This window comes from Pogona vitticeps, chromosome 2 (genome assembly GCF_051106095.1).
Source record: "Pogona vitticeps strain Pit_001003342236 chromosome 2, PviZW2.1, whole genome shotgun sequence".
Lineage (NCBI taxonomy): Eukaryota > Metazoa > Chordata > Lepidosauria > Squamata > Agamidae > Pogona > Pogona vitticeps.
The window spans coordinates 178,744,954-178,817,042 of NC_135784.1; the positions used below are offsets into that span (position 1 = coordinate 178,744,954).

The following is a 72,089-nucleotide window of genomic DNA, read 5'->3' on the forward strand; positions in this document are numbered from 1 at the left end:
TTAATCAAATACTTTTGCTTATAAAATTCCTATATGGGGGTGGTGGTGGTTTGAAAAAGCAATTATAATTGATACTCTTATAATACACTTTGTTCTTCATACAATTTAATGTTGATTATATCAAAGACCTATGCCAACCTAGCAGTTCAAAAAGGAAGTGCAAATGCAAGTAGATAAATAGGTACCCCCACGGTGGGAAGGTAACGGTGTTCTGTGTCTAGTCATGCTGGTCACGTGACCATGGAAACTGTCTACGGACAAATGCTGGCTCTATGGCTTGGAAATGGGGATGAGCACTGCACCCTAGAGTCGGACAAGACTGGACAAATTGTCAAGGGGAACCTTTACTAGATCCAAGACCAGGACAAAAACTCCTACTGAAATATTTCCTATTAATGGAAAAGTGGAAGAGCATCCCTGGTAGTCGAGTTTATGGGGACATGGGCAAGAGCCTTATGTGTTGCTGCTCGGAGACTTTGGAACTCCCTCCCACAGGAGACTAGACTGGCTCCATCTTTGCTGTCCTTCCATAAGCAGGAAAAGGTTCTTCAGGCAAGCCTTCCCTCAGTAAATCAGCTACCTGTGTGTGATTTTCAGATAGTTTGTTATGCATTACTGCTTTCACTGGATTTTTAGTATTACTTGTGTTTTGTATTTTTGTGTTTTCCATTCCTCAGAGTGACATTTTTAAAAACATTAAACAATGTTGTAAATTCATTGTTTTCAAATCACCTTTCATTGTTGTAAGCCACCCTGGGTCCTTTTCAGAAAGGCAGGATAAATTTTTTAAAAAATAATAAATAAATTTATATGATCTACTTGTAGCTAAGCAGGAGATGTGCCAACTTCTGTCTTGTGCTGTGCCCTACTTTTCTTTCATCATTTGGAAGTTACAAAAAACAAACTACTTATAATTATTTTCCTTTTTGCTATAACAGAGACATAACTCAGTCATGATTGCACCTAAGGAGGAATAATGTAATTCCTTTTCTCGCATAATAGTAACTTTCCAGTTACTTTTTACGCTTAACAGGCTGCAATGTTGGAAGAGGCCTATCACCTGTCCAAATTGTTGTTTTGTGCTCCGCTGTGGACACTGAGGTAACAACAAAGCAGATGGGAGGATGTGTTTGGTACCAAAGGCCTACAGCTTATAGCATTCAGTTTTTTAACTATTTTATTTACTCTTCAGAGACAGGAAGATAAATAATTATCCAACTATAACAACAAATAACTACGTACTTTGGAGCCTTGGAGTTACTAATTGCAACAAAAGATTTTTAAAGATAATTTGCTGAGCTCTGCTTCCTTTACAAGCTTGTCCATGGTTCATTGAAGTGTTAAGATTACAAAGCACAGGATCTCTTCAACGGTTAAAAAGCCAAGCTAAGTCATCCTGAGAATGCACTGAGGAGAAAAGCCTGGGAGGATCAGGATCTGGGAGGATCAAGGTTCACCTCCGGCAGAATTCTTTACAAGAATCAAAGTCATCCTGAGGAAGACACACTTCACCAAAACTGGGTCACCTCAGCCATCCACAGCTACACCAAGATTTCCATCTCTTCTGAGGTCCGAGAGTCTTTTTCCAAGGACCCCTTTCTTCCTCTGGTTCTCCGAAACACTTTCCCCACTCTTCCACCCCTAAGCATGACCCCAAGCTGTCTGACAGGGTGACCCCCCCCCCTTTGGGGCTGTTGGCCAGCAGATGAACTGTGTCGGGGTGCAGGCGCCACCTTCTCTGCTGACGGGAGAGCCAGCAGCAGGCAGCAGGTGCTGGAGCAGGCCTCTCCTTGCTGCGCCAGCACTCCTTGCCCTGGGGGGACCAGATGGGCAGGAAGCGCAGAGGAGGGGGGCCAGAGGAGGGGAGGAGGAGAGCAGCAGCAGCAGCAGCACATGTCAGCCCGGCTAATTGGGGCAGACAAGGCCTTGGCCGGGCATGTCAGGCACCACCGCACGTGGCAGGAAGGGAAGGCAGGCATTGGGAGAACTGGGAGGAGGAGGAGAGAAATGTGCTCAGAGGAAGAAGGGTTGTTTGAGAAAGCAGAAGACTCACTTCCTCAGCAGTAGGTTCAGGAGAGGACTCCATGGCACACGTTACCTTCTAGCTGCCTACTTTTCTTGACCTATCTATTCACCCATTGCTGTCTACTCTGTAGTAAAGAACATAGAGAATTGAGAATTGACATTTAAAGGTGGGGCCATCTTTCTACATCCCAGAGAAGTGTGAGAAGAAGCAGCTCTGAATATGTTTTTTTCAAAATGGCTGTGGAGGTTCTGATTGGTGTTGTACGGTGGTTCGTCCTGTCGATAAAACAGCACACACACACGTCCTATATGGCTGCAACCACATTCCTCATCATTGGCAGCAACCCAGCACAGCCATGACAGCTGGGAATGATTGACGTGGTGGCCAAAACACTTCTGGAAGATAACGTTTTGAGGGAAGCTGCTGCGGTTAGAGGCCTTAGGCCTCTGTACAGTAGGATTGTAACTAGACACACATTGGGTTTTCTTCATAAGATGTTGGTAGTTGTCCCTTCTGGAACGTAATGAGCACCTCTAAACCTCTGGTACATTATTTACCCTTAGGGGTGCAGTATTTACACTGGAGACAAGAGCAAAAGCTGAGTACAATGAAGAGCATATGACAGTCTTCCTCAGCCTCTGAGCCAGCAGGACCGGTGGAAATGCTGGGGGTCGTACTCTGAAATATCAAAAGAGATCTGGGCTAGGGAGACTGTTGTTCCTAGCAGGAGGGCTGGGCGAACATGCTCAGAAGGAAAGCAGGGGCACAAGAGACCCCCCCCAACCAGGGCAGAACATTCTAGTAGCAGCAGGAAGGGGGGAAAGCTCATGGAGCTCTTTGGCCTTGGGGTGGGTGCTTGGGAAGCAAAAGTCACATGTTAGCAGAGGGAAGGGGTACGAACCCGTCATCCGGGGAAAGGGGTACGAACTCCAAAGCTTCAACATGAGCCACATACTACACATGGACACAGATACTCAGACCACCAGCTGCTGGCTCTATGGCTTCAGGGAAAGACATGATAGGAAATGGCAACTGACAGAGGAGCATTCAGAACAATTTGAGTTGAAGAAGCATCTGTCAGTGTTCAAAAAGCCACAGAAATAACCAGGATGTAAGTGGCTTAAAGGGTAGGATCTATCCCCTAGGGAATGCAGGGCCCTTCAGACGTTGTTTGATTACAGTTCTCACCATCTCCTGCCAGTAGCAATGTTGTCTAGGAGTGATGGGAATTGTTGTCTGACAACATCGGGAGGGCTGTTTCCTCAGCCTTCACATAAAGCGGTGTGGAAAGGCATGTTATGAAAACTTCAGCTGCGTGTACCCCCGACTGTTACACAAGATGTTGTTACAAAAGCATCCTTGAGCTTCATTCATGCCATGTGTGAATGTTAATGAAGGATGAGACAAGGGAAAAGGGGAAGAGAATATTGTTGCCAGTGTAGAATTTACATTCCCATTTAAGACATACTTAAACAAAATGCTGATTTAAGCCTCACATACCAATGTCCCTAAGGCTATGGCTTTGTTGTTGTTTTTAAATGGAGGAAGTCTGTATTCTTCCTTGTTTTTTAATGGCTGTATATTCTCTCTGCTTTTTAATTAGGTTCTGAAATACATTGAAATATAGGGAAAGTGGTATAGAAAATTTGAATAAATACAGATGTAACATGAATAGAGTAATGGAGTGCAGATGCCCACAATTGATTCTTTTTAAAAATTGGTCTCCTAGACATCTTGCAGAAGAAGAAAAAGTGGCAGCTTTTCTAAGGACTAAAGTACAACCTATCTTAAATACTGTATTTAAATATGGATCATGTAGTTGAGGTTCATTTTCTTTCTTTCTCAAGAGTTATGTATGGACTTGATCCCGCTTGATAGTGCTGCACATGGGTATGGGGAGGACTGAACCATGGTTTTACCCTGCAGTTTTTGTCCTTATATTTGCCCTTTCTTCTTCTTGTTGTTACATGCTGTCAAGTTGCCTCTGACTTATGGCAACCCTATAAATGAAATATCTCCAAAATGTCCTTCAACAGCCCTATTCAGATCTTGTAAACTCAAGGCTGTGATTTCCTTGAGGGAGTCAATCTAGTATTTGGTCATCTTCTTTTCCTACTGCCTTCAACCTTTCCCAGAATCATTATCTTTTCCAGAAAATCATGCCTTCTCATGATGTGCCCAAAGTAGGACAGTCTCAGCTTCAATATTTTTGCCTCTAGAGATCGTTCAGGATTGATTAGATCTAGAATCAACTTGCTCAACTTTCTAGCAGTCCAGGGTATTCACAAAGCTCTCTTCCCACACCACACTTCGAACAAATCATCTTTCTTTAGGAACACACTTTTTTTCTTTCCTTTTTTACTGTCCAGCTTTCATACTCATAGATTGTGATTGGAAATAAAAGACTATGGATGATCTTGGTCTTGGTCTCCAATGGCACATCCTTACACTTGATCTTTTCTAATTCTTTCATTGCTGGCCTTCCAAATCTCAGTCTTCTCCTGATTTCTTGGCTGCAGCATCCATTTAGATTAATGATTGAAACAAGGTATACAAAATCTTTCACTAATTCAGTTTTTTCATTGTCAGCATTAAAACTGAGCAGTTCTTCTGTAGTCATTATGTTTGTCTTCTTCATGATCAACTACATTCCTGCTTAGGCACTTTTCTCTTTCACTAAAAGTCATTTCAACTCCTTGATGCTTTCATATTTGCAATATGATCCTGACTGCCTCTTTGTTTTTGGACTGCAGCTTGAATATCAGGCATTTCTCACTGGAAGGACAGATCCTGAAACTGAGGCTCTAGTACTTTGGCCATCTCATGAGAAGAGAGGACTCCTTGGAAAAAACCTTGATGTTAGGAAAGTGTGAAGGCAAGAGGAGAAGGGGACGACCGAGGATGAGATGGCTGGACAGTGTCTGCGAAGCAACCAACATGAATTTGAGACAACTCCGGGAGGCAGTGGAAGATAGGAGGGCCTGGCGTGCTCTGGTCCATGGGGTCACGAAGAGTCGGACACGACTAAACGACGACGAAAAGGTAAAAGCCTTTGTTGCAACACTTTGACTGCCTGGGAAATTAGACCAATGGTCCTATAGTGACTGCACTCTTTGGTATTTCTTTTCTTGGGAATTGGAATGTATATTGAACATTTCCAGTCTGAGGGCCCTTGTTTTGTCTTCCATATTTGTTGGCCTATTCTTTTTCATACAGGGGCTAAAAATAAGGGGACAATTCCTGCTGGAGTTCAGAAGGAAGGAAATGTGAGGAAAGACGCTGCGGGGAGAAGGTTTAAGCTTCCCCTGCACATAGTTAATCATCCCAATTCAAGATTAAGTCCTGTATGTTTACTTTGGAATTAGAGATAAAGTGAGAGGGTGATGATGCTGCCATTTCTCCTGTTGTTTGGGCCACTTTGGGGATGGCCTGGTTTGCTCCCTTTGCTAGCTGTCAGCCTAACAGTGGTGTATTAGCCTATGATGCTTAGCATTAACTTACTATTTTATCTATTGCCCGGATGTTTATGTAATCAACACTGCAAAAGCTCATTACCAGTGTCAACAACACAACTGTCATCTTCTGCATATTATTTTCAGTCTGATGTCAATCCCCTTATTTTGTTGTTTTTGTTGTGTATTTTTTATTGTACATACATATCATTTTTCTTCCACATATATTGTATATATGGGGAAAATCATGAACCCTATCAGTTAAGAATGGGAAGATACTGCACGTGACAGAGATTAGCATATGTTCTTTACTCATCAGTCTCACAGCTTGATATGAGGGGCAGAATCCTTTTTTTCTTCCTCAGTGTTTTCTCTCACAAAACTTGGAAAATTATTTTTAAAAGCTATCGTTACAATTATAGCTCAGAGACCCCCAAGTAGTTAGTTACTATTTGTTGTTCTTATGAGTTCTCTCATTCCATCTTATGGCAACCCTGCAAATTTGTGATCTCCAAAAGGTCCTGTCATCAACAGCCCTGCTCAGGTCTTGCATACTTGGAGCCATGGCTTCTTTTATCGAGTCAAACCCTCTCATGCTAGCTTTTCATGTCTTCCTGTTGCCTTATTTTCCCAGCATGATTGGCTTTCCCAGTGAGTCTTGTCATCACAAAAATTTGAACAACTCTTCACTTTCTTGTTTCTCAAAAGGAACTAGTGCTGTTTAAAATTATCTAAATTTACTGGTTTTTGGTTGGAAACACAGCCTTTTCCTGCCCACCACATTGAACACCCACAACACAGCATGAGGTACTGTTTAACATTTGCCTTCCTCCACTATTCAGTGAGATCACCTCATAATTATAAGGATTTTTAAAAAGTTAGTTATCCCACAAAAGGAGTGAAACAATCTCTTATGAAGTTGTAATTGTAATGTGATGTGGTTATACCCTTTTTTAATAGCAAACAAAATGAACTACAAGTGGTACACGATTTGTAACTAGTTACTACCATGCTTTAATGATAGTACAACAAAACACAAGTTCTCAGTGAGCGGAGTGTGGTGTGTTTAGGAGGGTCTGTTTTTTTAAAACAAAAACTTGTGAGCCAATGCCTAAAACATATAATATGCTTTATCCCCACCCACCCACGTTACATGGCCGAGGAGGAAAACTGTCATTCCTCTCTCTCTCTCTTCATCCCAAACTCATTCAGTCACCAAACACAACATTTCTTCCCTGGGCTGACTTTATGTACATATTTCTCCTTTCCCAAAGCGAGGCCCCACCAGGGACCAACCCATCAAGAGCAAGGAACAGTTAATGCCCAGCTTGCAGCTACAATCTCTCTGTGATCTGGATCATAATAAAGGCACTTCCTGTTTTGGAAAGGTCACGGAGAGGGGCAGCGCCAAATGCTGGCTTGGGCTTGCAGTGTTCCCTCCAGTCCCTGCGCCGCCTTGACCTAACCCTGCGTCTCGCAAATTGGAACCAGCTTTGCAGGCTATGTCTACGTCACAGAGCTTTCCTTCCCCCCTTCCTCCCCCACTGCCCCACAACAAGCCATTCCCAATGCTAGCAGAGGAATGCTGTGTGGTCGGAAGGGCTTGACATGAAATGTGCCTTTTAGTCTGTTCGCAGTAGAGAGGTCAAAGTTTTTCTCCCTGGACTCTGAAACAGCCACTTAGAGACTAACAATGGATAGAAAGTAGATCTGGATCTCCTTATAGGTCTCTAGGTGATTTGCATTACATGGGCAAGAATTTCTGACTCTGTTTGTTTAACAATGGCAGGAACAGCATTCCCCATCGCCACCAACCACTCAAAATTATACTGCTGAAATGAGGAATGCTCAAGATAACGAGTGGACTTCTCTTTGGAAGGTTCTGGTGCGGAGAATCCATTCCTCGGCTTAGAATTCCGTAATTCTAACAAAACAAAACAAGACAAAAACGTGTGGCACCATGAAGACTAACTATTAAAGTGCCACATGTTTTTATCTTGTTTTGTTTTCTTTCTTTGGATTTTGCCCAATCTGCATGCACAGACTGACATGACTACCTTTTCCAAAACTAATTCTAAATGTATGTGTTTTGCATCATGGTTCAAAAGCCTCAGGGTAAATCTTGTATGCCTGCAGTCTGCCCAAACCCACCCACCCGTTTTATACAATGCTATTAGATGTGGGAAAGGGAGAAAAGCAGGCATCCTATGGGAAGTAGTATGGTGGAAAGAGTAGACCCACCTGTCCCTCTAGCACAATGGCTCCAGTTCGGATCCTACTTGCCCTCTGTGGCAGACCAAATCAAAAGGCATACGATTATGATTATGGATCTCATATATCACATCTAATTCTGGGCTGTAACATCATTCCAGTCAAAGGGGGTAAGGCAATAAGTTTGAGGTGGGAGAAGCAACTTGAAATTAAGAATCAAGGACTATCATTTTTTAAAAAAATGTTCAATTGATCAGTCATCTGAGTTTCGATAAGTGATTAAATTAACAACCTGTTTTAAAAATCACACTGGAAAAGAAGGAAGGAGTCTTAACTTCACACCAGTGGACATGTTGCCTAAATAATTCTGGGATGCTGCAAACCAAAATGTAACATTTCCAACCTCTGAAAACTGCCATAATGTTTTATGAATGAGCTACAGAAATAAGGGATCACTAGAAATAACATGTTTTAACACATATTTTAATTGAAATATTTTTCATTTATTTTACAAACAGAGTTTGCAACATGAGTAAAGAAATACAAGAATGAGTATAGCATTATTGTGAAGACACTTACTGGATAAACAAAGGTGGATTATGAGTAGTGACCAGAGCACCTCAGAGGCACAGTGACTTTGTAACAATGGATCATTGTTAATATAAAAAATTACTGTACACAAAACCATTGGCTTCTGGAAAGCTACTATGCTTCAAGACAAAATCTTTCCTGGAAATCATATGTTATGAAAGCCAGACTACAAGGAATTAGTAAGTGGCCCTAAGTTTTCTTTTCTGAATCAGCATCTGGAAATTGGGGAAGGAAAGCTTTCACTAAGCTTATTGGGGTGATAACTCCCAGCACTGGCTATTCTAAGAGTTGTTATCCCCCAAAATACCTTTCCTAGCCCCAATCTAACTCAGCATCCCTCTGCATCCCTATGACTTCCCTCATAATATAGTATGGTAAAGGTAAAACTTTCCCTTGACATTTAGTCCAGTCATGTCCGACTCTAGGGCACGGTGCTCATCCCTGTTTCCAAGCCATAGAGCCAGCGTTTGTCCGAAGACAGTTTCCATGGTCACATGGCCAGCGCAACTAGACACAGAACGCTGTTACCTTCCCACTGAGGTGGTACCTATTTATCTACTTGCATTTTTACATGCTTTCGAACTGCTAGGTTGGCAGGAGCTGGGACAAGCGACGGGAGCTCAGTCCGTCACATGGATTCAATCTTATGACGGCTGGTCTTCCGACCTTGCAAAACAGAGGCTTCTGTGGTTTAACCTGCAGCGCCACCACATCCCTTTTAATATAGTATGAGGTCTACTCAAATGAAGAAAATATGCAAAAGCGTATTGGTCTGAGTCCTAGCTCGATCTGTCTCTCTCTCTCTAATGAACAACTTAATCCGTATATTAAACTGGCACACTATAGAGAAAAGTTTTCTATGTGAGGAGGAGTAGTTAAAAATGGCATCCTTCAGTTGCAGTCTAGAATGGTATATAGTACAGAATATTCATCATCATCTTAGAACTTTAGAGCTGAAAGGGGCCCTATGGATCATCAAGTCCATCCCTTGTCAAGGAGGCCCAGTGGGAAATCAAACTCCCAACTTCTGGTTCTACAGAAGATACCTAAACCACCAAGCTATCCAGCAGTTCAATACTGTCATCTTATATCTCAGCTCTGGTCCACATATGCAACAAAATGGATAAATAAAGTAGCAGAATCCTGAGCCATGGCTGATAATTATCAAGGCTGGGTTAACAGTAAAGCAAACAACACCACTGGAGATCTGACTCTTTTATTAAGTATTACACAAAACAACAATAGACTCTCAAGATATAAGGTTTAGGGTCAGCTGATTAACACATTCAAATAGCTAAAGTACTTATTATTTTTATTTTTATAATGTCCTACATAGTGTAAATAAATCATTCCCACATCCCTTTAGACCTCAAATCCCAACATTAGAGCTGAATAGTGATGCACCTCCTCTCCCAGGGGACAAATATATTTGTAAATGGGCAAGTAGATGTAGAAATGAAGGACTGGATATATAGCCGCTGGAGGATAACAGGAGCATGTGGGTGAATGATCATGTGCATGGGAGCTAACTGTATATTGTAATAGATCAATATCTACTTGTGCAAATAAGAAGGATGTTCATATGAATACATAAGTGACTAAAGGAGCCTGTATGTAAGCAGACAAATCCTCTTTTGGAATGGTTCCACTGGCAGAAAAATCAGCTCTTATACAGAATACGGCTCCTGTATTTAACATGTCTATAGGCATCCTATTTGGATATGCATCTCTCCAGGCCTTCCCATATTTTGATAGTTAAGGGCACTTTCCCCTTCTTGGATGCACACCTAAACATGGTGTGAAGGTGTTTGAGTGTGTCAGTGAAGCTGCATGGAATATTGTCAGGAGTCCAGACTCCTTTGCAAGGATGGACATCTAGTAGGGTTACTCAATGCAGTGGGGCCATCAGAGTAAGATGCCTACACCCTCTTCAAGGGTAACCACTGCATTAGCAGAAGAGAATAGGTAGTTCCAGTGGGAATGGGGATGGCAGCTGGTGGGTAGCAGTGTTAGCTAAAGGTGACACTGCAGCAGCAGTGACACCGAATTAACTTTTATTAGTACTGCATGGAAGGTAGCAATGCTGAACTTCCTTTACCATGAAAACCTATGAGACAGTTCAAAATTGAACAAGAGATAGTGCTGGAAGATGAGACTTCTAAGCAGCTGCTGGGGAAGAGCAAAAGACAATATCATTGTAGCCAATGACTTAGATCAGGCTTGTCCAACCCGCGACCCGAGGGCCGCATACGGCCCAGGTCAGCTCGTAATGCAGCCCTGTGGAATTTTTTATTTTTAAAGACATTCCAAAGTTTCAAGTTACACTGCCGGTGCTTGTGGCCGGAATGTGGCCGGGACATGTCACAACAGTAGAGGGAGAGAGAAGAAAGGAAGGAAGGAGTGGGAGGGGAGGGAACAGGGGGGCTGCGTGACTGCATTGCGCCATCCCCGTCAATAGGTGGACCCCCTCCCGGCCCCATAAAGCCGCCGGAGTTGAAGCTGGCAGCCTCTGATGTCTGAGATCACAACTGTCGGTAAGCGCGCTTGGAGCAGGGCTGCGGAGGATGGCTAGGGCTGCCCCCCATGAGGCCCAAACCAAATGTATGTGCGGCCCAAACCAAATTTTCATCTTCTAATGTGGCCCAGGGAAGGTGAAAGGTTGGACACCCCTGACTTAGATTAACGCTGAAAGGATATCTAGCGGCTGGCATGCACATGCACAGAAGTGAAAGGAAAGTCCAATGCTGCACAACACACAGAAATGGAACATAACTAGTATGAAACAAGGTCAAGTGGAAACTGTAAAGCAAGAAATTGAGCATATAAAAATTGCAGTGTTTCATGTCAGTGAACTAAAATGAACTGGGATAAGATATTTTCAGTGAGACCCTTACAAAATGTTCTGTTCTGGAAATGACAAACTCAGAAGCAATGGAGTGGATCTACAGTAATACTGAGGCAAGATGTAGCCAGGCAGTACTATGCAAGGTCTGACCAAGTAATATCCATCAGACTTCTAGGAAAACCTATCAACATAACCATTGTTCAAGTTTATTCAAACTACAAATGCTGAAGAAGATGAAATTGAAAGCTTTTATGCAAGCATCCACAAGAAAACTGATCAAACACCAAAACAAGGCATGCCTATAATCAGAAGTGACTAGGACACAAAAATAGGAAATAAAGCAGAACCAAATATTGTTGGAAAATTTGGTGTAGGGGTCAAAACAAAGCAGGAGAATGACTTCTAGAGATTTGTGAAGCCAGCAATCTGAAAGTTGGAAATAATATGCTTCAAGAAACTAAAACGATAACTTGTACACATGGGCATCATCACAAGGCCACCATAGAATTGCAACAGACTTCGTAATTGGAAGCAGGAGATGGAGAAGTGGTATCATCTCCACCAAAAACAAGGTGAGAACCAGACTGTGGTATTATTCATGAACTCTTTATACCCAGCATTAGAGTAAAGCTGAGGAAGAGCACTGAAAAAATTCCTAATGCCAAAATATGATTTTAAACAATATTTGTGGTGAATTTAAAGTTCCTATAAGGAACAATTTTGCATTATTAACTCAACTGACTATGACCCAGAAGAACTGTGGTTTGAAACCAGAGATATTATTGGGGAAGAATGCAGAAAGACAATGCCTGCAGTAAAAAGAAAAGAAAAACCTAGATGCATAGTGGAGGAAACAATTAAAATGTAAAGGTCAGGCAAGAAGCCAAAGTAAAAAGTGACAGAAATAGTGTCAGAATCTTGAATAAAGTTTTTCAAAGAATGGTACATAGAGACAAACAGAACTATTACAATAACTAGTGCAAAGAAACTGAAGAAAACAACAAAAGGGGGGAAACAAGAAATCTATTCCAGAATATCCAAGAAATCAAAAGGAAATTTAAGCCTAGTTTAGGAATGTTGAAAGACCAACAAGGAAGCACACTATCTGGCCAGCATAAAATAAAGGGAAGGCAGAAACATATACTAAAGACCTATACAGTAGAGATAAAAGAAGGGCAGATTCCTTTGAAGAGAAATCGCATGATGAAGAACCTGATATTCTAGAAGGTAAACTGAAAGCTGCTCTGAAAGCACTTGGAAGAAATAAATCACCGGGGATATCATTAGAACTATTTCAAGCAACAGAGACTAAATCTGTCAACAAAATTATGCCCCTCTGCAAAAGAATTGGAAAACAAAACAATGGCATCCAGAGCGGCAACATTCAATATATATTCCAATTCCTAAGAAAGGAGATGCCAAGGAGTGCAGTAGCTATAGGACCATTGCTGTAATTTCCCAGGCAATCAAAGTGACAGTGAAGGTGCTGCAACAAACACTTTTACGTTATATGGAGCAAGAAATGCCTGATCTTGAAGCTGGATTCTGAAAAGGAACCGGCCCTTGAGATCATATTGCAGATATCCACTGGCACTTGGAGCACTCCAAAGATTTTCAGAAAAAGATAAGTCTATGCTTTGTAGACTACAACAAAGCCTTTCCCTATGTGGATTCTGAAAATCTGTGGGTTATTCTGAAAGGAATGGGTGTGCCTCAGCATTTGATTGTCTTCATACATAACCTGTATTATGGAAAGAAGCTACTGTTAGGACAGAATATGGAGATACAGAATTGTTTCCTCTAACAAAAATGTCAGATAAGGGTGATTTTATCTCCTTAGCTGTTCAGTCCGTAACATATGGAAAGCCAAACTAGATTCAGATGAAAGAGGAGTGAAAATTGGTGGAAGAAACATCAATAGTTTAAGATATGCAGATGATGCCATCTTCCTGGCAGAAAGGAGCAATGACTTGAAATGACTTTTAGGGGAAAGGAAAGAAGAAAGTGCCAAAGTAGGACTGCAGTTGAACATGAAGAAAACAAGCATCATGACTACAGAAGAACTGCACAGTTTTAATGTTGACAATGAAAAAACTGAATTAGTGAAAGATTATGCATTTCTTCTTTCAATCTTCAAGCCAAATGGCAACTGCAGCCAAGAAATCAGAAGACTGAGATTTGAAAGGGCAGCAATGAAGGAATGAGAAATCAATTGAGAATGAGAATCAGTTGTAAACATGTGTCATTGGAGATCAAGACAAAGATCATCTATACTCTTTTATTTCCAGTCACAATGTACAAGTGTGAAAGCTGGACAGTAAAGACAGCTGATAGGAAAGGCATCAGTTTATTTGAAATATGGTGGGGGATGAGAGCTTTGTGGATTTCCTGGACTGCCAGAAAGGCAAACAAGTGAGGCCTAGATCAAATCAAGCCTGAAATATTATTGGAGGCAAAAATGATCAAACTGAAGTTGTCCTACTTTGTGTTTGTCATAAGAAGAAAAGATTGTCTGGAAAAGACAATAATACTGGAAAAGGTTGAAGGCAGTAGGAAAAGAAGACAAAATATGAGATGGACTGACTCCACGGCCTTGAGTTTACAAGAGTTGAGCAGGGCTGTTGAGGACAGACATTCTGGAGATCGCTCATTCATAGGGTGGCCATAAATTGGAGGTGACTTAACAGTAAACAACAAGATACTTGGTGATAGCCCATGATTGCTGGTGGCTGCTAGCTATTATCTGTCCCCAATTGCTCATGAAAGCACTGAAGCAATGGATTGGTGTTGGACTGAAGTTAGCAAAGTGATAGAAGTATGTGTTCTGTCATGGAGGGACGAGTAACTCTAGGGGAAAACCGATGTCACTTTATAGGGTGGCATTATTTGGCTTGGTGCTTGGCTGATCTCCCATTTCCACCTTCTATATTTGGAAACAGACAGAATAGAGCAAACACATACTACAGTACTTCCAATACTCTCTCATTACAACTCCACCTCCCACTATTTAAAGGGCTGCTCTCACACTTGTACACCTCAAAGAAGGAGGGAGCGTGAAACAATACTTACGGGGAAAAAAGTAAGGAGTTTGGGCAAGCGCATTGTTTCTTGCCCCTGTGGCAGTGTAAGAACCAGAACAGCAACCATAAAGCCTCTCCCCAAGCCCAGAAGGGGACATTTTTTGACCTCACTGTTTGCAGCAATCTCGCTCTCCCAGTTGTTAGAAATGGCCTGTCAAAGAGAGTTCCTTCTTTAATAGTCCTCCTCTTCATTCTGCTGGGGCCGCAGCACCACACTGTGATAGGCTTTGATGCAGGAAAAGGCCGTGGGAGGGATGCGGCGGCGGTCAATCAAGTTGTTCTCCAGGTGCATGGACACAATGTTTGAGTCCTCTGCCACCCGGGTGTCACAGACAGAGTTCAGGGGGACATGCCTGCCAGGAAGACAGAAGAAGGACATTGAGCTTTTTAAGATAGGACTTGTGTAGCCTGAGAGCAAGGAATTTTATTTTAGAAGTCTTCGTAACAACTTTGTAGAGTAGGCCAGTAGCATTTTTAGGGTATCATTTTAGGATATAAGAAATACACACCTGTACAATAAAGGTAAAGGTTCCCCTTGACATTTAGTCCAGTCATGTCCCACTCTAGGGGGTGGTGCTCATCTCCATTTCCAAGCCACAGAACCAGCGTGAATAGACAAGGAACATCGTTACCTTCCCACCATGGTGGTGCCTATTTATCTACGTGCATTTTTACATGCTTTCGAACTGCTGGGTTGGCAGGAGCTGGGACAAACGACGGGAGCTCACTCCGTCACATGGATTTGATCTTATGACTGCTGGTCTTCTGACCTTGCAGCACAGAGGCTTCTGCAGTATAACCCACAGTGCCACCACGTACAATATAGACCCAGGATGAAAAGCAAAGCACGTGCTCTACCACACAGCAATGGTTGTTCCTCATCCAGAGAGGATGAAAGAACACAGCTTGGAAAAATGATGTGTTTGGACTGCTAACTTGCAAGGCTTCCAAGCCAGCCTAGCCAATAATGAAGGTGCCGCTGCCACCACCCAAACATGTAATCCTGCCAAGTTCTGAAAGGGAACTCCTTTCACCTGATGCGGTTGTGGCTCAGACGCAGAACCTGTAGCCCCCTCAGGTTCAAGATGCCACGGGGTATGGACTGGAGCTGGTTGTTATCCAGGAGCAGTTCAGCCAGAGAGTGGTGGAGCCCCAGGAAGGAGACCGCATCGATTCCATCATCCCGCAACACGTTGTGTGAGAGGTGCAGAAATTCCAGGCCCGGCTTCATGTGGGCAAAAACGTAGCCTGGGATGCGTTCTATGCGGTTGTGATGCAAAGTCAGCTGCTTCAAGTGTCGGGGCAGGAACGAGGGCACGTGTACTAGGAGGTTGTGAGACAGATCCAAAGCCTCCAACTTCCTGGGAGAGAAAAAGACACACAGACCCTCTCAGGAGCTCCTGTTAAACTCACTTCCACAGAAGAATCTAAAGGGAGAGAAGCGGCCTGCTTGCAGCTCTCCACTCATTTTTGCATCTCCTCCAGGCCTCTCCCACTGCCAACCCAACATTGTTTTTTTAAAACACACACTGAATCAAGGACTGTGCTGTAGGAAAGGTGTTTCTCCTTTAAAACAAGGCACATGCCCCTCACAACTTGATTTTTTTTACAAAAGTACATATCTGATTGTGAGGGAGGGAACCGAGAAGGTGCCGTTTTAGTGACCTTAATTCTGAAACCCAAATCCCATTTTTTGCAGAAGTATCAAAAGCTCAGGAGATCCTGTCTCCTCTGCTTTTGATTTATCTGAGGGGTAGTGGTGGAATGAGGGGGTTTGTTTCACATAATGTCATTTTCAACCTCATTCTTTTATGGACCTCTGCCACTATCACTTGCAAGGCAGTGCTCTATAATGGTTAGAGCACGCCATGCTTTTACTAGAGGCACTTCTCTCTCTGACGGTGTTCTGAGGTCTTTAACAGCAGTGGAGCGGGCAAGAATTCATCACAGAACATGACTTTTGCCTGACATTGCTTCTACATTTGAGAAAAAGAAAGTTCACTTCTCAATTTCTGCTTCCTGTCACTTCCCTCTTAAAAGGCATAACAGCACATCCAAGCTGGAGAGCAGAGTAGCTGTCAAATGCTAGCTAGGAGGCCTCAATCTTTGATTCCACCCACCCACACACACCAGTGTTGAAGATGCTAGGATTACTCACGGGTGGTCTATCCAGGCACGTGGAGCAATACGATCTTCCTGCAGTTTGTTGTTGCTCAGTACCAGCACTGTGAGGTTCACTGTTTTGTTCAGGACACTCTCAGCTACTTCCTCAATGTGGTTGGAATCGAGGTGCAGCTCCTGGAAAAGTGGGAGTGGACTGTATGTGTTAGATTTGCCTTTTAAATAAGGTTTCTCAAGACCCCTCCCTCCCCTCCTCCCCAGTTGATTGCCCCCCCACCACCAGCTACTCCTTCCCTAAACCTCTGCCTTGGTCCCAGTTCTGCTCAATCCTCTCAGCCAGGATAGTTTTAGAATATATGCAGCACACTGGTCCAGCACTCTTTCCCCTCCCACTCCACCCACCCACCCGTGTGAAATGAGCTGGGAGCCAGAGCAGTTCTTAGAAGGAGTTGAAGGTGTTATATAAGGCTAGAACTTGGAAGAATCTAAGAAGCACCCTTTGGCAGGAGAGCAAAGGCCTCTCTAGTCCAGCATCCTGTTTCCCAGGGTGGGCACAGCAGAAGCCTCTGGGAAGCCCCAAAAGAGGACATGAGGGCAACAGCCCTCTGTTGTTCTCACTTATGAGGAGGTCACAAAGAGGGACTACACCGTTAAAAAAGAGAGAGGACAGTCAGAGTTGCATATTTCATGTGCTACTTTATAGGTGCAAATTTAGAAATAATTATTGGTTAGAATCCTGTGAGTCGTACCGACAAGTCTCCTGCTGCTGGTTTCATTGTTAGCGGCAAGTTTGCCATGTTGGGACCTCGGGGAATACTGTTCTTCTCTCCTTTTTTAAATGCAATGGATCGAGCAGAGATCTCCAGCGCTCCGTCCTGCCCGGTAATTCTCGATTCTTTTCAGCCTGTAACATCAGACTTGGTAGACAAGGCGCTTGATCGCTGTCGGGCCACCACCTCTTCTCTCGACCCTTGCCCGGCCTGGTTAATCAAAGCAGCCAGGCCGGTAACAACTGAATGGGCCACTGCAATAACTAATGGGTCTCTCCAGGAGGAGATACTCATTAGGCCCATTAGGAAGAAACCCAATCTGGCGGCGGACGAAATTGGCAATTATAGGCCCGTCGCCAGTGTTTCCTTCCTTAGCAAAGTGGTTGAGAGAGTGGTGGCAGATCAGCTTCAGGCGCTCTTAGATGAAACCAGTGCTCTGGACCCATTTCAGTCGGGCTTCAGGCCGCGCTATGGTACAGAGACAGCACTGGTCGCACTGATGGATGACCTGTTGAGGGAGGCTGATGGGGGCAATGTGTCCTTGTTGGTCCTCCTCGACATCTCAGCCGCCTTTGATACCGTCGACCACGGTATCCTCCTGAGGAGGCTCTCCGAGTTGGGAGTTGGCGGCCTTGCACTTGCCTGGCTCCGCTCCTTCTTGGAAGACCACCCTCAGAGAGTACAGCTTGGGGAGAATGTCTCGGCCCCGTGGAGTCTCAATTGTGGGGTTCCACAGGGGTCGATCATCTCCCCAATGCTGTTTAACATCTATATGAGGCCGCTGGGTGGGGTCATCAGGGGGTGTGGTGCATCGTGTCACCAATACGCTGATGACACACAGCTCTACATCTCTTTTACTCCAACTTCAGTGGATGCCGTCCAGTCCCTTCAGCGCTGCCTGGAGACTGTACTGGAATGGATGCAGTCAAATGGATTGAGGCTGAACCCGGACAAGACGGACGTCTTGAGGGTGGGTGGCCCTCCCGTCAGCGGCATAGGCGACTCCCTCTCTTTTGGAGGGACGACCCTTGCCGCAAAGAGCGAGGTCCGCAGCTTGGGGATACATCTGGACCCGGCGCTTACCATGGAAACCCAGGTGGCGTCTGTGGTCCGCTCCGCCTATTTTCATCTATGGCGGATTGCCCAGCTGCGTCCATATCTTGATCGGGGGGGCCTCATTACTCTAGTCCATGCGCTCGTAATCTCGAGATTAGACCATTGTAATGCACTCTACGTGGGGCTGCCTTTGAGGCTCATGCGGAAACTTCAGACGGCCCAGAATGCAGCAGCCAGGCTTATTAGTGGGGTGAGAAAATTTCAGCATATCTCCCCCACTCTGGTTGCACTGCACTGGTTACCTATTCGTTTCCGCATTGACTTCAAAGTGCTAATGATCACATATAAAGCCCTTAACGGTTTGGGACCTCAATATTTGGCAGATCGGCTCCTCCCACCCAGATCTACCCGAATCACCCGATATAGCCAGCGGGGTCGGCTGAGGGGTTTGACGCCGAGGGAGGCCCGGAAGGAGAAAACAAGAAACCGGGCCTTCTCGGCGGTCGCCCCTCGGCTGTGGAACACACTCCCCACTGAAATTCGGCTGGCACCCTCGCTGGGTGCTTTTAAAAGCCAACTAAAAACCTGGTTATTCAAACAGGCCTTCCCCCCAGTCAACTAAGTTATTTTTTCTTTCCTTTTCTTCTGTTATTTGAGTTTTAGCCATCTTGAATAATATTGCGTATAATTATTGTATTATATATGTTATTTATATGTTCTTTTAATTTGTTTTAGCCTATGTAAGCCGCCCCGAGTAGACGCTGTCTAGAGGGGCGGGGTAAAAATCAAATAAATAAATAAATAAATAAATAAGTTGAGAAATTGGCGAAACATATTTCCTATTGTACACCAGTTGTTGAGTCCTAGTGTGCAGAAAGAAATGCCTACGCTAACTTCTGAACTTGTGGCAATTCACTTCTAAAAGTAAGCCACGGATGCAGCACAGATGGAATCACAGAATACCATTATGGCCATCATGATTGATATAGAAGAAAGTTGCATTTCAGCACAGTGGGAAACTCCTCAGTCTTTTGTCCAGATGCTAAACACTGATGAGCAATTTCATGATCCCTTCCTGTTCTCCCTTGTTATAATTCTTTATCTTTAAACCAAAGTTGGGCTGGGCAGCTTTTCAAGTATTTGTATTTGTAAATAAGGACACATGGCCGTCGCAGCTTCTCTCCAGCAACTGCAGCATGATATCTCCGACTGTGGAAGCACTAGATAGCCATTGTGACTAGTATCCATGGATAACCATATTATCCACTTGAATCAATCTTCCTGCACAACCTCCACAATTTATATACAAGATGTATCAAAATATGCCTCCAACCCAGTCTGTGCCCGACCGGCTCTGTGTTCTTTTGAAGATATTCTGCTCTGATCTTTGTCTATTTCCATGCTAGTATTCATGAGGTTCTGAATCTCCAGTTCTTGCAAATGGGGATGCACAAATAGCAATGGCTTGTCATGTGTGGGGATGTGGGGTTGTTACATAATGCCATCAGAATTATTTCTAGAAGAATTATTTGCCCACCTCTACCTTCAAGAACACTCTGAAGAGAAACAGGAGAGAGTTACACTGAACTTTGGCAACAACATCAGTCCAAAAAACAAACAAACAAACAAACAAAGGAATGAAAGACACCCATGTCCTAAGATGAAGTTCAGACCTAACACAAGAATGCCAGCATGCATTTCGTGCAAGACAGGTACATTTCCCTGTAACCAACAACATTTTCAAACAGAAGGAAAAAGCAAACCCGAGCCCATATGTCATGCTGGTGGAAGTCTCTCATGTTGTGCTATAGCTTTTTTTTTTAAGTGAAGAGCAGCTGATACTACCTAGTAACAGGGATTTCTATCTTGCAGCCTCTTAATCCTCATAACAACAGTTCTGTGTACGATATCTTTTTACCCCAAAGAAATCTCAGCGGCAAACTCGCGGGATTTCTCCAACGTTTATTATTGCCATTCCTGCACAGAATGACATCTTTCCTGTGCAGGGCTCATCGGAAAGGACATTAAGGATGCAGAACTGGACAGTTTCTGGAGACTTGCTCTGTCCTGTGAGTGCCCCTGGACTCTTTGCTCTGCTACATGTTCGCCATAACGTGCATCACTAATAATTGCCACAGCTGTGCTCACCCGCAAGGATGGAGGCAAACCGGAAGGGATGGCCCGGAAGCGGTTGTGGTCTAGTCGCAGGTAGGTAAGTCCACCTAGGGGTTTGAAAGTGGTAGGAAGCACATTCCCATCGTGCAGCTGGTTCCCCTCCAGCTCCAGGGTAAGTAACTTAAAAAGTCCTGCGCAGAGAAGAGCAGAGAAGACAAATCCATTCATAAACACACATTTAGGACTGCGGTGCAACCACCACTTTGATGGAGGAGGTGAAAAACGGGAGACCAAATGTATAATTACTTGGACCAGAGGACTTGCCAACGTCCTTGCAAATAATGAATTGAACTCCCAACCTTCGGCTCTGCAGACAGATGTCTAAAAAACCCACTGAGCTATCCAGCAGTTCAATTAGGTTATTTGTATTCATGGGAATGAAGTGGCTAAGGGTTGTGGGGCTTTGCTTGTTTGCACACTACCCAGAGTAGTGTGAATTCACTAACTGAATGGTATAGAAATTAAATAAATAAATGCAATGCAAAGCAAAGAAACAAAGTGTGCAGATTACATACCTTCCCACAGTGCTTAAAGCACTCGCTGGGTGATTTACAATTATACAGGCTACACAGCGCCTCCCCCCACTCCCTCCCCACAAGCTGGGTACTAAATTTAGTGACTTTGGAAGTACAGAAGGCTGAGTCAACCTTGAGCTGGCTACCTGAGTGGTCAGAATCAAACTAAGGCTAATGAGCAGAGTCTTGACTGCAGTACCACAGTTTAGCCACTGTGCCATGAGGCTCCTCAATCAATTAATCAATAAATTATATATCGTATTTGGCCTTTCTCTTTTCCTTCAACCTTTCCCAGCATCATTATTGTTTCCAAAGACTCCTGCCTTCTCATGATGTGTCCAAAGTAGGACAGTCTAGTTTCATCATTTTTGCCTTCAGAGATAGTTTGATTAGATCTAGGACCCATTTGTTCTTCTCTCTTGCAGTCCAGGGTGTCTGCAATGCTCTCCTCCAGAACCATATTTCAAATGATTCCCACCTCGTCTCCTTAACATCATCAGATCCTTCCATGAGGGAATGAAAGGCACTGTAGTTTTTGACGGCTCAACATCAGATCCCTTTGACATCCGAAGTGGAGTGAAACAGGGCTGTGTCCTCGCACCAACCCTTTTTGGGATCTTTTTTGCTGTCATGCTGAGACATGCCTTTGGAACTGCAACAGAAGGTGTCTATCTCCGGACTAGATCAGACGGAAAGCTCTTTAATCTCTCCAGATTGAGAGCAAAGACCAAAGTCCAACTGAAATGCATGCGGGACTTCCTCTTTGCAGATGATGCAGCCATTGTTGCTCACTCTGCTGAAGATCTCCAACAACTCATGAATCGTTTCAGTAAGGCCTGTCAGGACTTTGGACTAACAATCAGCCTGAAGAAAACACAAGTCATGGGCCAGGGCGTGGACTCACCTCCTTCTATTACCATCTCCACACAAGAATTGGAGGTTGTTCATGACTTTGTGTACCTTGGCTCAACCATCTCTGACACCCTCTCCCTGGATGTCGAGCTGGATAAACGCATTGGCAAAGCAGCTACCATGTTTTCTAGACTCACAAAGAGAGTATGGCTCAATAAGAAGCTGATGACACATACCAAGATCCAGGTCTATAGAGCCTGTGTCCTGAGCACACTCCTGTACTGCAGTGAGTCCTGGACCCTTTGTGCACGTCAGGAGAGGAAGCTGAACACCTTCCATATGTGTTGCCTCCGACGAATTTTTGGCATCACCTGGCAGGACAAAGTTCCAAACAGAGTAGTCCTAGAACGAGCTGGAATTTTCAGCATGTATACATTACTGAAACAGCGACGTCTACGTTGGCTTGGGCACGTCGTGAGAATGGCTGATGGTCGGATTCCAAAGGATCTCCTGTATGGAGAATTAGTGCAGGGAAATCGCCCCAGAGGGAGACCACAGCTGCGATACAAGGATATCTGCAAGCGGGATCTGAAGGCCTTAGGAATAGACCTCAACAGATGGGAAACCCTGACATCTGACCGTTCAGCCTGGAGGCAGGCAGTGCTTCACGGCCTCTCCCAATTTGAAGAGACCCTTGTCCAGCAGGCCGAGGCAAAGAGGAAGTCACAAAAGCAGCAAAACCAGGGAGCTGGACAGGGGACAGATTGGATTTGTCTTCAGTGTGGAAGAGATTGCCACTCTCGAATTGGCCTCTTCAGCCACACTAGACGCTGTTCCAAGTCCTCCATACACAGCACGACACCATAGTCTTTCGAGACTGAAGGATGCCTAACAACTTTTAATTTCCTGTAATCTTTCTTTACTGTCCAGCTTTCACACCTATACCTGGTCATTGGAAATACAATGGTGTGGATGATCTTAGTCTTGGTTTCCAGTGACACATGTTTACAATTGATGGTCTTTTCTAATTCCATCATTGCTGCCCTTCTGAGACTCAATCTTCTTGGCTACATTCTCCATTTGGATTGATGATTGAACCAAGATATACAAAATCCTTTCCAGTTTCTTCATTGTCAATGTTAAAGTTGTGTAGTTCTTCTGTAGTCTTTATGTTTGTCTTCTTCATAGTCAACTGCAGTCCTGTTTTGGCACTTTCTTCTTCTTTCAATAAAAGTTCTTTCAAGTCCTTGCTGCTTTCAGCCAGAAACATGGTGTCATATTTTTTCTACCAATTTCCACTCCCTCATCTGAATCTAGTCTGACTTTCCATTTGATATGTTCTGCATACAGACTGACCAGATAAGGGGATAAATGCATCCTTGTCTGACTCCTTTGCCAGAAGAAACCATTCTGTCTCATTGTTGACATTAAAGTTGTGCAATTCTTCTGATGTTTGTCTTCTTAATGTTCAACTGCTTTAGCACTTTTTCTTTTCACTTTCACTACCCCAGGTAGAATTTTAATGAACCCTTAATGAAATTCACAGTCCTCACTCCCTGACTTTCCCAATTTTTACCATATCATGCTTCCATTGCCTATTATTTCCAAAAAACAGGAGTCCTAAATTAATAATATAAATTCTCTCTATATAAAGAATTTATATTATTAATTTCTTAACTTCTTTTATATATATAAAAGAAGTTAAGAAATTAATAATTCCATTATTATGTATATATTTATAGCTTGGGATAACAAGGGAATATATCATGCTATACATTATCACATATATACTGTATATGTATTTGCTGGCACAAACACACACAAACAAGCCGCAGTCCCTTTTGCCTTCATAATTCAAATACAGTACTGGCTGATCCACAATGGGTTAAATACATGTTTAAATGCTGGTTATACAGAGTTCAAACCGCCATTGGACTCCTACCCCTGCTCTTATGCCTTTGATTTTCTGCTTGGCATGCAGGATTTGTCAAGGAGGTGAGGGAATCTTCACCTGTTGTACTTCTCCCAGTTGGCCTGGTGAGAAAAAGCAGGAGCAAAGTCCGCTAAAAGAAGGCATTGGTAATCTGATTATAAAAATGTCCCCAGCTGATACTCTGGGGAAGAAACAAAACAAAACATCTGAATCCTGCAAATAATATTATTCAGCACAATTTTCATACTTCCTTCCCTTCCTCACTATAAGTTCCTCCAGAGAGAGGAGCAGAAACAAAGGGCCTCTATGAGGTGGAAGCAAAAAAAAGAACTTGCTCACAGTAAGTCCAATGTGAATTTTCGTTTTCCTGTTTACAAACCATTTATCAGCTGCTTAACAAGCTGCTCAGGAACCAACCCACACACATTTCATTTGTAGAGCAGGAGGGGATAGCGGTGGCTCTCCAGATGTTTTTTTGGCCTACAACTCTGATCATCCCTCCAGCAGTCAGCCTCAACATTGGTGAGGGAGCAGAGGAACCACAACCCAGAATCAAAAGAAGGGCCACAGCTGCCCACCCTGCCAGAGACAATGAATGAGGCTAGAGTAACTCGGGCTTCCTGATGTCAGTTGTGAGGGGGTCACTTCAAGTCCCTCCAGGAAGTTGTCCAACCCTGCCTCACAAGCCCAGGTGAGCCTGGGAGACAGCAAGGCCCCAAGGCCCCTAGGTGGAGGGGATGCGCTGCCCCAAGTGGAGGAAGGGCCACCAACTGATGCAGAATAGCTAGAGGAGGGTTGGATGGTGGGAAATAAGAGGGTGGGGGTTGCAGTGATTCAGGGTCATCATCATGGTCATCCACATCAGATGAAGGGGAGCCATAGGAAGAGGCAATCAAGAACGGAGACTCCATTTTCTGCACCTCTGCAGAGCTGCCAACAGAGAGAGAGAGAACTAAGGGCGCCACCTCCTCCTGCCCAGCCAGTTCAGCCATGGAAGGGGTTGGGGAACAGAGGCTCTGGCAACGCAGCCCCCAGTTGATCCAGCGCCGACCCACCTAGGTGTCCTTACTGTACAAGAGGAGCTGTGGAGCCTATCCCAGCCAGTGCCAGCACTGAGATGCAAGTGACTACAGGTGTGGCAAAGGAGGCTCCAGGAGGAGGAGTGCTGCAGAGCCCCATCATTCGCCTTCACCAGCTCTCCCTAAAAGGACTGTGCCCCAGATTGGGATTGGGGACCCCTGTGAAATCAACTGGAGCTCCAGCCTGACTGACTGACTGTGCCTCGAGGACTAGTGACAGCAACTCAACCCCCTGGAAACATGGGGAAAGTGGCAGTAGGAGCTGACTCTGTGCCTTTAAAAAAACTGTTGTGAGTAACCAAACCAGGTTGAAACCCATGGGATTTATGTTGGGGGACTCCTCGGCCACTGAGTCTTGAGGGGGCATCGCAGGACTCGCATCTGGAGTGATTGGTTAGCTTTATTTGGTTAGCATGAAAAGGGCATAACGTGCCCACTGCATGGGACATAGGGTCCACCTACATGCCACAGAAGAGTGGCTTTGGGCTGGGTTGAGTTAGGTTGTGCTTGGGGGCATGGAAAGGGCAAGAGAGGTGCCAATTCAACCAGATTTACTTTTGTTGCAACCAAGGGAATATTTTGTGCATGGCACCCCTTTTTCTACCACCGCCTGATTTCAGCATGTCTGTGCAATAGTCTGAGGTTAGACGGTTGTTGTGGGTTTTTCAGGCTCTTTGGCCGTGTTCTGATGGTTGTTCTTCCTAACATTTGGCCAGTCTCTGTGGCTGGCATCTTCAGAGGACAGGAGTCAGAACTCTGTCTGTGCTCTGGTCTGGGGTTACTTAGACATGTGGATGCTGTTAGCAACACAAGCTATCTTGACAGAACTGCACCTCCTATTATGTAATTTTATTACTCTCTGCATCTTGACAACATGTGTGTACTGTTTTAGGTTGCACAAGCAATATGTATCTGTAAATCATTTTTCTATAAAGATTTAATTGGAGGCAGAGAGTGCTTGTTGAAAGGCAATGTGAGGTTAGTCCTTGGAATGTCAGACAAAGCAGCGCAGTGGCTAGAATGTCAAACTCCAGTTAAATGGCTGCTCAGCCATGGAGCCCACTGCATCACCTGAGCTAAGGGCTGTTCCTTAGTCTGATCCACCTCATAGGGTTATTGTGAGGCTAAGCAGGCAGCACAGAGGAGTAAGAACATCCCGTCAAGGTTTATGGAGGAAAGATGGAATGTATATGTTGTTGTTGTCATTGCTAAATGCCGCCAACTCACCTCTGACTTATGATGACCATATGAAGGAGTGATCGCCAAAATCTCTTCTCTCAACAGGTCTGCCCAGATCTTGAAAACTTAAGCCTGTAGCTTCCTTTAGGGAGTCAATCCTCAAATTCAGTCTTCCTCTTCTCCTGCTATCTTCAACCTTTACCAACATTACTGTCTTTTCCAGAGAATGTTGGCGTCTCATGATGTGCCCAAAATAAGGAAGGCTCAATTTCATCATCTTTGCCTCCTGAGATTGTTCAGGCTTGATTTGCACTAAGACTCACATGTTCATCTTTATGACCATCCAGAGTATCTGCAAAATTCTCCTCCAGCACCACATTTCAAATAAATCATTTATTTGTTGCCAGCTTTCTTTACTATCCAGCTTTCGCACCCACGCATGGTGACTGGAAATACAAGCGTGTGGATGGTCTTGTTCTTGAATGACTCATCCTTACACTTGATGATCTTTCTAATTCCTTCTTTGTTGCCCTTCTGAATCTCTGATTTCTTGGCTGCAGTCTCCATTTGGATTGACGATTGAAACAAGTTATACAAAATCTTTCACTATTTCATTTTCCGTGTTTGATGCATTGCTGTTGCATTATGTCACTTACTTTATTTATCAGAAAAGTAAAAAGGAATGTCACCACAGCCAGCTGAATGGCAGCCATGGAAAAGGCAGGGAAGGGCACAGGAAGGGGAGTATCATCAACCAAAATGGGGAGAAATTGGAGCAATCCAAAGGCCTGTCTGGACCCTTCTCACAGGTGAAAAAAGTCAATTATTGTGGACAGAAGGATTACTCAAGTAAGAATTAAAATACTGTAGACTGCACTAAAGATAAGAAGCTTTTAAGCTCGAACTAGACCCTTCCAACCACCCTTAATTTCTCTACACCTAGCAAGAAAGTCTTTGCAGGGCATTTCTTTATATTCTTGCAGGCGAAACAAAACAGATACTTTTTTTACAATTAGACCTAAGTTTGGGGCACACATTTTTTGCTTGTCTTGTTGCTGTTTTTTGTTTTTGTTTTTGTTTTTCCGTTTAGAGGGCACTTTTTAAAAATTACAGCTGCCATAAAATCTGGGATTTCTCAAGGACCACCTATGACAATGTGAGCTATTGCTTTTATATCTCTAATGAAAACAAAATATTTCTTTTTAAAAATACATATATTCTACTTTTCCTGTTAAATGTCTGAAGATAGTAAGCAGCAAGAAATTAAAAGAAATATAGTTTATAAAATACTATCAGCAACAGAAGACAAAAACCAAGTATTTAAACAATGAAAAACAATAACAGCCTGTAAAACAATAATACGTAGACCAAGTATTAAAACAATAGAGCATCTTCTAGTTATAAAAATGATTTAATACATCAAGAAACAAAAGAACTACAACGTGCCATCTAAAGTAATCATGCAATTGGTCTCAGAAAAATATTTTGCCATTATCATGGTCCCCACATGGCCTGTTTTTTTCCCTACCAAACTAAGAGCTCACACTACGTGCTCCTCAGCCGCCACTAGTTGATTAATATGTCATTTTAAAAGAACTAAATAGAGACTGTTTATTGCTACAAATGTAGATACATCAAGCTATGTTATTAACTCTTAAGAGACATCCTCCTTCATCCACTCTCAACCACCACTCTCCTGCCCAAACTCGAAAACTCTCTAAACTCTCGATTTCCTCAACTCACTCTCGATCTCCAAAACGCCTTATCTAAACTCCCCTCCTCCTGCTGAGTCTCTTATATCTCATGACTCCGCCCCTCCAGCACTCCCATTGGCCAATGCAGATAGTATATGAATATTCATGACCTGGGCGGACGCCACAGCCAGTCTAATAGTTTTATAGCTAATGGGACTGATTCCTTCTGAACCTGGAGCAAAAGAAATGCTCTCCTGCATAGTGAAACATCTGCCAAGTTTGACAGTACACTAAAAAATCTCTATGTCTTAATGCAGTGCATTCCACCATAAGAAACACAAGATATCTCCCACGAAAGGGTGGGTACAAATGGAGGCTGAATTAACAGAACACCACTCCTGGTCGAGATAAATTTTGACACACAGGAGTGAGCGCCTCTGGCATACACAGAGTTCACAAGGACCCCATTTCAAGAAGAATCCCTTTTTAAAAATTGAGTGTCCTACCTTGGAAACTGTGCCTCTGCAGACCTTCCAAATTATTGTCATTCAGCTTTAGCTCCTGTAGAGAACTGGGTAGGGCTGGGATTTTGGTCAGCTGGTTCCCATCCAGATTCAGGCGCTTTAGCTTGGTGAGGTTCTGTATGGGGAAAAGATGTTCCAGTGACAACAGCCATCAACAACTTAGAACAGCAGAGCTGGAAGGGACCCTAATGGATCATCAAGTCCAACCCCTGTCATACCTAAACCACTGAGCTATCCAGCAATTCATCCAATTTCTGACGGTAATTAGACAGGCATTTGTCCCACTCTTTGGTCTGCTGTGGGGACGGGTTGGTTCACTTCTTTTTCTGGCAATCACACAATGTGATCATTGGAGCAAACCAGATTGTTCCCACAGTGTTCCTACCCACACCTTTCTGAGCAAAACTACCATTTCTAGCTCACGTGACTGTCGAACTAATGGACCAAAGGCAAGCCTTGCAGTTTTTCAGAGCTGTCAAGGCTCCCTCGACTGTCAATCTGCCACATCATGAAGAGGTTTAATAAGTGAGCCTCTGCAGGATATCAGCAAACTCAACCTCTTCTCCATCCTTTTTTAAAAAAACTGTAATAGATCATCATTGATGTGCTGCATTATGTTTACAAAAATTAAATATTTCCTTTGTCTTGTCTGAAGAGCCAGTCAAGAAACTGCCCACAACTAATTCCATGGATTCTACTATAAGCAGTTTCTTAAACGGTCCTTTAAGAAAAAGGAAATAAGATATTTTTTAAATTGTTTTTATAAGTGGTGCAGGGGATCAGTGATGGTCAACAAGAGTCTAGAAAAAAAAAATCACTTCTCCTGCCTCCTCCACTGAGGAGAAGAGGAAGTGTCCAATTTGCCAATATCCTATTTAGCTAGTACCAACCCACTCCAAAAGGACCGGTGTGGACAAGCCCTTCAGTTGCAGTGGCTGGTGATGACAAACATGCAAAATCATTTCGCTTTCACTGTCAGCAGATATTGACCTAGCTTTTGGAATGTATGGCCTACAGAGCATGTGTAAAATTTGGCTTAGTTTTATGTTGTCTGGGGGTGGAGGGGAGGGGAAAGGAGAGAGGAAGAGATGGAGTGCTACAAGGGGTCAGGTAGTGTGATAGAGAGAGAAGGAAGAAGGGAGAAGAATGAGAGATGAAGTGGCAGAAAAAGAAAGAAAGAGGACACTGGGTTCTTGCAGTATCATGGACTTTGTCCACCAGCAACTCTGGCTTCACCCATCACAGGAAGTAGCCCCTGACCTTTCCCAAGGGCCAATGGCTCTCCTTTCCAATGTAGCTGTTCCCAACTTGAATTCTCCTGCGCAGTTTACAGGCCGCTTCCTTTTTACTGACCTTGAAAGCTCCTGGGTGCAAGCCTTCAGAATCCAATTTGTTCTTGCTGAGATCTAACCATTCTAGGTTAGGCAGTCCCAGGAAAATCCCAGCTGGGATACTGGTGATCTCATTCTCTGGAAGGCAGACAAGAAGGAGGGTAAAAGATGCTAAAGAGAAGCCTCTACAAGATTAATAGGAAGGGAAGAGTACAATGACCTGAGATCCCTCTTCAGGTTTTGGATTAGTGCTCTAGGGAAGACTGTCCAAACCACGGCTTGATGGATGTCGGACTTGTTACGGGCTATCAGTGGGGACTGTAACCCTATAGATCAAGAATGGCAACATGAGGCCTGCGCAATACATGCAATTCCCACCCCCTTTTTGCAACCACCCTAAAAATCACACTTCCAACTGTTCCGTTTTTTTAAAAAATGTGCATGGCTGCTTGAGCGCATTATTTTGTTTTAAAAGCAGTTAACGTAATATGTGGTTTTTAAACTCCAAAATCAGAAAAAACCCTCCCTAGAACTCTCCAGATTTACCCACTGCTGCTCCAGATGTTTATTGCATTTTAATTCCCATAAGGTCTCTCTCCAGCCTGGCCAATGGGGAGATGTGATGGGAGCTGCAGTGTGGTACAAAAACATCTGGAGGACCAGAGATTCCTCACCTCTGCCTGCAAAATAATTGAATTAAGTCAAGCATCTGGCTTCACAGAGCCTTTGTGCAAACAAGGAAAAAGACAGCTGGGAATATACAAATCCTACAAAAAGCAAACGTAGACTCCTCCTAAGGCTCTGACCATCCAAATTTCATCACTTCAGCACCAAATCAAATATCCTCCTACTCCACTATCCCATCAGGGCAACCTTCTTTCTAACATCTTCTCTAACAAAGAGATCTGGATATCTTGAAAGCTTGCATGCTTTCATTTGGCCTGGCACATTATGTAAATTTTGCAGGTACAGAATGGTTTACCGAGTGCAAATGAACAAGACTGCTGTCCTATACACTTTTACCTGGGAACAACTCCTGCTGAGCTCATTAGAGCTTATTTCTCTATAACGTGTATAGGACTGCATTGCCAGTCTGGCATTGGGGCCAGCACAGAACCTACAGTGGAGGCAAACCTAGGAAAGGGATATTGGTGGTGGAGAAATGTTTTTCCTCCTTCAGAGATTCACCTGCCAGATAGAGGGTTTTGAGTGCAGAATCACTCAGTCTGGGCACGTGTTTCAAGCGGGCATTACCACAAGCAATAGCATGTTCAGAAAGCAGGCAAGTTGTAGGCAAGGATGGCATAATGGGTTCACCCCTTTCTCTTGGTTCTGTAAGACGCCATCTTGGTGTTCCTGCTTGGAAGACATTCTCGCGGGAAGGTCTTTGCTCTTTCACAGTCTCTGTGTGGGTGGCATGCCTGAATGAGATACTAGCCACTTTTTCTGCCCTTATCTGGCCACCATTCCTGTGGGGGGCACTATATTTTGCCCCCGCTGCTTTCCGGCTAACATTTCTGTGGGAGGAACTGGAGTCTTTCCTTGGCAGTGCCCAGCTGGTATTCCTCTGAGGAGGTTTGTACTCCTTGTTAACCTCTGCCCAGCTAATATTCCTTTGGTGGGTGTTGTGTCTCTTTCTTGGCAGTGACTGGTTGGCACCCTTGAAGGAAGGGCTGAGCTTTGTTTGTGGCACTGCCCAGCTGGCATTCTTGTGGAAAGATATCGGGCCCTTCCTGGCTTCAACCTGGCTGGTATTCCTGTGTGTGGTGCCAGGCTTTTTCCCCTCCAGCACCCGGCTATCATTTTTGTGACTGAACTTCTTATTTCTCTGTGTCTGGTTGCCATTCCTCTGAAATATAACCTGTTTTTGTCCTGGTGATATCCAACTGATGTTAGTGGAGGACAGGCTATGCTGTTTTCCTGTTAGGGTGCGGCTGGAATTTTTGTGGAGAAACCTGGTTTCCTTTGCTCCCTGGGCCTGAGTGCTGTTCCTTGTGAGGACATGATGCTCCTTCCACATCAGTGTATGGCTGGCATTTCTGTGTTGGATGCTGTGATCCCTTCTTGATGAGGGTTTGTTGGCATTTCTTTGGGGAGGAAGGTTCTCCTTCGGCAACAGTGCCTGACTAACATTGCTGTGGAGAACCCTGGCCTCTTTTCTTTCTTTTATCCTGATTGCACTTTTATCAGCAAGACCAGAGTGTGCCTGGCTTTCATTTCTCTGTGTAAGACCTGGCACTTTTCTGGTCTGGGCCTGAGTAGCATTCCTTTGTACAATGATATATCCTTGCTTTGCTTTTGTCCTGTGAGTAGCAATATCTCCCTTCACTGGTCTCTTCTTGGCATGATGAATCAAACCTGCAGGGACACGATGGTACAGGCAATGAGAGGCAGGACTGGATTAAGACCCCGGTACCCTTGTGCAACACCTCACCTCACCCCCACTCCCTAAGCAGCATGGAGACCAATGCCTCTTTGGTGGTCCTTGTTTGACAAAGAGCACCATCAGCCGGACGGTCTCAACTAAAATCACAGCGTGGTTCATGAACTGCTCCCATTCATTCAAATGGAGTAGTGCCCAAGAGCTTTCCTCTTTTTTACCCTCAGAGGTTAAAAGCCAGTGTGATGGAGCAGCTAAAATTTTGGACTAATACTGGAGGGACCCAGGTTCAAATCTGACCTCAGCCATGAAACTCACCAGATGACCTCAGGCCAGTCATTTGCTTTGAGCCTCATCTACCTCAGAGGATCGTTATGAGGACAGAAATGTGAAAGAGAGCTCAAACTCCCTGGAATAAAAGTGGAATATGACTGGAACTAATGAATAAAATGTCCTTTTCTGCTGTACCTAATGGACCCTGTATTATACCCGCTCAGGTGACTGACTAACAATTCAAGCGCTCAGCTGAAAGAGAAACGAGGAAGATAGTTCTGTGGTTACACCTCCATGCAGCCCATCTGTGGATGGGATTTGTAAACTGCCTTCTCTCCTGTGGCTGCTGGTGACTTCCTACAACGTTCCCTGTGCTGGAGCGTGCTACCTATGATGCCCCACCTAGTTCCAGCATCCAATACCTGATACCCTTGGACAATGGCTGAGGCCTAACAGTCCAACGGAGAAGGTATTACAGAACTGAGAAGGTAAGGAAGTGTGCATGGGGAGAAATTTAAAATCAGACTCCAAAGAGAAACCAGGTGGCAAGACCTGGCAGGCGAGTCCAGTAAAAACAATTTTAAGATTGTTTAACAATTTGCTGTGCTTGAATCATTCAGTTCCACATTTCCAAGAGCCTAGTGCAGAACTTTGACAGGGACGTGGTGGCGCTGTGGGTCAAACTGCAGAAGCCTCTGTGCTGCAAGGTCAGAAGACCAGCAGTTGTAAGATCGAATCTACGAAACCAAGTGAGCTCCTGTCGCTTGTCCCAGTTCCTGCCAACGTAGCAGTTTGAAAGCATGTAAATGCGAGTAGATAAATTAGTTACCACCACGGTGGGAAGGTAACGGCGTTCCGTGTCTAGTCGTGCTGGCCATGTGACCACAGAAACTGTCTATGGACAAATGCTGGCTCTGTGGCTTGGAGACTGCAACGGGCACCACCCCCTAGAGTCAGACATGACTGGACTAAAGGGGAACCTTTACCTTTACCTAGTGCAGAACTTTGAAAGTTACTTTTACATGGATGAGTTACACTACAGTTCGAAGCATCCCAGAAGTAAATAGTTGCCATTATAGTTACAATTTTAAACTATTTTCTTTCTCTTTATTCAAAAGCAGAGAGAGGAAGAGTTACTTTTTTGCACCACATCTCACATAATTACAAATACGTACACACATATAGCGAGTGATTTTGGGCATTACAGTCCAAAAAAGTAAAATTTCCCAATTCAAAAAGAATTTTACAGTAATAATTTATTTTTGTTATTTAGTTACCTTAAAAAACAGAATGCTACAAGCTGCTGGGCACCTGTACAAAACCTACCTAAATAGTAAGGTCACACACAGATTGTAACTAGCCAGTAACAAAAACCCGTGCTCGTTACACTTGCAACCAGAGTGAAAGTACTCCTCATTAACATTACAGATGTGATGTAACTTGGTTATATTTTCATTATTGATGAAAAGGAATTAGTTACAGGTAACTCATGGATAGTAATGAGGTACTTGCACATTACTCTCATACACAAAGTCATTCCCCTGGAATCCAATATAATTTATTCCTACAGCCTCTTCAAGGAAGTAGATAAGAGTTAATAAGGAAGCAAACCACTGTCACTGAGAAGGTTTATTGCATCTAATGGGATTCACTTCCCCCAGATGACATTTAGAGGTAGACTAAAATTAGATGGTTAGCTTTTAGAAACAGAACTAGAGTAGGCCTATTGACATATGTGCTCATATTCTCTTCTCCCATCTCACACTTCTATGTGGTGGTGTTGGGGAGGGAATAATACTTACTAGGCTGGTCTACACTGAAGTTTGTCTCTGGGCCTGGAATTTCTGGCTTGGCAACGGTGCTGCTAGTATTAATTTTCTTAGTCTCCAACACCTTCTTTCCATGTTTGGCCAGTTCCTCCTTCTTGGTCACAGCTCCCTTTCCCAGATTTTGGCCATCCAGATGTGGGAGGGCCGGCACTTTCCTCCTCAAGACACTGTTTTTCAAAATGGAAAACTTTCTCCCTTTGTGGGGCACCTTCTCTTCTCCTGCCACACTTTCCACACCCGCTCCAGACTTAGATGTCTCTGGAAAATCAAACAGGAAAGAGAAATCAGGACATGCTTGTTGTTTTCCTTACGATGACGCATCTACAGGTCATGGGGTTGGGGATTGGGGTGGGAGAAGGTGACTCAAGCCCAGACTGGCTAAGCAGACAGGAGTGGATGTCCTTCTTAACGGCTGGAGCCATTGGTGGCCAGCAGCAAGTTCTGCTCCCATACCAAGGATGGCCCTGAGGATACCACCTGACTCTTTCTTGTGGTGTTAAATAGTTACCATTCACTCTTCTGAGAAAAGCGTTAAACTTTAGAAAGAAAGTCCAAAAAAGGATGAGTCTGGGTGGATCCATAGGGGTAAAATACAAAATATACAGGGAGGCAATACCTTAATTAGGATCGACTACAAATAGGCCCTTTTTACCAGAAAGGTGGGAAATAAATAAATAAATAAATAAATAAATAAATAAATAAATAAATAAATAAATAAATAAATAAATAAATAAATAAATAAATAAATAAACAGACCGACTGACCGACCGACCGAGATAGATAGATAGATAGATAGATAGATAGATAGATAGATAGATAGATAGATAGATAGATAGATAGATAGATAGATAGATAGATAGATAGATAGATAGATAGATAGATAGATAGATAGATAGATAGATAGATAGATGTGAGCTTTCAAACTTCATAGAAAACATTTTCAGGCTATAGGGAGACAATTGGGGTGGGGAGACATCTGCCCATGTATTTGGCATGAATTTGTGGTATATTTTCTTCACAGGGCTTGTGTGTGTGTGTTTTTTTTTTTTTAGGGCTTCCACAGGGCTTCCACTCACATTATTTTGTCTTGCTTTTGTCTTGTATGATCACCTATATTAGCCTTTGGGGCAGTTGCTGGACATATCCAAGTGATTTAATTGATGATGCTCATCACCCAGAGCAGGGGGTTTCCACTAAGTCAGTCAGTCAGTCAATTAAATATACAGTATAAACAAGTGCCATGGGCAGGATGGTAAGAAGGTCAGTCGGGCTAAAGCACAGTATTGAAAGGTGTACTGTAATTTATTTATGTATGTGTTCCTCTTATATATCAGCACACTGTGTTCTGTGGCTCAGGCATGATCCTGGTATCTCATGGGATATACATACACAAAAGCACACTCTTTTTGACTTTGCTTTAGTGCAGCTTTTTCTAACTCCGCATTCTCCAAATATCTTGAACCTCTATCATCTCTAACCAGTAGCCCCACTGGGTTACGTTGACAGGGTTTATGCCAACCAGCACGTCTGGAGAGCACCAGGTCATGGATGTCTGAATCCAAAATTATCCTTATTTTTCAGGCTTTGGGTCTGCAGGCTTCTCGTCACTGCTGAGGCACTGCTTTTCCATAGTTAACTGGAAGCAGAATGAAAACAGAAGTGCCACACAGCTCTTGAACACAGCACTTTATTATTCAGCAATGCCCTTTAGCAAGGCCAAGATATTTCTGCAATGTTTGCTCACAAGTTTGTTCCGTTCAGTGGAAGTTCTTGCCAATGTTAAATGAAAATCCTGACTGTTTTATTGCTCCCTATTGAGGGGGGGGGCTGCTGATGAATATGTTATTAGTCCTTTCAATGCATCACAGCATTGATCACAGCAGCAAAAACAGTGCAATCCTATGCATGTGTTATGCATAGGATTGCATTGTGTTTTGTGCGTTTTTACTTTCTAGTAAGCAGCTTAAGGATCACTATTCAAGTGGCTATTATAAGTCTATTCATCCCCTATTCCAGAATGATGATAATTATGAAACAATTGTATGGAGTGCCCTACAAGAAGAAAACTTTTAATTAAAGTCCCAGGAGTCCTAAAAAGCATCAGTGTTTGTACCCCTAGGATACGAGGATTGTGACCAATCCACAGCCATGCATGCTGTGTCCCCATTTTATTTTAAATATCCTGTCCATTCATACTTCCCCTTACCACTAATCAGATCTTGGGTGGGATGGGGAATCCAAAAAGGAGAAAATAAAAAAATATTGACCTAAAATGATTTAATGTCAACATTTTTTAAGATTTATTCTCAAAGGCTTTCATGGCTGGGATCCCACAAACTGCACCAGAGCACAGAGTTCGACTCCTGTTCTCTGAAGATGGCGGCCACAGAGACTGGCGAAATGTTAGGAAGATAAACCTCAAGAATATGGCCAGAAAGCCCGAAAAACCTACAACAACCATTTTTAGGATTCCCCATAACAAATGAGTCAACAAGGCATTCAGTTCCAGAGAGTGTGGAAGCAACCATGGTATGTGGAATAGAATTCTACCTCCAGGAAAAGGTGCATCTTTACACATTTGGCAGCAAATGCCAGGCCTAAGAAATGAATATGGGCCTAAAAGTTTCCTTGTCTGGCGCACAAAAAATACTTGCTCTTTGGTTTGCACCATAGCAATAGCTGAGGTGCTGATACACATGTTAAATGATCTTAAGTACCCTGTAACAACTTCCAGTGGCTTCCATACTCTCCTCCTTTAAGGTACAAACCCCCATACAGTAACCTGGTGCACATACACCGTGGCGCACATTTAGAGTGTACACTGTACAACAGACACAAGCTCTGCCATTTCCCTACAACTCAAGTTACATCGCAGGTTGTCTAAAGATGGCTTGTACGCGGCAACCACACAGGAAAAGCAGCTCAGATAAGACCCTCTTCTGACTTTGCACAGCTGCTTGGAATTGTCACAGAGGGTAAAATGCTAATATTGAGCATCTGAACTTTCTGGATGAGTGGCGACCCTTAGCCCTTAGGCCAGAGATATGAGAAGGCAGGGAGGAATGTCTACGTACACCGTTTGGGAATGGCAGGATGGAGCACGGACAGGATGAATGGGATAGGAAATTTTAAAAATACAGCTTCCAAGCCTCACATCTCTTTTTTTTTTCTGGAATTGTCCATAGAGGTGACAGGCTATTCCACTTTGTATAATTTGCTTTTGTATGGAAGTGAATTATCTATCCATTTCAACTCCAAAGTACCTCTTTTCCAAAGTGTGGAGATTTTTTGCATGTTTTTGGCACTACAAAGTCCAGAATCCCGCTCCAGCCGGGATGGATCCTGCTATACTGGCCAGGGGAGTCTGGGCAATGTAATCCAAAGAGGTAACTAACTATTCCCAAGCTCTGTTCTTCTTTCATTGCCCTTCCCCCATCTGACTCAAACATCCAATCTCTCCCCTCCCCACTCACCTTCCGCCACACCTTTTCCCAGGATGAGCTCACCGGCTGCCAGCTGTTTTCGGCCTTTGGCTGGATGGGCTGGCACAATCAGAGCAGGAGCAGATGGGGAACCAGAGTCCTCCACGGGGCTTTCGGGTTTTTTCCTGGCAGCCGAGCCAGAGGGAGGCCAGAGGGCCAAAGCAATGACAGCCAGGGCAAAGAGCTGCATCCTTCCACTGCCGTCCAGACTGCGAGGCGGCGGCTCTTCTCCCAGGCTGAGTTCCCCAATTGAGGCATAGGCTTAGACGCAGGGAGAGGTTTTATATTCTACATTCCCCCACAACTCTGTGATGATGGGGTGGAAGAGGGAGTCAGTGGGGGTGGGGAAGCGCAACTTTGACTGGAGTGAAGGCTCTCCCGGTTACCAAGGGGGGCTCAGGCAATTCCTGCCAGCTGGGGATCTGGCCCATCTCATACAGGGGAGTTTGTCTCTTAGCACCTGGCCAGGCTCCGAGCCCTTGTGCCAATGAATGGCGCTTCTGTGTGCATGCACACAGCCAGCTACTGTCCAGAAACCAGGAGCTGCTCCCATACAGAAGGCAACCTGACACCCCTGGCAGAGCTTAACCAGTCCATTTCTCTCTCTCTCTCTCTCTCCATACAGTGCCAAGTCTGTGACTACAGGCTCCAGCATCTAACCCATATACAGTTTTGCATGGATTTTCACTAGCTGAAGATATAGCATAGGGGCTCCATCGGGGTCAGGGATTTGGGCAGCTTTTAAACTAAACCTCAGCTTTTATATATAAAAGAAATGTTCCCCCTGTGACTCCAAATAACGTGGCTTTTCCAACAAACTTCCTTTGGGGTCCTGTGCAGGCTTCTTAGAAATTTACAAGGATTTCTTCCTTCAAGAGAAATCTTAGTTACAGGAGCTATCCTGTGTACACATCCTTCAGTCTCGAGAGACTATGGTATCGTGCTCTGAATAGAGGACTTGGAACAATGTCTGGCGTGACTGAGAAGGCCAATTCGAGAGTGACAATCCCTTCCACACTGAGGACAAATACAATCTGTACCCCGTCTAGCTCCCTGATTTTGCTCATTTCGGGACTGCCTTTTTGCCTCAGCCTGCTGGACAAGTGTCTCTTCAAATTGGGAGAGGCCATGATGCACCGCCTGCCTCCAGGCTGAACACTCAGATGTCAAAGTTTCCCATCTGTTGAGGTCTATTCCTAAGGTCTTCAGATCCCGCTTGCAGATGTCCTTGTATCGCAGCTGTGGTCTCCCTCTGGGGCACTTTCCCTGCACAAATTCTCCATAAAGGAGCTAAGCCTGAAATGAAAGACAGCTTGCTCCTCATTTCTGTTCCTGCAGTGTCAAACTGTAAGGGGTGGCCTAAGATGTTTCACTGCCTGAGGTTGAACAGTAAACACCTTACCCCACCCCCACACAAGTCAATGTGTTGTCAAGTTGTTTCAGCGTCTGAACCAAAACATTTCAGAAGTTCCCCACTATTCACAGCAGTGCAAATGTAAGCATTATTAATTAATTAACGAAAAATTTGCCTCCCAAATGTGGTGTCTGGCGTGATGCTCTCATTTCCCTTATAGATAGGGCTGGCTGGGTTGTTGTTGTTTAGTCGTTAAGTCATGTTCGACTCTTTGTGACCCCATGGACCAGAGCACACCAGGCCCTCCTGTCTTCCACTGCCTCCCAGAGTTGGGTCAAATTCATGTTGGTAGCTTGGTGACACTGTCCAACCATCTCGTCCTCTGTCGTCCCCTTCTCCTTTTGCCTTCACACTTTCCCAACATCAGGGGCTTTTCCAGGGAGTCTTCTCTTCTCATGAGATGGCCAAAGTATTGGAGCCTCAGCTTCAGGATCTGGCCTTCCAGTGAGTACTCAGGGTTGATTTCCTTCAGAACAGATAGGTTTGATCTCCTTGCAGTCCAGGGGACTCTCAAGAGTTTCCTCCAGCACCACAATTCAAAAGCATCAATTCCTCAGTGGTCAGCCTTCTTTATGGTCCAGCTCTCGCTTCCATACATCACTACTGGAAAAAACATAGTTTTGACTATGTGGACCTTTGTCGGCAAGGTGATTTCTCTGCTTTTTAAGATGCTGTCTAGGTTTGTGATCACTGTCCTCCCAAGAAGCAGGCATCTTTTAATTTCTTGGCTGCTGCCACCATCTGTAGTGATCATGGAGCCCAAGAAGGTAAAATCTGTCACTGCCTCCATATCTTCCCCTTCTATTTGCCAGGAGGTGATGGGATCAGTGGCCATGATCTTAGTTTTTGTTTTTGTTTTTTGATGTAGAGCTCTTCAGACCATTTTTGCGCTCTCTTCTTTCACCCTCAGTAAGAGGTTCTTTAATTCCTCCTAACTTTCTGCCATCAGAGTGGTATCATCTGCATATCTGAGGTTGTTGATATTTCTTCCGGCAATCTTAATTCCGGTTTGGGATTCATCCAATCCTGCCTTTCGCATGACATATCCTGCATATAATTTAAATAAGCAGGGAGACAATATACAGCCTTGTCATACTCCTTTCCCAATTTTGAACCAATAAGTTCATTCATATCCAGTTCTGCATTCATATCCAGTTCTAACTGTTGTTTCCTGTCCAACATATAGTATTGATTTCTCAGGAGATAGATAAGTTGGTCAGGCGCTCCCATTTCTTTAAGAACTTGCCATAGTTTGCTGTGGTCCACATAGTCAAAGGCTTTTGCGTAGTCGATGAAGCAGAAGTAGATGTTTTCTGGAACTTTCTGGCTTTCTCCATAATCCAGCTCATGTTAGCAATTTGGTCTCTAGTTCCTCTACCCTTTCAAAATCCCTACTTCTGGGAGTTCTCAGTCCACATACTGCTGAAGCCTGTCTTGTAGGATTTTGAGCATAACCTTGCTAGCATGTGAAATGAGTGCAATTGTACAGTAGTTGGAGCATTTTTTGGCACTGCCCTTCTTTGGGATCGGGATGTAGACTGATCTTTTCCAATCCTCCTGCCACTGCTGAGTTTTCCAAACTTGAAGACATATTGAATGTAGCACCTTAACAGCATCATCTTTTAAGATTTTAAATAGTTCAACTGGAATGTCATCACCTCCACTGGCCTTGTTGTTATCCATGCTTTCTAAGGCCGACATAACTTCACTCTCCAGGATGTCTTGCTCAAAGTCAGCAACCACACTATCTGGGTTGCCCGGGATATCCAGATTTTTCTGGTATAATTCTTTTGTGTATTTTTGCCACCTGTTCTTGATGTCTTCTGCTTCTGTTAGGTGCCTCCCATTTTTGTCCTTGTCCATCTTTGCACAAAATGTTCCTTTAATATCTCCAATTTTCTTGAACATATCTCTGGTTTTTCCCTATTATTTTCCTCTGTATCTTTGCACTGATCATTTAAGAAGGCCCTCTTGTCTCTCCTTGTTGTTCTTTGGAAGTCTGCATTCAATTTTCTGTAATGTTCCCTATCTCCCTTGCATTTTGTTTCCCTTCTCTGCTATTTCTAAGGCCTCTTTGGACAATCCCTTTGCTTTCTTGCATTTCCTTTTCTTTGGGATGGTTTTTGTTGCTGCCTCCTGTATAATGTCATGAGCCTCCATATGGGTAGCTCTAAGGAAAGGCTAGATCTGGTCTATATGTATTCCTAAGCACCCACTATTGCAGGGGCCATCTTTTGTTAGAAACTGAGGACCAGCTAACGCATGTTACATGTAACCTGGACCAATGTGGGGATGGGACAGATAATTATATGGCCAAATAGACCTGAGCATGTCCCCCCCCCTTGTCTTTCCTTGTAGAAAGCGTAGCAACAAAACCATCATTCATGTTTATGTTCCACTGTAGAGGCTGAATAAGACAAAATTAAAAGCTTTTGTGCAAAGCTGTAGGAGGAAATTCATCACATACCAAAACAGGATGTGCAGCTAATGATGGATGACTTAAATGGAAAAGTACGAAATAAAAGCAAAACAAAACATAGTTGGAGAAGTTGGTCTAAGAGTCTGAAATGAAACAGGAGAGCTACTCATAGACTTCTGTGAAGCCCACATTGTTTATTGCAAAGGCATGCTTCAGGCAATGAGACAGGCAATTGTACATATGGACATCAGCAGAAAGAAATCAAATTGACTACATAACCGGAAGCAGAAGTTGGAGATGTTCTATTCTCCCCACAAAGACAATCACAAGAGTAGACTGTGGTACAGACCATAAACTTAATGAATTATGATCTGGTATGGATAAAAAAAGAAAGAGAAGAGTGAAAAATTATATAGAAGAGAGCCAAAAGCAACAGATTTCTTCAAAGAAGTACAGTGGTGCCTCGCATAGTGACGTTAATCCGTGCAGCAAAAATCGCTGCTAAGCGATTTCGTCGCTATGCGATTTTAAAAAGCCCATAGAAATGCATTAAAACCTGTTTAATGTGTTCCTATGGGCTTAAAACTCACCTTAAAGCGAAGATCCTCCATACGGCGGCCATTTTTGCTGCCTCTTAAGCAAGGAATCCATCCCTAAACACAGTGGGCGGCCATTTTTTTTACCCGGCGGCCATTTTGGAACCACCGATCAGCTGTTAAAAAAATCATTGCTTTGCGATGATCGGTAAGTGAAACAGGGAACTGATCATCGCAAAGCGAAAAAACCCATTTAAAACATCGCAATGCGATCGCTTGTGCAATCACAAAATCTTCATCGCTATGCAGTTTCGTCGCTAAACGGAGCATCCGTTAAGCGAGGCACAACTATGTTTTGATAAAGAACATGCAGAAGTGAAAGGGAATGGGATACAGATAACAGTCTTTTTTGATGGAAAGATTTCAAGCTACAGAGACCACATCTACAACAATGCTAAGTAGAATACACCCACAAATGTGGAAAACACCAAAAACACATTCAAAACAGAAAGGCACAAAAATCCATTTTAAAAAGGCATTCAGGCAGCCAGTTACTTCCCTGAGGAGAAAGGTCTTTACCTGCTTCTGGAAGGACAGCAAAGATGGGGCCACCCTGGCCTCCTGTGGGAGGGAGTTCCAAAGTCTGAGAGCAGCAACAGAGACAGCTCTCTGCCATGTCCCCACCAAACACACCTGTAAAGGTGGTGGGACAAAGAATAGAGTGGCTTTGACTTCAGATTTCAATTTCTGGAAGATACACTCTTGCCCAGAAGTAAGCTCCACTTACCTCAAGGAGACTTACTGTTGAGTTCATAGGTGCAGAATTATAGGCTAAGAGCACATCTAGATGGGCATACAGCTCAATATTTGAATCACTTTTGGTTGTATTTGATTTAAGGCATCCACACATGTTTTTGTTAGAGATCATTGTATGTTCTGACCAATTATCTTCAATGAACTCAATTAAGTACAAAGTCAAAAACATGGAGTTAGCTTGGAATAACTTTAGAAAAAGGTTTATTAACTACAGACTTTAGTATTTCAGTAGCAAAGGTCAAAATACAGCATTATATGAAAAACAAACATGGCTGTTTGTCTTACATATTCCAGGTAAGTTAGCTTTGAAGAATGATTTTAACCTGGGTAAACAAACCCCTAAAGCTGAATAGCATGGATGCAAGTGTGGATGGAGAGAGAGCCATCAGATAGCATATGATCAGGCAATCTCCATCTTGGAAAGGGCCCTTCTTCAAGGAAGAAGGCACACAAGAGAGACAACGGGCAGGAAGTGACCAATGCACAATAGCGCCCCAATAGCAGGGTAGAACTGAGTGACTGGCGGAATTACCCACTGCATACCGAGACACAATTGATCTGCATACTCCAACAGTTTTGAGATACAGATTGTCCGCAGCGGCATATACATTAATATATGGGTCACTGATGGCATGATCTTAGAACAAACCAAATGATGGTGTCCATAAGTTTTTCTACTCAGATCAGTCCATCTTCCCCTTTAAGAACTGTCACACACCTTTCTGGCATATCACTCGGCATATATTCTTTTTGCACAATTCTACGTAATCCCTAATAGGATGCTTAGCTCACACCAAAATGGAACTGTGGTTGGTGTTAACTGTGCTGACTACTCTGTGATGTATTACGTGTAGTATTGTGAGATTAAAAGGGAGGACAGAGAAATCCTCTTATCAGTTTTGATCTCCTTTATTAAATATTTCCTTAACTGATGCAGCACAGTTCTAATACCATGCTCGGTTGGTGCATTCCTTCTGTGATATGACACTTACTTGATTAAACAAAAAAAGAGTGAAATAACTGTGGTCTGCTGAATAACAACTGTGAGAAAAGCTGGGGAAGAAGGCTATGGCCAGGGCTCCGCCGGGCAAAGAGTCCAGCTGGCCTGGTGCATCGCCCTCCCCCTCCCACTTTGGAGGTGAGGAGGGCGAGCAGGTGCCCTGTGCAGTTCCTTGCCAGGGCTCGCTCTCCCCACAACAGAACACCCACCTACACACAGAATTGTCGGAAATAAAATGCCTGGGGTTAAAATGCCTGCCGTGAGTGTCCTCATTACCCCCAGGATTTTCATTTTTACCCCATTTGGGGTAATTTACCCCTGTTCCCTGACCACTGACCTAGAACCACCCACTAGTCAAGTCTCATTTGACATGCCCAGGCACAACTGAAGGAGAGCACAGACTGAAAACGTTCTTCACACAATACCTTATAAGATTCATTATGCAATTTATACAGGCCTAATTTGGCCTATATTTCTTGCATATTGTGTTTATGGGTGTGACCAAAAAAAAAACAACACAGAATACACACATACTAATATACCTGTTACTAAGTACTTGTATGCTTATACCATCAAGACCTTCTCACATACATGGAGGCGCAGCAGAGAAGCTTTGGGTAGGGAATGACCCCACCACCACCATCACATGACGAACCAATAAGAGCTAGGTCCTCCTGGGCTTGGAAGACACACTTGGAATTGTAGTCTTGCTCAATAGTTAGGCTCAACAGAGGAAGCCTCCCGAAGAACTACAACTCCTAGGAAGCACTATAGCAGTATATGTAACTCATACCCATGTCTTAAAAATTACTCAAATAATTTCTCTTGGTTACTAAAAACACCTGAAAGCATCAGTACTATGATCCAGCGGTGGACCCATGAGATATTCCTTCTCCATAATATGGTAGCACATCCCCAGAACTACAAAATGAACCCCCCCAAAAATATAATTAAATCACAAAAGAACTGAGTTCTCTTTCATTGAATCCCAAATTTATTAAAGTTGCTCTTCTAGCTGGGGAATTCAGGGACGTGTAGCCTTAAAAAATATTTTTTCCTCCTGTTCTGCTTAATTATACCTTTGCTACTAGAACAAATAATTACAGGTAACTCATTAATTGCACTAAATTACTTCTAAGTTCTAATTGAGGGCAGCTTACTTTGAAATTCCCTACTGGTAGACGTGGCTGATAGAGATGACTGAAAAATAGGATGGCCTACATGTTGTCTGCATTTCCAGATTCTCACTTGTGGTTTCAAGGCAGAGAAAGCACAAGGACATCTACTGTACCCTCACAGTTAGTTAGCGCAGGTGCATTGGGAACTGCAGCCTTGATGGAAATTCTCCAGACAGGCTGAATGTTATGTGTTTGTTTTCCTGCTTCACCTACCCACGACTCCTTTGTTTTTCCCTGTATAAACTTTGCCTTTAATTTTGTTACAATTGAACTGACATAATAGGGTGTTAACACGAGGTTGAGATGGGGGTGAAAACAGATGCAGGAAGAAAATCTTTCCTTGTTCATAGTCAGAGCATTTAAAGAGGCCATCCTATTAGATGCACCAGGAATTGGTACTGCACAGGAAAATCCGTACCAAAGGTTGAGGAAAGAAATAAACCATATGAGGACCAAAGTAGCCAGAATGAGATGCATTCTCACATGATTTGTGAGAAAAATTGATTTTTTTTCTCCTCCTTATTTGCCTTTTCTGGTTTTTTTTAATCTTTTGAATAACATTTTGTACATTTTCATATATTGTTTCTGTTGGAAAAACACAATATTGCATGCTTCTCCTTTAATGCTGGGTCTCTGTGGGGAACATGCTCTGTATCTGCCACTATACTTAGAAAGTTTTTCCCTCATACCTCAGAAACTCGGAAACTGACCTTTTCTCTAATAACTGCCTTTCCTTTCTTCTCCATTTTTTGCTCTCCATTTTGTAGCCATGGTTGGGGAAAGAAAGCAACTATATTACGGCCAAATTAGGATAGAATGCTCTTGATCATGTGGGATTTTTGGCATAGCTTTCCTTATCTCCCATAATTTCTAAATTAGTTTGTTTTGTTTTGTGATTAATCTTCAGACCATAAGTACATTCTTTCTTTGTAAAGCTGATTTCTCAGAAATGAAAGTCTCAGTTAAGTTCTATTCAACAGCAGAAGAGCTCAATAGGATTCTCAGTTGATTACAGAAGTCTGTATAGGTCCTTTCCCCACAGGGTGAAAAGGAGAAAACAAATTCAGCCAATGATTTAAAACTATATTTATGTTATGAAAAGTAAGAGAAATTATGCAAATTTGCTAAGGTTGCATAATGTATACAGGTCTTGGAATCCAGCTTTCCTTGGCAAAGAATTCAAACTGCCTACTAGTAGAATTTTATATTTTTAAAGCAAGTAACTAAATTTCAGTTCTGCACATTACAACTCTGAACGTCTATTCAGTTTGGTAGGACTTACTTGTGTGTATAGAACTACAGCCCTAGAAAAAAAAACTACTTTTAGAATAGCTAATTCATTTGACATAGAAATATGAATATATGTGTACAGAAATATATACAGGATTTTCACAATTATATTGCCAATCCTTATTACATGTTATGAAAGCCTCTATTGATACAGAAATGCCAAAATATATGTATAGAAGTTCCTCTAATTTAATTGCCAGCCCTTTTTACATGTAATAAGGGCTGGCAATTAGGCAAATTGCTAGTAATAGCCTATTGTTCAGGCCTATTACCAGCAATCTGCCTGATTAAAGTGTTGCTAAGATGTTTTTAATTCATGAATATTGTTCCCTTTGTTACGGAGCTCATGTGAATGTGCATCAATATAGAAGTGAAACTGGGCCATCTAAGCATAGAACAGTGGCTTCTAGATGCTCAAGAGACATCTTAGGTATAAAGAAGTACATGTTTGTGAATTAAAAGAAAGTGACTTTATAAACCAGAACATGTCACAGAAACCTCTGTGACAAATATGAATGGCTTGATTTGGTTATGTGGAAAGACTGTTAAAAAACCAGACGTCAAGCAGACTGTGTGCAAATCTACTAATTAGATCTATTGGTAGGAAAAGTTTGACTCAAAGAATGGCTGTGTCAGTTGGAACCAAAATACAAACCCCCACAAAAATAAACTTAAGGAAAAATGGAAGGCAGGAGAAATGAGGTACCTTCTCTGCTCCAGCTTTCCTCAGTTTATAGCAAGTATAATGAATGTGGAAGAGGCATCATTGTGAACATGACCTCCCTGACTCCAGAACTGTGTGCTTCCTGATGTAAAGCTAGGATAACTAAATACAAATAACAGATTGACAATGAATTCTCTTTTGGAATACTGTAATGAAATCATAACTAAGATACAATGCAATTGTCAAATGAAAAGACATAGCTTTTCTCCCTTTTCAGTGTGGCTGCAAATGTTTTAGTTAATTGTATTGTGATGTAAAACCAACACTCTTATAAACAGTGCTCATATGGTTATGCCCAGAAAGAGTTACTTAAATGTATATACAGTATATATATACTGTATACAGTATATACCTAGAACTGTGACAAATGGTTTGGAGGTTTCGGAACTGCAACAGAAACTTGTGACTTTTTGAAAGTAACGTTCCAAGCTGTGCTACTGCTTTTTGCTCTATATAGTAATAAAATACTCAGGGTTGGGAAAAGGTCCTTGTTGTCCTTTCCTTCCTCCTATAAATATCTTTCCATTGGTAGTGGCCTGATTAATACCACTATAATACCAATTTCAAGCTGACTTGGAGCCACAGAGAGAAGCGCAACTCTTTGGGGATGAGGAAAAACAGAGCCACGCTTTATTGGAAGTCCTAGCCCTAGAAGGAATTACAGTATTTCTCCTTGCGGATCTACCTGGCTCTCTATCCAAGTTTCTTTTCTTCCTGGTTTTTCTGAGAGGTAACCTTGCATGATAAACACATGGCTCCAGTCAACAGCCCCTGGTATTTGGAGAAATATCTCTTTTATTTGTGGTGAGGTACTTCTGGAAGCATGAGGATGGGGAGAGTGATTAATAAAAGCTAAAATCTTCCTTCCAGAAAGCTCCTGGGCCAGTTCCCTCTTCTTTCCTGTTTTTCATTCAACCTGTCCCTTTCTTCTGATAGAAACCATCTTTCCCTCAGCTCAAGCGGCTGGTTCCCATTATAACACCCCTTGAAAAAGCTGTTTTTAAATCTTTTATATAATTTTGCCAAAATAAATTTATACCATGAGGCATCCACACCAAGCACAGCACAGGATGTTCTGGGCTTCCAGCTTGGGCTTCCTCTTATGCTTGGCTTGGGAAATAAGGAATCAGAATAAGGGGCGTCCCCACAAAAGATGGAATAGGACTGAACAGTAATCTATTGAGATACTGAAGGGGAGGCATTACAGAGATTAGACAATGGAAGAAAAGGGTTACGTTGTGTGCGTTTTTTAACCAAGGCCATAATATTTGAGAGTCTGACTGGTGACCAATCTGTCCCTTGCAAAAGGGATACTGGGTGCTTTAGACTGATCCTATGGATTTGCCAGTTTTAAATCACAGACAGTGATAAGGAAACTTGTAAAATTAAGGTTGGGTTCAAAGAAAGTTTTTGAGAAACAGGTGAGCACTTTGGTTACTGTATTTGAAGCTGACCGGGCTTGACCTGAATGATCAGAAAAAAACTGGGATTCCTCATGGGAACATTAGGCGAAAAAATTGATACTTTTCTCTCTGTCTTGGATGGGGGAAAAGAGATGAATTTCAACAATGCATTAAGTGCCTAAAGTGACCTCCTCAATTATTGTGCCCATTTTCAAGAAAGGAGAGTAAAAGGACCCAGCTAATTATAGACCTATAAGTTTACTTGATGTCATAGGCAAACTTTAAACACAACATGTTCTCCTTAAACTGGAGGTCCGGATAACAGAAAATAATCTTCTATCTCCCTAACAGATCAGATTTTGAGAGGGTCACTCCACATTGGATTATTATTTTTTTGTTAAACCATCTAATTAACAAATATACTATAGTACCCTCAGGACAATTATATGTGGCCTTCATTGACCTCAAAGCTGCTTTTGATTCCATTCCAAGAGGACGACTATGGGAAAAACTTACAAATCTCAGAATAGATCCTAGATTGCTAGCAAGGATTAAAGATCTGCATACTGACTCCTCCCTAAAGGTCGGAGTCGGCGTTTCAAGCCAACTATCCAATATAGTTAAAACATCTAATGGTGTCCGCCAGGGTTGCATCCTGGCTCTGTTGCTCTTATATGTCAACAACATGGTGTATAGGTTAATGGGACTACATTTCTTTCCCACAAGAGTAGGTGGAAAGGCTATTTCAGTACTACTCTATGCAGATGATACCCTGTTAATATCTCATACTCAGATAGGACTTAGAAGATTATTGAAACAATTTAGTAACTATTGTAAGGAAAATTCCCTTAATACCAACTATGGGAAAACCAAAATGATGGTTTTCAGCATTAGACCTCAGGCCCATAAATGGTCAATGGATGGGAGAATATTAGAACATGTAACTCATTATAAATATTTTGTTCTGATGTTCCACCAGTCTGGTTTCTGGACGGCCCGGATTGACTTTGCAAAGCAGAAATTTGAAAAAGCCATGTTTGGTATACTTAGATTCTATAGAACTAAAGGAGGGCATATGGTCCCACCCATCCATGAAATTTATAAAATCAAGCTACTTCCCCAGATCCTGTATGGTGCTGAAATATGGGGAACTGGAAACCTAACCGCCTTAGAAGTAATCCAAAATAAATTTGCTTGATTACTCCTGGCAGTCTCCCCCCACCTTAAACCTCCTCAGCATTTCTTAGACTAGAACTAGTACTAATGTCAATAATGACATTAGTCTACAAATTAATAATTAATTACTGGCTGAAAATTCTGTTCATCACTCAGTCAGAATTTTTAATAGCATCTTAGGAGGAGATGAATTTTGGATCGTGGAAACTTTTTGCATTGCAACTAGAAGAGTATGTGAGACACCTTGGCTTACCCGCTCCAAAACATTTACTGAAACAGAGATTGTCCGACCACTGGGTTCAAATGGAGTTAGGTCTGTTAGGCACCCTAAAAACAGCCCTTTTATATAAGAACATTCTACCCTTGCCCTTGAATCTTCCGTCTTATTTCTCTGATCTAATGAGTTCTGATTATAGAAAAGATTTTACTCAGGCATGTTTTGATATGTTACCACTAGCCAGTTTATTAAGCCGCTATACACAAAGAGAGAGTTTGCTCTTGTGATAAAAAAAAACAGTGGAGAATTTGACACATGTAGTGCTCTATTGTCCACTATTAGACTCCTTAACCCTGCTTTACAAAAAAATAGTAATTCTGAACAAGAAAAACTCAGGATTCTACTTTCTGACAGAGACAAATTTGTCACTTTCCGAATGGCACGCTTTTTCTCTACATTGATAAAAATTAAATCTGTATTCCCCCGGCTCTACCAATTAAGTCAATACTTAAGTCACTACATCTTTGGGGTTATTCCCCCCACGATAGGTGCTTGCTGCTGGCATTGGCTAATGTTTTCCATCTGTCTTTGTCCTCTCCTTAGATGTCAAAATTTTGTGCTGTAATAGAAATCAACTTGATTCTAAATGGCTTTTAATATTTTAAAATATTAAAAGCACAGACAGAGTTCTGACCCCTGTCCTCTGAAGATGCCGGCCACAGAAACTGGCAAAACGTTAGGAAGAACAACCTTCAGAACACAGCCAAAGAGCCTGAAAAACCCAAATCAACCATTTTAATATTTTATTGTACTATATTTTAATAGAGTATATTATATTGTTTACGCCGTTTTATATTGTTTTATCCGATGTATGTTGCAATGGCCTGTGCACCATGCAATAAACTTATTTTGCTTGTTTGCCTAAAGGGAGATATGTATTGAGCAAAGCATTGTATTGTGAAAGCTCTGGATGCAAGTGGCTGAAACTATTTAATGAATAAAAGGGACTACAAAAAGGAAAGCCACTTCCTGAAGCTAATCATGTTGGTGCTACAACTGTGGTTGGTAACAGCCTCCAGCCAAAGTCTGCCCCTGGCTGTGAAACTGTCTGACCAAAGGTAGCCATACAGGTTTTGAACCTAAGAAACAAAGGTAGCACCCAACAGTTGATTCTAATCACAGGCCATGGGGAACAAAAAGCAGTAAGACCCCTGAGCATAAAGCATGTATGGCTAAAGATTATAGACAAAAGTCAGATGACTAGATTGCTGGTAATCGGTCCACTAGTTATAGTACTCACTAAGAATTCTTTATAACATAAACAAAAATGCAGGTGGAAAAATGCAGATAGCTAAGGCTGATCCCATGGATGTACAAGGAATAAGAAGTGGCATTTTATAATGTGAAATGTCTCCTTAAATGATCATCACTGTAGTAAATAATGATCTATATGTACTAGATCTGAACTGCAATATGGTAAATGTCTCAGCTTTAGACAAGAAAGGATCTGCAATACACTTTCAGAATGGAAAGTGCATGATAAACAGAGGCAATTAATTATATTTCCAAGTCTTTGAATGTGATTGTGTTTATAAACTGAGTCTTTCAGATCAACAAGCAAATGTGGCATGAGTGCAGGAAGAGGAAAATAACCTTGAAATAAGGCACAGATATTTGGGAATCAAGATCCAAAAGGCATTCTTGAGCTACCGAAACAGAACCTTGCCATAGGTATCAGTGTAAACCCATGTGATACAAGCACTGCAAACAGGTGCCTAAACTGTATCAAAGAGTTAGATCTTCTTTCCACTGAGAGGAGAAGGACTAGGATCTTAACATTAATAAACAGTGACCTATGTGGACCACTTCATGTGCTATCACTAGGGAAAAACAGATATATTCTAATCTTTGTGGATGATTTATCAAGGTATTGTATTACCTGCCTACTGAAAAAGGAGAGCAACAGATATAAGATACTCAAAGAGTATGTGGCCATTATAACCAATAAGCCTTTCCTGAGGAAGAGGGCACTTTGCACAGGAGGACTGTTGCACATATTCTTGAGCAGAAGGGAATGGCTGGAAGAAAACTAAAATCTCTTTCGCAAATGAAAATGTATATGTTTATAGATGCAGAATGACCCATAAACTCTGAGATGTGTGTGCAATCATGAGTGCAATATATATCTAGAAGAGATTGCCAGCCAAGGGCTCTTCAAAGACCCTATTTCATGGTGTGGCATGGCATGGCAAAGAGTGAAATATGAAGGACATTAGAGTCATTGAAAGCATAGCCTATAATTTACATGCCAAGGCAGAAAATGGGTAAGCTGGACTCTAGAACAGAACAGACTATTTCGTTTGACTATTTTCCTGGAAGCAAAAGATATAAAATAATCAACTTGACAACTGGTGAAGCCAGTGTGAGACATGTGGTCTAGTTTGGTGAACAAAACAAAGCTGACAAAAGAGGGGCTGTGTCCGCTCAAAGGAGAACGGATGCCATGTTGTGCTCCTCCTAGACACTCATCAGACACAGCAGGTCCACCAAGACCTTCAGAGCTTGACTCAGAGACCAAAAAAACAAAAGGAGCGAGTATCATCTGATAGATCCAATCATCACAACTCAACAAAGGTGTACCAGCTGCACACCTGTTTTATCTTGCAAAGCTAGTGTTACTTACTGAGCAAGCAACATTGGGTGGAGATTAAACAGATGCCAGCACCTGAACCCAGCAAATGGGGAGAAGCTGCAAAGAAAGAGACAGAAGCACTGGATGAGAATGAGACATGGACCTTGACAAACATACATCTAGGCAAGCAACCACTGGGTCTTCAAGGTGAAGCATAGCATAGAAAGAGAAGGAGAACTGCCCCACATGTCAGAGAACATGACAAGACAGGACTGATGGCCAAGGAGTTCCTGCAGAAGTGTGACAAAGACTGATGAAAACTTTGTCCCTGTTGTCAAGCACAGAAACTAAGGATGTTCCTAAGTGTACAGTAGCTGTTTCTAAGCAGATGCAAGTTAAGAACCTAGGTATCAAAACTGCATTCCTACATGGAAAGACTGCAAAGTAGCTGTACATAGAAAAACCACCCAGCATCATCAACCAGAAACAAACAGTTCTAGTACGCAAATGAGAGAGGGGACTGTATGGACTGACGTACAGTGCAGGATATTGGAATGACAATGATTGTCAGCAGCAACCCAAAGCTCGTAAGATGTGCAGACAAAAACTGGGCAGACAACAGCGCAAAGTCCATTAGTGGGTTCCTATTCTTGTATGAAGATGGAATTACATCCTGGCAAGTTGTAAACAATTTGTTGTAGCCCTGTCTTCCAAAGAATCGGAGAACAGTGCTGCAGCAGAAGCATGCAGAAATTTTATGGATGTAGATGCTACTAAATCACTTTGAAATAGAAGAGATGCCCATGATGATGGAGGATAATCAGAGCTGCATCAGGCTGTAACAAACTGGGAAGATGAATGCACACACCAAATACATTGGTATGAGGCATCACTTGGTCTGTGACCTGACTGAGAAAGGAATCATCCAAATAATCTACTGCCCTCCTATGGATACAACAGCAGATATTCTGCTCAGAACATTAGCAAAGGATTGGTTTTGAGAACCTGCAAGTCAAGATGGGACTTGGGGTGTTGTTGTGTTTTTTTGGTGTTTTTTTTAAGGAAAGCTTTGGAAGAAGTGTTGCAAAACTACAATCTTGTATGCTTCTCTTTTCAACTTGGGTGCCTGTGGGGAGCACGTGATGTATCTGCCATTAAACTTGGTGTTGCTTCCTTGCCTCAGCACCTTTGAGACTGCTCCTTCCTCCCTGCTGCTTCCTTTGCTAGCTGTCATTCCTCTTTCACTTCCATTTTCTGCTTTCTGAAGGCAGAGGTGTGGAGATGCAGCACTATCTCTATCTCTCCCTCCCTCCCTTCAGTATGAACAATTTCATTAACTGTAAACCAAAGCTTTTTGTTTCCTTTAACCAAGAAGCATCCAGATTTATCATTTTCCTTTTTCTCGAGGGTAGGGGTGAGACTGGACAGATCTCTCCCCTTTTTTCTTCAGTAAAAAGGGAATTACCAAATACCCAATCCTTCTAATAAAAATTGGACATAGTTGCGGGTGGAATGCAAGGGAAAACAAACAGGACCACATGCCATCCCCTATATATTTTAATGTAGTCACATATAAAACAGTCACATACCCATTCTGTTTATTTACTGTATTTATTACACAGCATACACAGATTTCCTCCTCTCTGGTTTTCACAAGAGGATTATTAAGTAGGTTAGGCTAAGAGACTGACCAGCTCAAGATCAAACATCTCAATGAAGATTAGAACATGGATCTTACAGTCTAAAACTACACTGCAGTGGCTCTCTAAGCTAGCCCTGGTTCTAGCCCTAGATCTCATTGATTTCGACAAAATGGATTTTGAGTTTTAAAAAAACACACCCTTAAAAAAACCTAAAATGATTAGAGAATAAACATTTCCAAAATGAGATTAATACACTGTGCACATTAGCACGACATAATTATATGTTAAAACTCTTATTCAATAGGTTGTTTCGTGATGTCCAAATCAGAGGAAGTTTACCTTGACAAATATGTGCTGACAGGGTCATCTGCTGCCATCCATAAAACACCTCTCTGTAGTTTTACATTTTGTGATGAAGGAGCATAGGTTTGGAACGAAACATATCCTTGAACTGATGGCTATTCTGTCTATGTCAAAGATTGTCTTGTCATCAGTGCTGAAGAACCATTCAATTACCATTCCACTCCACCTTTTGTACATAAAAGGTTGTGAGTGTCATCTTCTTCTTCTTCTTCTTGACACAGGCAACAAAATGTTTTTGGCCAGCCCTGCTCCCTTTGGTTTCTGGAGGCACTGCTGCATGTGCTACTGAGCCTCATGTGTTGGAGACACTGTGGAGCGTTATATATGCCAACAGGACATGGTGTCATTATTGCCATGCCCCCAGATCAACAATATGGGTTGGTTTTCTTTGTTTGGGGGCATACTATGGGCATCATCTGTTCCATGGCCTAGGATTTGTAGGCAGTGGGGGAGTTGCCATGGATGCTGGAGGCATGGATGGTTGTTCTGCAGTATTTATACATTTTCTTTTTTTGTTGTATTTTCCATTCTTGCTATCTAGACTGAACACATACATACAGGAAGTGTTTCACTGGTCTTATCTTCAGCCCGCCACTCCACCCCATAATGGCAGTACTGTATATGTTTCCTCTGCTCATAAATTACATTTGTACTAGGAGAAATGAATTGACCTAAGCTTGATGTCGGTGCGGTAGCTTTGAGCATGCCTTTTACCACATAAGCCTTCCTGTGCCCCAAGGTAATTATGGAGGGTCCTGCAACTGAGAACTAAAAATGACTCCCAGTTGTTAGATTGACTGCTGAAGGGCAGGGCCTTCTTGATGGTGACAACTGTTCTTGTGTAATGATTATAGTGAGACACAATGAACCTGGTCCATTATAGAGGAAACTAGCGAACAGTGTTTTCTTCCATTGAAAACATGCAATTTAATCCACCACTGTGATGAGGTTCATTAGAAGACTGGAGGTCCTCTTTTTTTGGCGGGAAATAACCAAGGAGAGTCGTTTGAATGATTAACAAATGTATTTGGTTTAACATTTGGGGCTTCAACAATAACTTCAACTGGGTCAAAACAACTCAAGTTAGGTAATGGTTCTTAAGGATATGGTAAGAATTCGAACTGTGACTTGGGAGAGTTTATTGGGGGGGCTGGCCCAAACTGTTCTTTGTCTGTGGGCTTCCTCAGCAGAGCGCTCCTCACCACACATATCATGCCGCAACAAGGATGTTGAGCCCAATCTCCCTCGCTCGGTGGTTGATTGAATGTCGAATCGGGTCTGATCACCCTCCTCCAGTGACCTTGTCCTCGTGGGAAGACCACCACTGTCCATTCTTGCATTTCTGTTATGGTCACCTTCTTTTCCTGCAGATCAGGGTCAGGTAATAATCCTCCCACCTTTAAGTTGGGAAAACCCTCCAATAGCTCCCACACTTTTCCATAACTGGACTTTCCTCCTTTTCTTATCCCTTCCCGCGGCATATTGAAAACTCTCCCCTTTTCCTCCTCCTTTATACTGTATCTTCCTCCCACACTGGCAAGGTTAACTCCTCCCCTTCCTTTCCCTTTCCTTCCTCTACCAGACAAACTTCCACCTTTACTTCTTTCTCCTTCACTTCCTTCCCATCATTCTCCTTTGCCATCAATCTTTCCTTTTCTTTTCTCTCTCCCTCTTTCTGAGACACTATTAGTTTGGGGGGGACGGCACACTCTCATCTCTCTTTCGCCTTTCTATTTATCCTTCACAACCACACATACACCAAACCTCAAATCATACTGAATTTTTCATGGCAAGTTTTGTGGCTGCTAAGGTTTTGTCATTCTTCTTTTCCCCATATTTTATTAAGTTCATATGGTATAAGCCACACTGTGCAGTTCATTAAAAAGTTGGATGGGAAGGTATAAATATGAATAATAAGCATTCATTCAGCCTACTCACATTTAACTCATCCTGAACTTTGTCGGGCTTCTGAAAAAACACATATAAGGCTTAAGACATATAACTCCAGGCCTGATTACTTGGAAATACGTTCTGCTGAAAGTACTGGGTCTAGGGCCAATTAACACATCTATTTCAAAATGAAACAGCCATGGCTTTTAGCCTGTAGTGTCATGGGAACAGCAGAAGAACTGGAGACATTCTGGTGCTCAACCAGGAACTATTTATTGTTACAAACTGTCTGGAAAATCCGGGAGAAAGAAACCAGTGTGAAGCAGTAACTAGGTACAGATTTCAGCCTGTCTTTTGGGTCTGGTTCTTTGAGAGGATGCAATAACAACTCTTACTACTACTACTATCTGACCATAGTAGATATTTGTGAATCACCGTGCTGCTTGAAAAGTGAAATATATGGGAAAGTAAGAGCAGGAAGGGGGAAAGTTTATTGGCTGAAGACCCTCAGAGACAAGTTTGGATGCAACACATCATTGTGTAGAGCCACTGTCTCCAAAATTAAAATTTGGGACTTCAACCTAAATTTCCTAACTCCTAATCCAACACACTTGGACTTCGAAACTTTTTTTTAAGTCCGTATGAATAATCGTCCCCCAGACATGTACTAATTACAGGTTTTCTAGAATATCTGTTTATGCTCCGAATGTATTTTTCAATTGGATCCCCTCACCTGCCCATGTGCCAATTAACCTACATCTTTAAGTGCCTCCCTTCTGTTTGTTGCTCAGCAAACTATAAAATGTGCACCTCAGTGAGATTATCTGTGAATTGTAAAAAGTCTTTGGCAGAAACATGTCATTTGATTTTAAGCTCAGCTTATCAATAGGGGGTGGGGGGGGAGCAGCCAAGTCTGGAGTGGCATACATCAGTGATCATCACCGTACACCCAGCTGCAATCATTGCTGGCGGAAATCAACTTTTTGACTGCAGGGGTTGATTGATCTGATTTTTATTTCTCTGTACGTCCTTCAATATTTCACTCTTCATGCAGTGGGCAAGGAGTTCTCTGAGTGGCACTGTTCCACCTTCCTGGTTAATATTCTTTGCCATTCCTTATTTATCCAGACCCTTTTGAGTCACAGGTGACCCTGCCAAGTGTACTGTCTAGACTAGAGTCATTCCCAAGCTATTCAGCTTTTCATTTCCTCTCTCCTACTGCAAGTGGAGAAAACTCCCCTCCCGTGCCCTCCCCTCCAACTAGGCCAGCTCTTTCAACACTTCATAGGCTGGTCTGGACCTACCCTTACATGTTGCTGAGCAACAAGGGCTTGGTCAGGAATATGTGAGATGGAGAAGGCCATCCGAACCATCAGAGCAGCCTAAATCACAAAGAGTGCAGGAACTTAAACATTCCAGGGTAATTGGCAAATGGTCAAATGAGGGATCTTAATGAAAAAATGTGAGCTGCTGAATGTTTGCCAGCTTTAGTTCCTGTGCTTTTTGCAGAAGCTTGATCCGCAGAAAGGAACAGATAAGGTTTTCCACAGGACGAAGATAAACTGCTAATTACCCTGCTATAAAAAGAGTCACTCTCTATCATTTCTCTTCTGCTTATGTAACACATCGACACACTCCAAACCCCCTCACCAAACTGAATCTCTTAAATTCTAATATGCCAACAAATAGGGAAAACAACAACAAAAATGACCCCAAGACAGGAAAACATTCAATATTTGTTATTAATCTCCAAGAAAGGAGAGTGGCGTCACTATAGGTTCATTGCATTAATTTCCCATGAAAGGAAAGTGATGCTCAACATTTTGCAACAGAGTGAAGAGAGAAATGCCCAATATTAAAGGTGGATTCAGAAAAGAAGCACTAGAGATTATACTGCAAACATAAAGTGGAGCATACGGAGGAATTTAAAAGGGAAGGCAGCCTAGAGGCAAAAACGACTATACTGCAGCTACTGGACTTTGGTCACATTGTGACTTGCTGGGAAAATACAATATAGTCGGAAAAGGTGAAAGGTAGAAAGAAAAGTGAAATATCCAGAAAGAAATGGATTGACTCCATGAAGGAAAGCATGTCCTTGAGTTTGCAAGACTTGAGCACGACTATTAACGATGGAACATTTTGGAGGTCACAGATTCATAGGGTCACTATAAATTGGAAGTGAATTGAGAGTGCATAACATCAACATGTGTCACATTTGACACAGACAAGATATTTTCTTCCTGCTAATTAATCACAATAACGATGTTGTATGAAAAAGCAAAGGAATTCATTTTAAAAAAATTACTTTTATACTTTAAAACTTTTTTCAAAAATACAATTTTTTCTTTAGGGAATTACATTTACCAGGCCAAGCTGAGATCAAAGATTTTTGCAAACTTTCAAAATCTTACACATTTTCAACCTAATAAAGCTATTGTCTTAATTTGGATTTTAACATTTATTTAGTAAGCTTTTGTCTATTGAACTGCCATCTTCTGCAAACCACATATACGCAATTACATGAAATTGCACTTGCATGGACATCTACTGCAAATGCATTTCCAAAGGCTCAAAGGCTTTGTCCAAGAGCTGATGTTAATTATGCAAGCCATGTCTAATTTGGGTATCACCAAGCCTGCTTTCTCAAACAGAGCAATAATGTGCTTTAAACGGTCTGATGGCCTAGCATCCTTTTTTGGAATGTACTTTTCACTGTTAAGCTACATGACCAAAACTGTTTGCGAGTATAGTTTCACCAAAGTCAATGGCCACGGAGGCATCACACAACTTCCTGCTGTGATTAGTTGCTCACCCTGTTTCATAGAGTGAGCAGAACCAGCAAACGCACTGGGATTGCTCACTGGTGAATCTGGAGCGCCTCCTATTGAGGACCAGTGGGACTTATGTGGCCTGCACAGTAAAAACAACAGCAATGCAGATGATTATTAATAGTTGAGCTATGCAGAGATAAGGTGCTAAGTGAAAAGACACATATTCACTGCCAAAATGTGCAGGTAGTGATGCCTGCCCCATTGGGGCCCTGCTCTGAGTCAGCAAAACAGCTTTACTATAAAATGCCCCACACAGAGAGGAAATACTGTGACTGTTTTTTTCACCTTTTGCAGAGTAACCAACAAGTCCTCCCCTTTCTCCCCTGGTGACTGATCTATTACTCTCAGGCCAAAACACCATAGGAGAAGAGGAGATTCTATCAGATCTGAACATGGACAGAGAGTAGGACTGCTGGAGTCCTATTTGACACTTGTCAGGGTTTTCCTCTCTGTGATCCGGAAGAACACCTTTCCTCACCCAAAGCATATTATATTACTTAGAAAATATTTTGATTTGGATGAAATTTTTATGAAGCAACATCTATCAAATGGTGTATAGTTCTTGAATAAACTATAATTGCCTAATTAAGTGTAAGAAGGGTTTTTTGCCAGTTAGTTTTTAATATTTTTAATAAGAAATTTATTACATGTGTACACATCAGCTGTGTTTCTTTCATTCAAAGGCAGCGATTTGTTCCCGACATAAAAAAGTGAGCCTTCTTTATATAGGGGCCCAATTATACATGGCCTTGTGCAAATGTTTTTTTAAAGGAAATGGCTATCTTCTTTTCCACATTTCTTAATGGAGGCTAGGCATTATGTTATTACTTAGTCTTAACTAAGTCCCAGTGATGTATGACATTACTTTGATAAAGAGCTGGAGAGATGAAATAGGCAAGCCATTAAGACTAAGTCCTCAAATGCACAGCATGATAACTACCACCCTAACCATAATTCAGATTATTATATAACACAACCCCAAAAGTATGAATATCACATTAAGCCTGAAGTGTTAAGCACATCTACCCAAAGGCTATGAAATTGGGCCTACAGATATATATGTACATGGTTGCCATTGGTTACAGAAAGGTGGTGCTAGGCCCAGGATACGTCTAAGATGATGTCACAACTGAGTGGAATGAAGTGGTGATGCGACAGTGCAGCCTCTGGAATGGAGAGGCCAGTGGCTGCTTGGTAACTGCTTGGAGTCAACACTAGTGTTGGCTGACAATTGCCAAGATGTTCTCTACTCTGGAGTCAAAAGAACAAGAGAGGAGTAGGGCCCTGAATCTCCTCTATAGCATGGATCCTGTTGCTCCCTCTAATATTTATTTGTACCTCATGATTACACTGCTGTCCTTTGGAAGGTTGGAGGCAGCCATAGAGCCTTACCCAACCCTGTGGTGTTGTACCTTGGAAATCCTCAGCAGCAGCAGGACCACCAACTCCCACCCACCCTCCCACTGGACTCCACCGTGCAGCATTTCCCAAACCTTATGGACATCCCATGTTTTTTTCTTCTTGTAAGTATCTAGGAGTAGGATAGCTCTGTGGGTTGAAGTGCCTAGTTTTGGGATCAGAGGCTTAGAGTCTGAATCTTCACTATGCCTCCTGGAAGAGAAATTAGCCCAAATCATCCAGAGCACGTTACATGCCTTGCCTTCTGTGCTAGCATTAAGTATTTTGCACAGTCCCAGAGCACCACCAGGAGGAGCTGGTAAACCATGTCTGAATTCTTTATACCCTACAGGAGGGTCACCAAAACAGAATCAATTTGATAGCTTATTATTATTATTATTATTATTATTATTATTATTATTATTATTATTATTATTATTATTATTATTATTATTATTATTATTATTATTATTATTAACCATCTGGGCTCCAGTCACCCCATTCTCAAAACTCCAAAGATGAATTCTCTCTAGGAATACAGCTTTTTGTTATTAATATATAGGTGAGATAAGCAGGGGAAGAGACTTTATTCCTTGGTATCTGGAAGGATTCTAGAAAATCTTTTTCATATATGTCAAAACCTATACAGCATGTCTTTAAAATAGGACTTCTAATAGAACAATTCCTCCAGTGGTATGAAAGCAAGGCTTGGGCTCAGACTGTTTGGTTAAGAAGGACAAGGGTGTCAACTGCTACTCTCACCCTTAGCTTCTACGTTCCCTGTCACTGAAGCTGTAATCCTCACAGGAGCACAGAGAAAATGATATTTTCTCTGCAACAAACTGTCATGATTTTTTTTTATATTTTGGGGTGATTTAACAAAGGTTAAATAATAAGTTATTACTTCGTGTAAACTAAGTCCCAGTGATGTGTGACAGCAGTTAATTAAAGAGCTGGAGAGATAAAATAGGCAGGCCGTTAAGATTAATTCCCCAAATGCACAACACAATAATCACCACTCTGATCATTACAATTCAGATCATTATATGGCACAACCCCCCAAAAGTATGAGTATCAAGTTAAGCCTGAAGTGTTAAGCACATCTACCCACTGACTATGAAATTGGGCCTACAGATATATAGTAACATGGTTGCCACTGGTTATAGAAATTTTGTGGTGCTAGGCTCAGGAGTTGAGTCTAAGATGATATCACAACTGAGCCAAATGAAGCGGTGATGCAACAGTGCAGCCTCTGGAGTGGAGAGGCCTGTGGCTCTGGTTGCTTGGTAACTGCTTGGAGCCAACACTAGTATTGGCTGCCATTTGCTAAGATGTCCTCTACTGGGGTCATAAAAAGCAAGAGAGGATCCTTTCCTCCCTCCTATTTGCAGAAGGATGCAGCTGTTATGAAACAAAGTTTAATGGTGGTGGTAATTCCTTTTTGGACTACAATTCTAGGAATCCCCTAACTGACATGAGCATCTGGCAGTTATAGAGCAAAAAGTAACTTTCCCACAATCTGTTTGGAGTTCATGAATACAGGGAGACAGCAGGGTGGTTATGTCCAGTCTGTAAAGGCAGAAGCCTTGTCTTTAAGCTTCTCTGTGAGATCTTCTCAGCCTTTGCTCCACCATTCTAGGGTTCTCAAGGGCCACATATTGAAAGAACTGAAGTAATACTTCTCTGGATGGATTGCTTTCATTTACACACCTGCCAGTTTCTTTTTTATGTAGTACCTTATTTGTAAAAGGCGAAAGATTTATATGATCTGAAGAGAAACCAGAGTGAGCGCCCGTCGCTTGTCCCAGCTCCCGCCAACCTAGCGGTTCGAAAGCATGCAAATGCAAGTAGTGGGAAGGTAACAGCGTTCTGTGTCTAAGTTGCACTGGCCATGTGACCACGGAAGATTGTCTTCGGACAAACACTGGCTCTATGGCTTGGAAACGGGGATGAGCACCGCCCCCTAGAGTCGAACACGACTGGACAAAATTTTTATTCTATTTATTTATTTATTTCATTTCTATCCCGCCTATCTGGTCATGTTCGACCACTCTAGGTGGCTTACAATTTGACAACAATAAAATTTTAAAACATTACAAGTAAACAAAAGTAAAGATCAAAAGAATATAAGAAGAAAATATTTATTTATTTCATTTCTTTACCTTTTTTACCTTATTTGTAAGCCTCAGTCTTCCACTGAAATGACATCTATTTGTTTGCTGATTAGACTAGAGGTAGCCTATAGCTAATTATATGGCTCTGTCAAATAATAATAATGATATGATGTTTGAACGATGCTCATGAGCATCAGCCAGTGATGTACAGCCAGTGATGATACTCTACACTTTGTTGCTGATTGTCCCCCCTTGATTTCAAATATAGCTATATGTAACTTCATATAATTTATGTATTCCAGTGTAATAAGGTAATAATAATATAGATAATTATTTGGGAACTCTTTCTGAGAGATTGCCTCTTAAATGTTCTGTTGGATAGTCTATTAGGAACACAAACACATACGCACACACACAAACACACACATACATACATTTTTAAGCTCTAATATACGTTAGAATTGAGCAGATTGAAAATAATCGTTCTTTCTCCTCCCCTTCTCATCCATTTCATTAATTAGTCTCAAACCTGTAATAGTCATACCTCTTTTTCATCACTGGCAAAATCTGGATAAACAATTTATTTATTTATTTATTTATTTATTTATTTATTTATTTATTTATTTATTTATTTATTTAACAGTATTTATTCATTAAAAATATGTTTATCTGAACTTTCTCCTTAAAAAGAACCCAAGGCAGCTTAGAGGATTATGGGAGCTGTAAGCCAAAATTCTCAAGAGCTCAGAATTCTGTCTTGTCGTAATGTCTGAACACTCTACATAAGGGTTCTATTCTGCTGTCATGCTAATACCGCCGCAATGGTGCCATAAAAAGGAACAGCATACAAGTTAGGTAATACACATAAAAACAAAATCAATACCAAAAACCCATTCAGAGCAATATATATAGCTTCAGCAATCCTGATACTTCATTGTTCTCTCCCTTGAGCTACCAGTAGCATCATGAATTATATGTAATGGCAATAATATGCCAAACTGGTTCCTTTGCATAATGTACTCCTTTGACAGGATCTAGCTTTACAAGTGGCAGGATCTGATTTTCTTTTTGTACGTGCTGCCTGTTCATTTTTTGTAATGTTAATTACAAACTGTGAGGTCAAACCTCCTTAACAAAATTGGAACCTTAAGCAAATCATGGAAAACTACATTTATAAAGTTTTGCATTTAAAAAATTGCTGTGTTGACAATATCCATATGCAATACTAACCAAAATCCTGTGGGTTATTTATAATCAGCATAAATAACAAAATAGAGTTTGATCAACATTAGATAAATAACACCAAGCCACAAAACACCTGAGACCTGATCATTGTGTAGCAAATTCCATGAAACTTCTGGTCTTTTCTGTTTTTTTCAGACCACCGGTAGTCTCTGAGTCCCCTCCTGTGGAAAAGCCCAGTTATGTAAAAATGTAAGTGTGATGGTAGCGATGATGTCATCTGCCTGTCATTGCTGTGGCTGGAGTTCATCTGCCTATAGCATGACGGGAGGTGGGACTTCAGAGGGTGGAGCCTTGGTATTTAAGGGGGGAGTGAATGAGGTGTGGGTCAGATAGGGACTTGGTTAGGGTCTGGTTAGGGACTTAGGGAGTTAGGGCTTATACCTGTCGTGTAGTACTGTGCTATATTTTGAGAGAAGGTCTGAAAGAGAGTGTGTGTGTGATACTTTATATTGATTGCCTTATTATTTCATTGATACAGTGATTTACCATTTCTTCTGTTATTATAAATAAACACAAGTTTTTATTTTAAAAGTCATTTATTTGCCTGAAGAGTCTCAGATGAAGGAATGGTTGGTGGCAGCGTGAACAAAGTGTGTGTATGTAAGAGTGACGTGACACCTCCTTTGTGACGTGAGAGGAGGCCGTCACAGTAAGTAACCCCAAGAGATGCAAAACCTGGATTGTTAGTTATGCCTTTGAGTTTTATAATTTGTGGCACAGACTAGCAGCCCGATGTCATTCAAATTAGTCTGCTAGGGGAAACAGTAGATCAATGGGCAACACACAAAATTAGAATAAATAAGAATAATAATTTCAAAATGACTATGAAGAAAAGACCCAGAACCTGTTATAAAAGTGAAGAGGAGATTATTTGATGCTCAGCTTCCAGGTGGGGGGAACGTCGCTAGGGTCCTGGAAGCTCACTCAGATCCTTGTGACGCTCCTCCCACCCACGCACGCGCCAGCACTGGCAAAATCGCCAGGTTCTGGGAGTGTTTTGAGGCTTCCCAAGCCTCAAAACACTCCCAGAAGCTGGCGATTTTACCCCCCCTGGCCCCATGGGGGGGTGGGGGAGCGTGGCAAGGGTCCAAGGGAGTCTCCCAGGACCCTTGCCAGGCTCCACCCCACCCCCCACGGGGACAGCAGGGGCAAAATCGGGAGCTTCCAGGACCTTTTCTGAGCCTGGAAAGGCTCAGAAAAGGTACTGGAAGCTGCCTATTTTGCCCCCTCTGTCGCCCGGGGGAGGCAAGGTGAGTCTCCAAAGAGTCCTAGGGTGTGTTCTAGGACCCTTTGGAGACTCACCCTGTCTCCCCCGGGGGCCAGAAGGGGCAAAATCGCCACCTTCTGGGGCTCTTCTGAGGCTTGGGAAACTTCAGAAGAGCCCCAGAAGGTGGCGATTTCACCACCTCTGGCCCCCGAGGGAGGCAGGGGGAGGCTCCAAAGGGTCCTGGAACACACCCTAGGGTGTGTTCCATAAGATGGACCTCTCCATAAGGCTCACCAAATTTTAGGAGAAGAAAGCAGATAATTTTTTTCCTTTTTTCTTCTCCTAAAAATTTGGTGCGTCTTATGGAAAGGTGTGTCTTATGGGGCGAAAAATACGGTATTTAAAATCTTAAAAGATGATGCTGTTAAGGTGCTACATTCAATATGCCTTCAAGTTTGGAAAACTCAGCAGTGGTCAAAGGATTGGAAAAGATCAATCTACATCCCAATCCAAAGAAGGGCAGTGACAAAGAATGCTCCAACTACCGTACAATTGCACACATTTCACATGCTACCAAGGTTACGCTCAAAATCCTACAAGACAGACTTCAGCAGTATGTGGACCGAGAACTCCCAGAAGTAGAATCTGGATTTTGAAAGGGTAGAGGAACTAGAGACCAAATTGCTAACATGCGCTGGATTATGGAGAAAGCCAGAGAGTTCCGGAAAACATCTACTTCTGCTTCATCAACTACGCAAAAGCCTTTGACTATGTGGACCACAGCAAACTATGGCAAGTTCTTACAGAAATGGGAGCACCTGAACAACTTATCTATCTCCTGAGAAATCTATACTGTATGTTGGACAGAAAGCAACAGAACTGGATATGAATGCAGAACTGGATATGAATGAACTGATTGGTTCAAAATTGGGAAAGGAGTACGACAAGGCTGTATATTGTCTCCCTGCTTATTTAAATTATATGCAGGATATGTCATGCGAAAGGCAGGATTGGATGAATCCCAAGCCGGAATTAACATTGCCGGAAGAAATATCAACAACCTCAGATATGCAGATGATACCACTCTGATGGCAGAAAGTGAGGAGGAATTAAAGAACCTCTTACTGAGGGTGAAAGAAGAGAGCGCAAAAATGGTCTGAAGCTCAACATCAAAAAACAAAACAAAAAACAAAAACTAAGATTATGGCCACTGATTCCATCACCTCTTGGCAAATAGAAGGGGAAGATATGGAGGCAATGATAGATTTTACCTTCTTGGGCTCCATGATCACTGCAGATGGTGGCAGCAGCCACGAAATTAAAAGACGCCTGCTTCTTGGGAGGAAAGTGATCACAAACCTAGACAGCATCTTAAAAAGCAGAGAAATCACCTTGCCGACAAAGGTCCACATAGTCAAAACTATGTTTTTTTCCAGTAGTGATGTATGGAAGTGAGAGCTGGACCATAAAGAAAGCTGACCGCCAAAGAATTGATGCTTTTGAATTGTGGTGCTAGAGGAGACTCTTGAGAGTCCCCTGGACTGCAAGGAGATCAAACCTATCTGTTCTGAAGGAAATCAACCCTGAGTACTCACTGGAAGGACAGATCCTGAAGCTGAGGCTCCAATACTTTGGCCATCTCATGAGAAGAGAAGACTCCCTGGAAAAGCCCCTGATGTTGGGAAAGTGTGAAGGCAAAAGGAGAAGGGGACGACAGAGGACGAGATGGTTGGACAGTGTCTGCAAAGCGACCAACATAAATTTGACCCAACTCTGGGAGGCAGTGGAAGACAGGAGGGCCTGACGCGCTCTGGTCCATGGGGTCACGAAGAGTCGGACATGACTAAACGACTAAACAACAACAACCTTCTTTCTAGTGAGTGGGTGACTTGTGTCTTATTGTATATACAGACGAGGGCAATTTGCTTTGGAGTTTTTAAACACATAAACATTGCCCAGTGGTACAAATGTCAGTACAGATAGATGTAGTTTTATTGTCCTTTCCTGACTTTTCTCTGCACAAATTGCATTTTTCACTGTTTAAGAATCAGCTTTAAACATTTTATTTCATAGGAAATAAACCTGAGTTAGAACAGTCATCTATCTGATTTCAACTGTTAATTTTGCATTTATCAGTGTTTTTATTATGTGTTGTTCTATGCCGCTGCTGGGTTGTTGTTGTTATTGTTGTTGTAATATTTATACCCAGTTCTCAAGGCAGCATTCATGCTGTTCCTTTTCCGTTCCCACAACAACCCTATAAGATAAGGCAAACTGAGAGATGTCCCTTGGCCTAGGTCTAGGAAAACCCAGCTCTGTTCGCAGGCAAGTGGGGGAAATGAACGAAGGTCTTTTCATTCTTAGCTACCATTTCTCAGTCTACACCTCTTGACCAAGACGCTCGTAAAAGGATTTTGCATTATGAGCAGCTTACACAGGTCTTTCCAGACATAAATATCTCATTTTGGTCCTCCTGGGGAAGAGAAGGAAAACCCCGCTGCTTGACCACTATCGGGGTAAAACCCTCGACTTCGCCACTGATTTCCATGGCGAGGTCCCCTCTGGGTGTAGGGTTGAGGGGGAAGAAATGAAGCCACGTCTTCGGGATCTTCGCTGCTCTACCCTTTCCCCCATCTTCGCGGCTCTAAGCAGCCCCGTGACGTAACAGCTACGTCAGTTCGTTTCCGGATTCTCCCGGCCGGGTCACGAGGCACTCTTCATCTTTTCCCCCGCCGCGAGCCCGCCGTTCTCTCCCCAAGCCCCGCCCCCTCGAGGGGAGACTAGTCCGTCGAGGAAGGAGGGAGGCAATAGTTGTGTGTCTACATACACGTGAGAATCACTGCACTCTGGCAAGCCCTGTACTTGCGAAGCGATATACAGTACAGTAATCTCATCCAGGATTACCTTTAAATGCTAAAATTAAGAATATAATCCTAATTGTCAATTGATCTTCACTATCCACTCGATATTCTGCTGCACGCTGTAAAACAACATCGGAATGTGGTCGTCCAGGCGTTGGCATCCCTCACGTGTCTGAACCGTCTCTCTCATGGAATAACGAAGAAAAACGCTTTCACGGGGGAAAAAGTGTAACGAAGAAGGACTCAAAGTACTTCCAATGTTCACTCCCCCGACCCTCTCCCGGTCCCCTCTTTTCCTTGGGGGGGAGCGTGGCGATATGTAATAGCCCGCTCGTCCCGTAGTGCAATCCAGACATTGCACCACGGAGAGAGCGGGGCATAATAACCAGACCTAGCCCGGACAGGACTGACACCGGAGCAGGACTTCCTATGTTAAGGAGGGGTGTCCTATATCCTGTATTACCTTCTTTCCTATGAGCTTCCAGGCGGCCGAGCTGGCGGCCAATAAGAGTGGAGCGAAGGCGGGGCTTATGTTCCGGCGGGAAGATGGCGGCAGGTTCTTGCACGGCGGTGTATGAGAGGTTGAAGGTAGGGAAGGATGGCGCTGTCGCGGGTCTGAGGTGCCGCCTGCAAAGAAGGGAGGAAGGAAGGAGGGTAGAGCTAATTTTTTTCATCGGCAGTGAATGGGGTCGTCTGTCTGGCGCCGAACTTGGAGAAGTTACCCTTTGAAGTACACTGACGTTACTACCCTTCGATTCTGGAAGTTGCAATCCAAAAAGTACTAACTTTTCGATATTGGCGCGGTGGGGCAACTGTTTTTTAAGGGAAATACCTTTCCTAGTCTCTGGTCCGTTGTGTGGGAACATCCTTTGCCCAATTGGGTGACAAAACCGTGCAAGTGGGACCATCCCCAAGTGGAACCTTCTGTGAAACTTTGATCTCTCCCTGGCTCTTTGTCCTGATGGTTAAATGGAGTCTTGATATGCAAATTAAAAGAAACAGTCAGCAACAGACTCCTGAGGCACCTTGAAGACTTAACACATTTGTTGTAGTGTACATTTTGTGGGCTATAGCCAACTTTGATCACACGCAAGAGTCCAAAAAAACCCAAAACAAAACCCCACCCCACATTGCTGCAACATCTGTTAATCTTTAACCTGGTTCGTGAATCTGTTTTATTTCTGCTGCCACATTCGATCCCTTTGGGAGAAAAACAAAGACAGGCTGATGAGTGAGGGGGAAAAAAACCCACAAAATCCACAATTAGGTAACACTTTTATTAGGACCTATTAAAATGTGGCAGTGGCGGATGCCTCTGTAATATTTGCTGCAAGCTCTCGAAATAATGGTTCTTTAGTATTAGGAAGGTCATTCTGGATGTCAGGAAGTTGGTCTCGTCCAGCAGTATGTGCATGTATGGAGTGGTGGTCTAACAAGCACTTAAAGGAATCGGGGCTGGTCTTACTGGTAGGGCAAATGAAGTTGGTAAGATAGTACTGTAGCCCCCATCCATTCCCCCATGAAAAGCTCTCTGGCTGTTCCTCTGTGTTGTAATGTGTTGTAGGGCACAGTTGTGAAGACTGTTATGCACCCTTTGATTTGCCTGCTGCCCACAGATTTGATGGAGAATGCTCCTTTGTTGTCAGTGGTGAAGGTCTAGCAACAGCCAGTCCAATTGGCTTCTATACATAAAAGGAGGAAAGGGGTGCTATCTTATTCAAGCAGTCCCTGAGAGTGGTCAGAATTTTCTCAGATTCAAATTTCAGGAAAAAAGTCATGGCAGAAAAAAGTCCAGAGGTATAAATGAATTCTGATGTTTTGGAGTGACCAGGTTTGTAAACAGTGTATCCCTGGATACCACTTGCTGTGGGGGAGACCAGGGTGTTCTAGTAGGTCTCATCTAGTAGGGCAGCTCTTAGATGTGGCGAATCTGAAACGCTTGTGAGGCAGTTCTACATTGAGACTTCCTGTTGTTTTACTTTATCCGTTACATTTACATCCCATCTTCCCAAAAGCTGTAGTATATATGGCTCTCTGCCACTCTCCTTTTTATCTTTGCAACTCTGCTGTGAGAGATAGGAAAGCTAACCAAGTGGACCCAGTTGGCTTAAGTGAGTTTCATGAATAAGTGGGAACTTCATTCTGCATTTCTCCTGTCCCATATTGGTACTGTGCGGCTGCTAACTAAGGCCCTTGAAGTGCGGTCCTAAGTATGGTTATTCTGAAGCAACTTCCAGATGTTAATAAAAGCAGAAAAGCGTTATTTTCTTTTTGAAACATACGGTATGTAAAGGGAGCTCTAAGATCTTTGTATGTTCACTCAGAAGACTTGCTTAGTTCAAGGAAACTTGCAGGTGGTTGTAGTCAACTCAGCACCTGAGTATATGTGCAGACTTGCTTTGTTAGAGGTAAAATTAACAGTGGAAATTCCAGTGTAGTAGAGCTATACCACATCCAGTCTCCCCACCTGCCCAAAAAAGGATTAATGCATGGTTGGGGTTGTTTCTAGGGCCTTCTAGTATAACCTTTGTCCTTTTAATTAAAATATGAGTGTGTGTTTCATTTTCTCTAGAGACAGACACACAGACAGAAGCCACTGGTAATGGTGCGGCTAAAAAATATTGTAAATGTAAATATTGTAAATTACCAGGATACCAACCCTGTCTTCTCTTTTATACCCACTCGCTCCATTTGAATCGGCCTCCATCTGAAATACATTTAACTCCTCTCAGGCAAGCATAAGCGTCTAAAAAGGAACCTTCTTCATCAGTTAGGAACCTGAAGATGTAACTTAAATGTTAATATTAACTGAATTAAAGAAACAGACCTGATTATTTCAACATATCTTAGAGGCATGTCTGGTTTGTTTGTTTGCTTTTTAAAATAAAACCTTCTAGCTTCTAATGTTGTCTCCACACAACATTATCTATATGTATGAGATTTTCAGTGCTATAAGAACATCAGTTCTGTGGGTATAATTTATCTGCCTCGTGAGGCCCATTTAATATATATCTGAATATTGGGGGATGGGGGATGGACGTCCATGTTCTACTACCCTGTATAACTAGATTATGCCTTCCACTTATTAGTCTCCTTGCATAAGTGGGATCTAGTCCTCTGAGAAGATCTCCTGCACAGGATTCATTAAAATGAATGGGAGCTGTGCAAGAGAAGAGCCCCTCTTGCTGGAGTGTGTGCAGGTCAGCAGGCTTTGCTGAATTGTGCTCTTAAACATTGATTTTATCAAGGATCTTTTGAAAGCCAGCTTCTAAAGCTGATGACCTGAACTGGCCATACATTTTTACTTCTTACTAGGCTGCTTGATCTCTCTTCTTTGACCGGAGTATGTTGGGCTTTTCACTTATGGAAGAGTCTCTCTTAGCAAAAAAATAAATAAAATAAAAATAAAAATTGTTGTGGGAAGATGTCAAGAATATTTATTCAGACAAGACTGGCTCTGAATGCAAAATACCTTCGCTTATGTTCAGCGTCATTTATTGCATAAATTTGAGCACAAAATAATAATAATTGGGAGGGGTGGTGGTGGTAATGACTAGCATGAAGTTAGAATGCTATGATCTAGGAAATATCTGGTGAGGATGTCAATTACAAGAGCAATAAGACTGAAGCCATGACAGAAAAGAACCTGAATGCAAGTGGGGCAATGCTGGACAGGCCCTAAGCTGAAGAATTTGATGCCATGACATTTTCCAACTCTTTTCGAGGGCAGAATCTGGAAATTTGTTTCTAATGTAAAGGTTCCTGCCTGCCCTATGAGATTGTTATTAGAATCATTCCAGGAATGTGCCTGAGGTACTTTGAACACCTGTCATCCTCCATAATTTTTAACTCTGCTTAACCCTGGCTTCCAGAGGGGTAGCCATATACTGTAAAACTGTCCTCAGCTGCAAGAAAAACAATGAAGAATCTGACGGCGCTTTACAAGCTGGCACGTTTTATACCACATAAGCTGTTTGTAGACATCATTTTCAGATGCATCTGAAAAAGAAGGCTACTGAAAGGGTCTTAAAGGGTCATGAGGAGTTTGAAACAATTTCCATTTCCTGGATAAATGTGGCCAGGGGTAATGGGTGTCTGTGGAGAGCCTTTGTCTGTAGAACTCAATGAGACTTGTGGCAATGTTAGGGGAAAATGTGAATTGAGGTCTTGTTTACGTGCTGTCATTTCTCACCATGTTGTAGGAGCTGGGCTGCCCTGCTCTAGAAAGTGTTTACCTGTCAGATGCTAAAGAAATCCAGAAGTTGCTGTGCACCCCCTCACTCCATCGCCTGGACATACTAGAATGGATCTTTGTAAGGTAATGGCTCTCACAG

General features: G+C 42.6%; 2 protein-coding genes across 2 annotated transcripts in view; one reads left to right on the top strand and one right to left on the bottom strand.

Annotated features, from left to right (window-relative positions):
- Window positions 1–12,570: 12,570 nt before the first annotated feature.
- On the bottom strand, window positions 12,571–39,724 carry LOC110078660 (uncharacterized). The gene is made up of 9 exons (XM_020793050.3): window positions 37,390–39,724; window positions 33,890–34,174; window positions 30,623–31,792; window positions 29,457–29,572; window positions 28,086–28,218; window positions 20,301–20,458; window positions 16,364–16,503; window positions 15,240–15,566; window positions 12,571–14,558 (listed from the first exon to the last, which is right to left on the bottom strand). Exons 1-9 carry the CDS (start codon window positions 37,586–37,588, stop codon window positions 14,378–14,380), a joined length of 2,709 nt encoding a protein of 902 aa, XP_020648709.3. The 5' UTR covers window positions 37,589–39,724; the 3' UTR covers window positions 12,571–14,377.
- Window positions 39,725–68,220: 28,496 nt separating this feature from the next.
- HAUS7 (HAUS augmin like complex subunit 7) overlaps window positions 68,221–72,089 on the top strand; it is a 17,872-nt gene continuing 14,003 nt past the window's right edge. Inside the window, exons 1-2 of the mRNA XM_020793081.3 lie at window positions 68,221–68,343; window positions 71,958–72,073. Of these exons, the coding sequence (XP_020648740.3) occupies window positions 68,302–68,343; window positions 71,958–72,073 (158 nt within the window). The 5' untranslated portion in view covers window positions 68,221–68,301. The remainder of the gene's footprint in view (window positions 68,344–71,957; window positions 72,074–72,089) is intronic.

What these genes read in the sequence shown, in the direction of transcription:
- LOC110078660 (XM_020793050.3), bottom strand. Translation starts at nt 37,588, where the DNA reads ATGCAGCTCTTTGCCCTGGCTGTCATTGCTTTGGCCCTCTGGCCTCCC. An exon ending in CTTCAGTGTAGACCAGCCTA is followed by an intron (nt 31,793 to 33,889) that starts GTAAGTATTATT and finishes GTGTCCCTGCAG; the next exon opens with GTTTGATTCATCATGCCAAG. An exon ending in GCAGAGGCACAGTTTCCAAG is followed by an intron (nt 20,459 to 28,085) that starts GTAGGACACTCA and finishes TTCTCTGCGCAG; the next exon opens with GACTTTTTAAGTTACTTACC.